Source organism: Molossus molossus, unplaced genomic scaffold (genome assembly GCF_014108415.1).
Source record: "Molossus molossus isolate mMolMol1 unplaced genomic scaffold, mMolMol1.p scaffold_m16_p_12, whole genome shotgun sequence".
NCBI lineage: Eukaryota > Metazoa > Chordata > Mammalia > Chiroptera > Molossidae > Molossus > Molossus molossus.
In genome coordinates, this window is record NW_023425347.1 from 82576654 (window position 1) to 82639357 (window position 62704).

Genomic DNA, 62704 nt, shown 5'->3' on the forward strand with positions numbered 1-62704 from the left:
ACACCGTACACACACAGACGTCCCCCACACACTGACGCACACACCACCCACACCTGTACTCGCGTTCAGCCCCGCTCACTCCCACTCTGACACACAGAACACTGGCTTGTTGAGGGCCCCCAGGGCCTCTGCCTTCCAACCACAACATCCAGGAGCCCTTTCTTCCCGCCCCAGCCCCATCCACAGGGTTGTGTCAGTGAGGCAGAGGCCCAGCCCCCTGACCCAGCAAGATTGCTTTACTGCCAGTTTGGGGGCGACAGAGTGTGTTCAGATAAGAGGGATGACCTCCTGGGCTGTGTCAGTGTACAGCGTGTCACTGAGGAGTGTGGTTGTGCCTGCCAGGGAGGTGTGTGGGTGTCAGAGATCCTAATGTGATATCCTTCCCAACATCCTCAGTGAGTCTGGTCCCTCCCCCAAATCTGGGCGTCTAGCCCCCGCCTCTCCTTGCAGGAGCCAGGCCCTGGGCGTCAGACCCCCTCACATCTCTCACCTTGAGGGAGCTGGTCGTCGCTGCAAGATCAGCTCTAATCCTGAAATAAACTGTTTTCCAGGGTGGGCGCTTGGTCTGTCCTCTGGAGGCGGCAGGGAGGACGAGCCAGGACTAAGGCGGACCTCACCGAGCGAGGGGAGGCCCGGGTGCTGGCTCTGCCTCTCTCTATGCCGCAGTTTTCTCACCTGTGAAATGGGGGAGGGTGACCAGATTACTTTAAGAGGTTGTTCCGAGGGCTAATTGTGACAATAAGTTAAAAGCAGCTGGCACAGTGTCAGCCACAGAGAGGCTCAAGAGAACGAGGCGGTCCCTCTAGACCTCTAGGTCACCGCCACCCCTGCCTGCCATGTTCATTGTGTCCTGCTTGGCACAGCCCAGCCCAGCAGGATCCAGGTGGCATGGAGCCCAGGGGAGAGAACCTGTGGCATCCCAAATAGTGGGAACCCACTGGCCCCCCACGGCCAGTGTGCCCCAGGCCTGCCAAGAGTTCCAGGCCCTCTCTGAGGGACTCCTAGTCCCCTTCCACCAGGCAGGAAGCCAGGGGCAGCTCTTCTCTGACACCCTCTGCACATCCACCGGCCTGGGGGTGAGGATACAGGGCACGGTGCTGTCATTTCTGGGTGTTGCGAGTGGTGGCCAGGGCTCCTTGCCCTTCAAGCCTGCAGCAGGGGAGTGTGAGGTTAGCTCTCAGGAGGAATTTACCAAGGGGAATGCCTAAGCTGACTCCTGTCAACATGGAGGAATTGTGTCTGACCTCAAGGAGCAGGTGACAAGACCAATAGATAAGCCAAGCAGGGTTGGCGGTGAGATAGAGGCCCAGCCCCCTCTCCCAGCATAATTGCTTTACTGCTGGTGAGCGGGCTGGGCCTCTATCTCACTGGACCGGAAAAATGGACGGTGGTTGTGTCCTGGGGATGTGCATGCATGTGATTATTTATATACCTGTGTATCTCATCAAGTGTACCTGTCTGTGGACCGGCGACTGTATGTGTGTGGATATGGGCCGTTCTGTACATGCATCCATGTAAGTGTGTGTGGGTTGCCACAGACAAGAGGCAGGGAAGGAAGAGGGCTTCCACACAGGAGAGGGGGTGCTGCAGGGAAGCGGGTCCAGATTCAGTTTCTCTGCGGGGCTCACACACACTGTCCAGGTCACACCGGCTCCGGCCGCTGCCTTCATGCAGTGAGCTCAGCAGCTCACTCCTGCTGGTACGCCTCTCTCCCTGGGCGGGCGCGAGGGACACTCGGAAGGCCTTGAGGTCCGGGAGCCATCCTGAATCATCTCCGTGACCCCAGAACCCAGAACAGCCTGCAGGTCTGAGTCTGAAGGGGCCCCCATTCATGCAGGTAACACCTCCTTAGGTCTGGCACTGTGAGAGACACTAAGTCTTTGTCATCTCATGTGACTCAGTCAGCTCTGCCAGGTTAGGACCATTATTTCCATTTTACAGAAGAGAAAACCAAGGCTTTGAGAGCATGAGTGACGTGTCCAAGGTCACACCAGTGATGTGTGATCACCGGCCTGAGCTCTTGCTGCATGATCACATGAGAAACTGTAAAACACTGTTTTATTGAACAACCATCGATCAGGGATCACACCCTGGAAGCTCCGTCTCTGCTTGCCCTTTCATCATTCATTCAGTCAACAGATATTTATTAGTACCTACCATGCACCTGGCATCATGCTTTGTGCCAGAGCATCCAAGTGTGAATGGATGGACAAGGTCCCTGCCTTTACAGAACTCATAGTCCAGTGGGGGAAATAGATGATGTGTGTAAACAGATAACATATTTTCAGAGAAATGAGTGCTACAAAGAAACTACATGCCATGGGATGGAGCATGAGGTGTGGGTGGGGCTGCTTTAGAAGTTCAATCAGGGGAGACAGCCTAGAGGGGGTGATGTTGAAACTGAACCTTCCTCATGAGCAGTCAGTCATGCGAAGTGCTGGGAGAAGAAGCGTTTGGAGTTTTCCGAGAACAGCAAGGAAACTTGTGTTACTCAAGCATAGTGTGTGTGTGTGGGGGGGGGGGGGGGTAGGGGAGATAGCTCGGAGAGGCTGGTGAGGGTAGTGGGAAGTCACTGGGGGCTTAAGGAGAGGTGCTCTGATTTACATGTTTAAAAGCTAGCTCAGTGGGTCCCTGGAGAATGGATTGGGGTGGTGAGGAAGGAGTGGGAGCGCAGAGATTAAATAAGGGAGAGTTCAGGCACCAGAGGATGGTGGCTTGGACTCTGGTATTGGCAGTGGGGATGTCAAGAGTGAATAGATTTGGGAGATTTTGGGAGATAGAAGCAACAGGATTTGTTGATGGCCTGGGTCCCAGTGCCTAGAACATAGTAAACAATATTTTTTTAATGACTGGAGGTCATTTTTTGGTGCCAGGCCCTTGGGCCTCCCCTCCAGGATAAGACATGTATATTAAGATCACCCAGGACCTTAAAGGTCTTTTCCACCCTCTGCCCTAAGGACCAGGGGTCAGAGAATGCACGTACTGACCTTCTGTGGATTCAGCTAGAGAGCAAGTAATCCTTCCTTCTCTTCCTCATCTACATCACCAAGAAAATGACACCCAGCCTGGGTTGCCCCAGGCTCCTAACCCATTTGGCACCTGCAACAGGAAGGATGGAAGCTAGACATGTAGGACTTCCCCAGGCAGAGAAGGACAGTCCACCTTTTTCAGGATCCTCCTCCAGCATCCAAGACATCAGAGCAGTGAGGGTTTGTCATATGAGCTCCGGGGCAGACCCTTGGAGAAGACCACCACACGGATTTGGGTGTCTTTGGGGACATGTTATGAGCTCCTCAGAAGTGCCTGAGGTGGGGGTGGGGAACTGAAAGGAGGTCTTCGTACCCAGAACTTTGGTGGCTGTGGGTGCCTGGCTGAGTGGCAGTGGAGGGCAGGGAGCTGAGGGAGGGTGCTCCTGGGTCTCATCAGTTAGAAGGAAACCTCAGGTTCTGTCCAAATAAATCGCTGGGAAGGGAAGAAGAACACTTTCTCATGTGTTTAAAGGGCAACAGAGCATAGCGGTGGCTGGCCCAGTGGGAGGCAGGGCTGAGGTCAGGCGGTAGGGCTGAGTTTGCCCCTCCTCTACCTTCCGTCCTCCCCTGAGCTGCCCCACTGAAGTCTGTGCTGCCTCCAGCCTGGGCCACTGGTGGCTGTTACTGCTAACAAAAATACGAATTAACTGGTAATAAAAAAATAATTTTAACTCTGGCTGGTGTGGCCCAGTTGGTGGGAGCGTCGTCCTGTACACTGAAGGGTCAAGGGTTCGATTCCTGATTGGGGCACATACCTAGGTTTCAGTTTCAATCTTCGGCTCCTATCGGGCCCATGTGGTAGGCAACTGATCAATGTTTCTCTCTCTCTCTCTCTCTCCCCCCCATTCCCATCTCTCTAAAACGCAATGAAAGAAATGTCCTCGGGTGAGGATTAAAAAAAAGTCAATAATTTAAAAAATCCTCAGATGAGATCATTTATACCCCGTCCAGATAAGAAAACAGGTTCAGAAAGCTAAGGGACTTTCTCAAGGTCACCTAGCAGGGCAGAGTGAGAGCAGGGTAGAGAGCTTGGCTTCTACTTGCCCTTGTGGGATTGGACCCCTCCAGACCATCAGCGGTTCCAGAGGGGCCCCAATGGGGCGAAAGGGCCGGGGTCATTGTCCTTTGCTTAGTCTGTGAGGGAAGCAGCAGGTGGAGGGATGTCCCTCCACTCTGCCCAAGCTCTGTGCTCAGGCTCTGACTGGTGCCCCTTCCCTTGCCCAGTCTCTGCCCAAGGCTCCCTAGAGGCCCCTCCTGGGGAAAAGACTTGCTCTTCTCACCCTGTCTGGACCGTTGGAAAAGTAATTTCTCTTCAACCAGCTGGATTTGAATATGGAAGCGATTTGTAATTACTCCAAGTCCTCCCTGGCGGCATTATCACCAGAGTGAGTCTTGGAAGGGCAAGGGCTCCTGGGAAAGGAGGTGGGGAAGCCCTGACGCAGGGACACACATCTAGGAGAGGCTTCTGCCTGACCCCTAGGAGGTCCTGCTCTCTCCACCCAGTTCCCACAGCTGTCCTGTCTTGCTGATCTCCTCACTCTGCCACCATGAGCCCCTGGTATGGGGTACTATCTCTGTCAGTCCCTCATGCTGTCTGACCACCTGTCTTTCCTAGGGCATACGTTTTTGTGGCTAAAAGAATGGGGTCAAGAAGGCAGAGGGCTAACAAGGAACAGAGAAACAGACAAAACACTGCTATTTCTCTGGAGCCAGCCCCTCCCATTACTCCCGCACCCAGCTGGAATCTGGGGTGGGGGGGGGGAGGCCTTAGGGATCCAGCTGCATCACATCTGCAAGAGACTAGCCTGAGTTTCTCTGGGTTCTGGGTCTCTAGTATGCTAATGTCATGAATATTCATCAAGAGGGAGGCAGCTCTCTGTAGGAATGGAAAGGGCTAGAGCTGTTAGGACAGGGTCCTGGAGGCTTCTGAGGGCTTGCCTTTACATCTTTGTGGGTACCCCATGTCCCAATCATTCTCCTTACCTTTGCCTACCTCCTTAAGGCCTCCAACACCCCATTACCCCTCACAATACCCAAGTAAGGAGGCTGGGATCTCCCACTGCCCTTGGTGTGGCTCTCAATACACTATGCAGATAGCAAGCTGCCAGGCTTGGCTTTCACAATAGGGGCTGAGCCTCCAAACCCAGAGACTGGGGGTGTGTTTGAGGGTGCCCAGAAGAACCCAGGAGCCCTCCCTGCCAGTGCTAGACCCACGGCACAGGCCTCCTTGGGCTCCCGCTGGGAAAGGAAAGGTGCCAGCCCTCCTCCCTGCCTCACACAGCCTCATAAATTCCCTTAAGGTGACGGGTGAGATTCCTTCATCACCCCTTATTACCTCCTTCCATTAAAGTCGATAATCTCTCACAATCACTCACAACAAATGTCACAGAGACTGCTGGATGGGGGAGAGACAGACGGAGAAAACAAGGGGCTTTTCTTTCTGTCTCTTCCTGGTCCTGTCCTGGGGAGAGGTGGAGTCTTGTCATCCTACACTGGTCTCCAGGGCGACACAACTCCTGGGGCTTCAGTGCAGAAGTGGGGTTGGGATTGAGTGGACTGAGGACTTTCTTCTTTCCCAGGTTTGGCTCTTTCCTGGCCAGACAATCTTCAAAAAGTAGGGTTCCTAAAACCATCTCACCCTCACTGCAAAGCCGCCCCTCTGCTGGCTTGTCCTCTGACCAGAGCCATTTGATTAACCTACTTGTCTTTGGCTAAGGTGGTGTGTCCCTGGTCTGCCCATCTTCCTGGTGGCAACATGCCCAGGCCACAAACCACCCAACCAGGACCCTGAACCATAGGCATCTCCCTGGGTACCGCCTTTACCATGCGGGCTCTGGCCCAACCCAACTGTCGCTGGGCACGGTGCCAGGATGGGGTGGGGGCGGGTCTGTACATTTCTGCTGCTTCTACACAAACAGATGCAACATGGGGGCGCCCCTGGCACAGGGAAAGACACTTGTGGGAATAGACAGGCACTCAGAAAAACATATAACACACTGCACACGTGTAGCATCCCCGTGTCTAGGGACATGCAATATTGCAGAGTTTACACCAGAGTATGCACCAAACATACCACACTGCAGTGTACATATGTGGCTCCTACATACAAGTAACTCAGTGTATGTGTGGCACTTGTAAGCTTGCACATAAATAGCATCCCCACATACAGGAACAAGCAACATGCATTCAGGACCTGAGCACATGTAAACACACCGTGCATGTGTGTAGCAGTTGCATGCACAGAGCCAGTGAACATTGCAGTGCACACATAAGGCACCTGTATGCATAAGCATATGCAAAGTTCAGCGCACACGAGCGGCACCTGCATGCACAGGGATATGCAATTTGCAATGCACATGGGGGAGGGGTGTGTGCAAATGCTTCAGTTCCCAGAGCCTCTGCGACCCTAGCTGAGCGAGATGCCTAGCATCTAGGGTATCTCTGGAGGGGCGTCGCGGACCGTCTCATTCTGCGGTCCGGGAGGCCGCGAGCAGCGCGGGGGCTTACCAGGGCCTTCTCCCGCGCCGACGCCTGGGGCCCAGGCCGGGGAGGGGAGGGCGCTCTTGGCTCCGCCGGCGCTGCGCCCCCTTTAACAGGAGGCGGCGCGCGTCGCCCCCGCCCCCCACCCCTTCTCCCGCGGCTCCTAGAGCCCGGCCGGGCGCGCGCCCCCTCCCGGGCCCGGCCCGCGCAGGCGCCGCGTCCCGCCTCGGCCGTCACTCGGCCTGGCGCGCGCTGCGGGCAGCGGCCGGAGCGGCCGGAGCGGCCGGAGGAACCCGGTTTGGTGGCGGCGGAGGCGGTGGCAGCGACAGCTGCGGCTCTTGGAGACTTAGGAGGATGCGGCGCCGGCTCCCAGAGTCCGGGGCTGCGGCCGCCGCCCGCGAATAGGAGGCGGTGCGAGACGCGGACGGTGATTCGGGCGGGGGAGTGGGGAAGCGGGGAAGCGGGGACCCGGGGGGGGGGGCGGCGGCAGCAGGAGCCCGCGCCTGGCCTGGCGCCCGCCCGCCCCACGCTGCTCCGCGGCGCCTTTTCTGCACCCGCCGCTCAGCGGATCGGGAGCCTCGGCCCTCCGCGCGGCTGCTACGAGCTGCCCCGCGCTCGGCCAGGCCCCCGCCTTAGGGATGGCAAACTTGCACCCCTTGGTCGCCTCCGCCAGCGCCGGCCCCCGCTCCTGCTGCTGACGGCGCCCAGGTGAGTGCTTGGCCCCAGACCCTGATGCGGCCCCTCACCGAGCCCTCCCCGCGCAGTCCAGAGTTTCCGCACCAGCCCGTACTTAGGGAGCTCCCCTACCCATCTCTGCTGAATTCTCCCCTGCCCGAACTGACTTCGTTGGGCACCTACCCACTCCCATCTCTTTGGGAACTTGTAAGCCTGGGGCCAAGGTCCCCTTTATCTCTGGCGAGTCCCTTTTCCGCCTCCTCCCCCTTACCCATCTTTGCTAAAGCGTTCCCACCCCCCGCCCAATCTTGACCCAGACCTTACCCCCATCGCTGTCTCCAGTCTCCCTATCTCAGCTTGGATCCGTGCAGTGCGCCCCCCACCTTCATTAGCACCCCTCTCTCCAGTCTACAGCTCTGTGTCGCTCCCTTTAATGCCCCTTCTTCATCTGGATGCTGGACCCTGCTCCTCTCCTCCACTTCATCTCTGCCCGTAGTCCTTCCTGCCCCCATCCATGTCTGCCCATAGTTACTGCCTTTCCTCGTGTCGGTACCCCGACCATGCTTCCCTTCTTATTTCTGTCCGATTGCCACCTCCCCCTGTATCTGTCCGGAGTCTCGCTATTCCTCGCCAATCTCTGCTGCAAATCCCCTCCCCCTCATTCTGGACTTGGGGCCGTGTCCCCCACGGCTGCTCTGAGCCCCCTCCTCTCCAGCCGGGATCTCGACTGGCCCTGCATCCCTGGCTCCCGTGTCCATCTTTGACCGGAGTCTATCTGTCCACTCTCCATCCCTCTCCTCCCACCCCAGGGCATAGAGCCAGGGACCAAATGAACCCTCCCGCAGCCCCGGGGGCTAGCATGATGGGCGGGGAGGGGTTGTAGGCTGTGAAGTTGGCGGCCACTCCCGCAGTCGGTTGGATCCAAGGGAAGTCCTCCGCGCCGCGGCGGGCGAAGGGTCTGGTGCCGGCGGCGGGGGGAGGGGGGGACTCCCGGGCCAGGAGACACTGCCCGCCTGCCCGCCTGCCCGCCTTGCCAGCTGCCGGCCGGGCCCCTGGGTGTCCTCTGGCGCCCCCTGCCCGCCGTCCTGGACCCGCCACCCCCTTTTCTGTCAGCGGGCAAACCCTGGGTTTCCGCAGCCTGAGCAGCTGCGGTGGCTGCGGGACTAGCGCTGGGAAATCCCTGTGGAGAAGAGGTTGGTTGGTGGGCGAGGCCGGTGCTCTCTTGTACTACCCCTGTCGGAACTGCTCTGGTGGTCAGGCCATTTACTTTGGGGGGCGGTGGGTGGGATAGAGGAAAAGGCTCATCCTAGCAGCAATTCAGCAGCCCTTTGAACCATCAGTCAGAGACCCCAGGACTGGCCCCTGGATTTGAAACGGTCTGGTTGGGCTCGTCTGGGCTTGGGTAGTTGTCCCCAGGGAGCCTCTATTTGTCTACTCCAGGGCTGTCCCCATTAGGTGGAGGTGGGGGCAGAGGTGGGCTCTGTCTGGCTTGGGCATGAAGTAGGCAGTGAGGGAGTCCACTTGGCCCTGGGATGAGCAGGCACCTGGGGAATGTCCCCCACAGTGGTAGGGTTCAGTGTGGACCCCCGTAAGGGTATGCCCTCGTGGTGGAAGCGTGAGAGGTCTTCCCTGGACCAAGCTTGACAGAGATTTCCCCCTCTTTGCCTTCTCTTCTCCTCCCCTCTTCTGCCCTTCTCCCCTACTACTCTTTAGAAAGAAACAGGTCCAGGTAGGCAGCAAAGGGAGGTCCTGGCTAGTGGCTGCCCTCTTTCCTCCCTTCCAACTCCCAGGTAATGGAGCCAAGCAAGTAGTTAGGAACTCAGCTTTTGCTCAGATGACCTGGGTTCAAAAGGCGTGTGACCTGGGCAAGCTACATAACCTTTCTGAGCCTCAGTTGTCCCTCTATAAAATGGGTCAGTGATAACTGCCTCATACAGTTGCTGGGAGAATGAAATGACATTGTTTTTACAGAGTGGCTGGCACCCAGTAATGCTCAACAATAATAGGTGTGCTGGGCTGTTTCTCCTCAAGACCACGGCCAGGCCCCTTTCTACTCCACTCCTAATCCCAGAGGAGAAATGCAGAACAGGTTCTAGAGACTTCACTACAACCCTCAGGATAATAAAGCCAGAAAATACCTCAGCCCCTCAAAGTGGGTCCAGGGAACCTGTGACTGTTAGTTTCCTCCTCCCTCACCCATCCTTGAGCATCCCGCTGGACCACTCTGGGATCAGCTCTGGTCAGGGTCCCTGAGGTCCTTGTTCAGGTATAGAGGCTGGCAGGTGAGATAAGTACAGAGAAAATGTCCCCCCCAAAGGTGTTGGGGGGGAGGCCCGTGGGAAATCAGTCACAGAGAAGCACATGGGGCATAGAAATGTCTCCACCTCCCCCAGGAGGTCAGATGCCATCAAGGAACTTTTCGAGGCAGTTAGTGCTCCAGATCAGAGTTAGGTGGCCACCTGACCTGAGGGCCCCAAGAGTTTGAAGAAACCCGGCTTTGGTGTGAGGGAAGGGAAGGGTAAGGGGGAGAGGGGGTGGAATCTGTGACATTCTGTTGGGCTGGAAGTCCTGTGGGCAGTGTGGCCAGGCCTGGGTCCCACCTGGGAGTGGCATCCTCCCTCTTGCCCTGGCAGCCCTGACATTGGGGAACAAAAGCTTTCCGTTCCTGTAGCAACGGCGGCTCCAGCTGCTGCAAAGTTCCGGGGAGACGAGGTGGAGGGCGGCTGAGTCACCGCCCCCTCCCCCGCCGCCCACACGGCACCGCCCCAGGGGGCTGGGGGCTGCCCCTCAACCCTCTCCCTGTGGGGTGCGGGAGGCTCCTGGGGCCCCCCTCCCAGGACAGAGAGACCCTTTGGATAAAGGTGGAGCGACTCTGCCAGTCTGGAGGGAGGAGCCGCCCTGGGAGGGGGGAGGTTTCGCCCCCTCCCTCCGGTTCTGCCCACCAGCTCCAGGGGCTGGTTGGAGGGTGTACCCCTCCTGGATGCCAGAGCTCCGGGAGTGCGGCCCTTGAGGACCCCGCCCCCTCAACCCCCGCAGGTGCGTGGGCTGGGGACTCAGAGGCCCCGACTGGGGGTCTCCGCCCGCGCCTGGGTCTGGGTTTGGCCCTGCCGCGAGCGCCGGGGAGGTGGAGGGTGAGTGACGGGCGGGCGAATTGGAGCTGCCAGGTGGATAAATCCGACGGATGTGCACACCGCCGCGCCCCCTCCCCCCACTCGCCACCCCTCCCCGGATGGCGGCCGGGCTCCGGGCAGCAAAGCCGGCTGGGCGGATAGGGGTCGATCCTGGGGATCCCCGGAGACCCAGCCCCTGATTTGAGGTGCCCCCGCCCCGCCGCTCTGCTACCCACCCACCCCAGTATTGTCTTGGCCCTTCCAGCTGTGCAAAGGCCTGTGATTCCCTCATTGGTGCAGAAGGGAAGCTGGAGGCCAGGCAGGCCTGTGGGAGCTGGGAGCAAGGGGGCCTGAGTGTGCTTGGGCAGAAGGTGGCATTCGCAAGTTTGTTGGGAGGCAGCAGACATTCGGTGAGGAGGGCAGGGGTCCTGGAGCAAGGGAGCCTGAGTGCTTGGGCAGAGGGTGGGATTCCCAGGTTTGCTGGGAGGCGGCAGACAGGCAGACATGAGGTGAAGGTGGCCTGAGGAGGAGGGCGTGTGTGCATGTGTGTGTGCGCGCTCGCGCGCGAGCGTGTCCCTGAGACTGAGAGTACTCCATCCAGCAACTCACCCATCTCAGCCCAGTGAGGTCCTGAGGGAGGAGGCCTTTTGATTATTCTCTCCATTAATCTCCCGACCTAGGAAGTGCTTCCTCAGAGCTGACCTCCATGCGTTTCCTGCTTGGCCCTTGTGCATGGAGGGGTTTGTGGGCTTACAGGTGGCAAAGCTACTCTTGTGGTTCAACCCAAAGAGGCTTCCCAGAGGCAGCAGTTGGCCTCAGCAGGAAAGAGGGGAGAGTTTGTGAGGGTCTGAGAAGGAGGAGGGCAGGACGGGAAGGGAACTTGTGAGCCCTCTCCTTGTGCTGGCCTGTGTGAGGCTGAATGAGAAGGTGTATGTAATCCTGAGGTCAGGGATCCATTCCACAGAGTGGGAAACTGAGGTTCAGGGAGGTTAATCACGGCTAATAATCACTTAGGCTGCCCTTGAGGCAAGGATTCTTCTAGGTCCCCTCCCAGGGGAGGCTTTCTCTGACCTACCTTGGTATTGGGCTCCTTGCCTTATTTTGTGGGTGGGGAGTGATATAAAGAGGGGCTTCTGCCCTGGCTGGTTTGGCTCAGCACTTAGGGCATCAAATTGCGGACAAAAGAGTCTCAGGTTCGATTCTGGTCAAGGGCGTGTACCTCAGCTGCAGTTCCGTCCTGGCCCTGGTCGGGGTCGTGCAGGAGGCAACCAATAGATGTGTCTCCCTCACACTGATGTTTCGCTCTCTCTCTCCCTGCAACTCTATATGAAGATAAAAGGAAAAATATTCTTGGGTGAGGACTGAAAAAAAAAAGAGGAGCTCCTAAAAAGTCTTATGTCACAGCAGGAACAGTGAGGGTCATATATACTCAGGGTAAAATTTCTAGAATTGGTGAGAAGGGGTGTCCAAAGGAGACTGAGTAGAGCAGGGGTTTGGGCAGGGTTAAGAGGTGGCTCAATTCTGGAGAGCCAGGCTGTGTCTCTGAAGGATGTGGACCTAGTGCTGCTTGGTGGGTTGGGGCTATGGAATAGGGAGCAGTGAAAGCCCAGAAGGTGGGGGAGTTGGGACTACGGAGTAAGGAGCAGCAGGGGCCCAGGAGGCTTCAGGAACACAAAGGAAGGAGCAGCAGGTCAGATCCTGCCTGACACTTAGCTGTCATATGCAGAGCCTCAGAGAACCAAATACCTGTGTGTAGAGAGTGCATTTGCATCTCTGCCTATGTGTACTCTCATACATGTGAATATGTGCAGCCCCGTGTGCATGTGAGTTCCCACATCAGAGGTCTACACTTATCTCTTCACATGCAGAACACCTGTGATCACCTGTCTAAAGATGGATCTATGCATACAAGCTTTTGTATGCAACCCTGTAGGGCACAGAAGTGTTTGAGCCCATGTGTATTGGTGTCTGTGTGGGGAGATCCCTACCTGCTCTAAGTGGGGGAGGCGAGGCCAATTATAATGAGCTCCCACCTCCCCTCCGCTGAGCCCTAGCCATGGCCTGAATTTTGCAGCCTGCTTAAAAATAATTGGGGGCAGCAGGGGGATTGGATGTCACTCATCATCAGCTGCTGGCTTTGCTGGTGCTGCCGCAGGCTGGGCAGGCTGAACCGTTTGGGACAGGCATGATGTGGGGCAGGGGAAAGCAAGGGTCCGATTCCCTTTCCAGCTCTGGGGGGACAGTGGAGACATAGCCTCTCTGGCTTCTGCTGAAAAACTCCAGGAGGGTCTTTGGAGGAGAGTGGGGTGCCTCCTTCCTAGTAAGTGGGGCTACCTAGTGCTTCTACTCCCCTGTGGCTGGGGAGGGACAAGTGCCTATTTGTGGCTAGGGCTTGGGCCTGGCTCAGAATTGTAATATGTGGGATCTGGGGGCAGTGAGGAGCTCCGTGGAGGCTACATGTGGAATTCTGGGGTTCTAATTCCTGCCCCCCAACCTCTGGCCACTATTTAGACTCCTGAATAGCTGAGGGTAAGTCTGTCCCTGGGAAGCAGCTTTGTTTTGGGTAAATCTAGCCACACCTGTGAATGTTCCTATGTTTGTGATTGTGTTCCCAGAGCTAATGGCTTTTCTGTAGGGCCTGAAGCCTGAGCAAGGAAGGGGACTGAGCAAGAGGCTATTGGTGGATGAGAGAGAAGCCCACGCTGGGGCCTCAGGTCCTGGACTCCAGTCCCAGCTTGGCCACTCTTGTGTGATCTTGAGCAGGTTGCCTCCCCTCTCAGAGCCTCATCCTTTTTCCTCTAATGTGGAACAAGTAGGCTCTAGGGGCCCATCCAGTGCTGTGAGCTATGCTGTGGACATGGAGGAGGAGGCAGTGTGGATTGATTCGGGGCCAGGGCTGGAAGTGGGGCTGAGCAGGATGTGGGCAGTGACTGTGTCCTGGCTGGTGCCCCACCTACCAGCTCTTGTCCACTCTGGCCTGACTGCCTGGTGTATCTGTGAGGGTTGGACTTGGGTCCTGTTGCCTTCCCACACCTAGAGGACATTCCCACCTGCTGGGAGCTCAGCTTAGGGCAGCACTTGGGGGGAAGGTGGAAGTCAGTGAACTCTGGTTTCCATTCTTAGAAACCTGAAGACTCATAAGATGCATGAGCCAGCCCTGGGGAGATAGCAAGGGACAGAGGTCTTGACTGGATGTGCAGCCTTTCAGGCCAGGGCTGTGGAGGTAAGAGTAGGGAGATGGCACGGTGGCTTCATGGGGGTAGGAGGCCCTAAGCCAGTCCTCGGAGGAGAATCCCATTATGGGAGGGGAAGAAGGGTTCGCGGGGAATTACTGTGCCCATTTTGCAGATGCCAGTCCTGCTTGTTTCCACCCGGAAATCCACAGCAGCAATACTCTTTTTTCTTCTTCTTTTCTTTATTGATTTTAGAGAGAGAGGAGGGAGAGGGAGGGAGAGAGACAGAAACACCGATGAGAGAGAACATTGATTGGCCACCTCCTGCATGCCCCCCAACTGGGGATCAAGCCCACAACCTGGGCATGTGCCCTGACCGGGAATCAAACTGGCGGCCACCTCGTGCTTGGGTTGACACTCCATCACTGAGCCACACCAGCCGGGCAGCAATAATCTTGATGTTCGTACTTGTGATGCCCTCCCATGGGCAGGGCGCGGGTTGTGCGCAATCTCTGGCACACTGATGGTAACGCCTCCCCTTTTTCTCCCACTCAGTAAAGCAAGTGAGTGAGAATGACATTGTTCCGGGAATAACCTTGAATCGCTCTGCTTTATAAAAAAGCAAATCGTTGTCAAACATCACTACTTTGACAATTACCGCTGGATTACGCATGACACACCCCACAGCTGATCACGACACACTGCGACTGAGAGCAACAGTTCTGGAGAATACAAGTTGGGTTCTGGGGATGGGGCTGGATCCGACTGTCAAACTGAGATGCTTGTGGTCGTTGGGACTGACCGAGATCATAGGATAATAGTAAAAACAACAACGAATGTTTCTTAAGGGCTTACAAGATTCCAGGTACTCTCCCAAGTCTCTTCATTCTACAGGTAAGGAAACCGGGGCTCAGAGAAGTCCAGTCCCTTGTCTAAGATCATATAGGTGGCTTTAATCTCCAGGCCCATGCACTACCTGGAACTAGCCCCAGGAGATTCAGAGCCCATGCTGGCCATGTCTGGGGCCACTGACACTGTCTCTCTCCACAGGGCAAGGGACATAGGATGACCCCAGCCTGTCCCCTCTTACTATCTGTGATTCTGTCCCTGCGCCTGGCCGCCGCCTTCGACCCTGACCCCAGTGCCTGCTCCGCCCTGGCCTCCGGCGTGCTCTACGGGGCCTTCTCACTGCAGGACCTCTTTCCTACCATCGCCTCGGGCTGCTCCTGGACACTGGAGAACCCTGACCCCACCAAGTACTCCCTCTACCTGCGCTTCAACCGCCAGGAGGAGGTGTGCACCCACTTTGCGCCCCGCCTGCTGCCCCTGGACCACTACCTGGTCAACTTTACCTGCCTGCGGCCGAGCCTGGAGGAGGCGGTAGCCCGGGTGGAGTCGGAGGTGGGGCGGCTGGAGGAGGAGGAGGCAGCGGGGTTGGAGCTCTGCAGTGGCTCAGGCCCCTTTACCTTCCTGCACTTCGACAAGAACTTCGTGCAGCTGTGCCTGTCAGCGGAGCCCTCAGAGGCCCGGCGCCTGCTGGCACCCACGGCCCTGGCCTTCCGCTTTGTCGAGGTCTTGCTCATCAACAACAACAACTCCAGCCAGTTCACCTGCGGTGTGCTCTGCCGCTGGAGTGAGGAGTGTGGCCGTGCTGCCGGCAGGGCCTGTGGCTTTGCCCAGCCGGGCTGCAGCTGCCCTGGTGAGGCAGGGGTCAGCCCTGCCACCACCACACCTCCAGGTCCCCCTGCTGCCCACACTCTGTCCAATGCTCTGGTGCCCGGGGGCCCACCCCCATCTGCTGAGGCTGATTTGCACTCGGGGAGCAGCAATGACCTGTTCACAACTGAGATGAGATATGGTGAGTCTGAGCAGGGCCTGGGTGGGGTGCCTGTGTCCAGGGAACCAGTGGTGCCTGCTGGTGCCCATCTTGGCAGATCCTGGGGCCATTTATATAGCTGTTCACCCATGTTCCCTCTGTGTCCAGCCTTGTCTAGATGATGGGGTCACCAAAATAAATTAGGGTCACGCCTCCCTCGTGAAGAGTTTGCAGCCTGGGTGGATGAATGGGGCACAGGTCAGACAGTGCATCATGGTAAACCCGGGGAGGGGACCACCTAATCGGGCAGTCAGGGAAGGCTTCCTGAAGGAAGTAAAACAGGAGCAGAGATCTGAAGGACAAGTGGAGGCGAGCCAAGCCAAAGGAGTGGTGAGGGTATTCCAGGCCGAGTGAGCAGCGTGTACAAAGGTCCAAAGCTGGGAGTGACTGTGGAAGGCCCTGGCACTGCAAGTTGACAAGTTTGCCTGGAGGCTGGAGTAGGCAGGGAGCAGGGCTGTGTTCCTGCCCACATGGGTCACTGGTTTTTGGCAGTGGCCCCAGGGTCAGGGCAGAGGGAGGTGTAGAAGAATGTGCCTGGGTGAGAGGCCCAAGCTTCGAGGCTGCCTAGGAGGGCTGGCTGGCTCAGCTCCCAGCATCCACTGTCTCCCCGCTCTGGGCCCATGTCTTCTGGGACTGAGGCCGCCAGCTGCTAGAGCTTCCTGCTGACTGGGCAAAAGCTCCCTGAGCCCTTGAGCCCTGCCTGCTCCTGCTTCCACCCCAGCTCGCTTCCAGGTCCACAGCTCCTCAGCTGGATCCTGCGTGCCTGCTAACAGTGCTCGGCCAGGGGCTGGCTCGGGGGCCTGGCAGGGAGTGGGGTGGGAGGGAAGCAGATCTGGGGTCTGCTTCTCAGGTCTGGTATTAACAGGAACTTCCCTCTCCTCTCTGGGCCTCAGTTTCCCCATTTGGGATAACAGGTGTTGGCCGACTATCATGAGGGTGTCAGGCAGGGATATAAGTCAGAAGGGGCGTCTGGATCTGACCGAGAGAGTCTTACAGGGAGGCGGTGGGTCTTGTGTGAGGGCCACTGGGAGTATTGGAGGAGTGTGATCTGTCCCTATCCCGGCTTTGGAGGCCAGAGTCCCGGAGTTGGCCTCCTTTGACTGTTACCTTGAGTGGATCCCCCTTTGTTGTTATCAGTTTATTGTCCATGAAATGGGGAGATATTCCTGAATTAATGAGACGGGGTGTTTATCCTGACAGTAGCCTCCCCCAGTGCTTTGGAGGAGGGGCTTCTCGGCCTCCCTCATGAGACATCTGGAATGGTGCTCAACCGTGGCAAGAGCCCCACGCCTTGCTCTGGCCTCTCTCCTAGGCCAGCTTGGCCTCTTAACAGTGGTCAATGAAGCTGTCCCAGTGACAGGTAGGCCGTGGGCAGGTTATAGGCCCTGGAGGCTGGCCTGGGATTTAGTGCCTGCAGGAAGAAATTGAATTTTGCCTCTTTGTCGAACATCTGTGGAGAGTGCCAGGCATATATCAGGAGGTTTATGGCTCTTCCTACCTGGCCGCCGCTGCCTGTCACTCTGTGGGGCCTCCATCATGCTCGGCAGAGGGTGAATTCTTTTGTCTGGCTTTCCCTGTGGTCCACCAGCCCAGTGGTCTGTAGTGGACGAGCAAGGCTCTGCTCTCCCGGGCAGGCACCAGCTGGGCAGGCTGCCATGTAAAGCCAGAGCCAGGAGCAGCCAGCTGGGCTCAGTTGAAGCCGGAAGCAGGAGTTGGTTGGTAGCTAGGGTGTCTTTGGAGATCAGAGAGGACTGGTTATAGGAAGGGCACCGTCATCCCTACCATCATCACAGCTGCTGCAGCAGCCTCTGTGCCTGAGGATGGGTGGAGATTGGACACTGATTGTCCTTGGACATGAGGCCTGGTGTCATGTCTGAGCAGGGAGCACTGGGCTCCCAGCTGTTCCCAAGCTTGACCTCTGTTCATGCCCCTTGTCCTGCTTGGCATGTTTCCAGGTTGCTCCGTGGGCTTGCTGGCAGGAGGGCCCTGTGGGGAGTTGCATGGGCTGATGGGGCATCACGTCAGGAGTGGGCTCACGCAGCACATTGGGGCTGACAGCTGGGCTGGCATAGACTCTTTCTCTCCCCTGGTAAGCAAGAGACTCTTCCTCTCTGCCGCCTCCTCCCTTTTGCCTAAACTCTCTGAGGCAAGACTCAGTTTGTTCCATGTGGCAGGGAGAATCTGAGGGCCAGTGGCATCATCGGGGCCCAGGGCACTCTGTGCCTGGTGGCAGCACAGCCTTTGCCAAGCCCTTGGCCTCATCTCCATGCTTCTCTTCACCTCCTCCCCACTGGGCCAGCTGGACACATGTACCAACTGTAGGAGAACCGGCTGGCACATAACGCTGCCAGATTGAGAACAAGATTGGTGGGGATGGTGGCGAACAGGAAGACCAGAACCCGTCTCCTGGCCCCTTTGCCAGGTACCGGGGCAGGGAGCTGTGCCTAGCTCCTCTGGGACACCCCGAGTAGGGTCAGTGGCGAGGCCAGGCGGGGTGGGGCTGGTTGGTGCTGGAAGAACGTGAGGCCGGGCACTGGTGGGCAGTGGCGGAGCGGGGTGCCTGGGCTCGCCTCAGAGCTGAGTGCGTTTGACAAGAGGGTACAGGCGCCTGTTAATTTCACGCAAACTGCCTTTGATAGATCTCTTGTTATTTTTGGTGAGTTGAGCCATAAATTTGTGCCATCTTGCTGCTGCAATCTGTTAAGTGGGGGGAAAGAAAGAAAGGGAAGGCAGGCAGGAAGGAACTCAGTGGAGGACTGGTACGGAGGCTGGTTGAGGCTGGGCAGGAAGGTGGGTTTTAGAGGTGGTGCCAGCTGCAGAGCCTAGCTCCTGCAGTTCCTGCCCACTGACCTGCAGTTCCTGCCCACTGACCCTCCAGTTCTGAGGAGGCATCAGCCGATGGGGATGGCTGTGCAAAGTGACACCTGAGAGTGTCTTTCCCTCTTGCAATCTCCCTCCCTCCTCTGCCACACTCCCTGCCTCCCCCATGGGCCCCGTGCCACCCCGTCATCTGGGCTCCATTCCTGAGCCTGGGGTCCCCTGAGAGTCGGGCCTGGGAGGCAAGAGCAGGTGCAGATCCCCATCCTGCCACTGCTGTGGGGCCTGGACAAGGTGCCGCCCAGTGGAACCTCATGACCCCCAGTTTTCTGTGTTAGTTCCCTGGTTCAGCCCCCAGTGACTCCCCATGGTGGTCCAGACTCCTCGGTCTGGCATTCCAGCCCCACCCGGACCCTGCTGCCCCCTGCTTTTCAGGCTTCCCTCGAGTTCTCCCCCACCTCTTCAACCAGGGCCCCTGAACTCCCGGCTTTCGGCCCCCCCCTGCCTTTCGAGGACGGTTTCCCTCCCCTGGAATGCCCTTGCCTTCGTTTTCCCAGACCGTCTGAACCCTTCTAAGCACAGCTCAAGCCCCGTTTCCTCTAGGAAGCTGCCCCTGACCTGCCCAGTTCAGCCCTAGATTGGCTTTTCTCCTCTCAACTCTCAGGCCCGGCCTCTGGCTAGCCTGGCCTGGTGGCAGGAAGTGGGCCCTACCTGCCCATTTAGGGCCCAGATCTCGGGGAGGCAGGGCCCCTCTCTGGGTGGGGTGGAGGAAGACCTAGCACATGCGTTTCCTGGCAGACTCTTCCAGCCCAGATCTGTTGGGATGGAGAGTGGGGCACAGACTCCCCCAGACATCTCAGCAGGGACTGAGTCCCAGCCCATCCATCACTCATGTCTTGTCAGAGTGCAGTTTGTGCCAGATCTTGGACCGCCTCAGAGTGTATAAGATCCGAGGTGCAGCAGACACCCCTTCTGCCCTCTGGAGGGGGAGAGTGACCACTACTGTACAGTGGTGGTCAAGGCCATGGTCGCTCAGTGCCAGCTTCAGTTCCTGCCCCCACCACTGATTAACTGTGTGACCATGGGCAAGTTTCTTCACCCCCATTTCCTTACCCGAAAAATGGGGATGGGAGAGCTATTCCACAGAATACTATTGAGGATTAAGCAAGAGAATGTGGGTAAGTGCTTAGCACAGGGCCTGGCACATGGTTAACCCTTAATAAATAGCTGCCTGTTGTCATAATTCAGTGTAATAGGTATGATGTACGTGTGCTGATGTCAAGGAGGGGGAAGGGTAAGGGATTAAACCACAGAGGGGTGAGAAGGCAGTTTGAAGAAGGTGATTTTGAGTTGAGTTTTGAGGAATGAATAGGAATCCACTAGCCTGTGAAATATTTCCTTAAATTGACTCTTTTATTCTTTATTTTGCTTGTTTATTTATAAAATATGTTTTTTATGGATTTTTTTTAGAGAGAGAGGAAGGGAGAGAGAGATAGAAAAATTGATGTGAGAGAAACATCAATTGGCTGCCTCCTGCACGCCCCCTACTGGGGATCGAGCCCACCACCTGGGCATGAGCCCTGACTGGGAATCGAACCGGGACCTCTCAGTCCATGGGACTGAGCCAAACTGGCTGGGCTACGTTGACTCACTTTTAAAATTCATTTTATTAAAAAGAATTTTTATATCATAAATGGCAAAAGTATATCACTTATTTGGAATAGAAGAAAACCATAGAAACAACCACAGTGAAAACAAAGCAGCATTATCGAATTCTAGCGAAATGCTCATCCCTCCTGTCAATTCGTTAGAAAGAGAAATCAGCACGGGCTGGGAAGGTTTATGAAAGTCTTGGAAGCCCAGAGGCTTCATCTTTCATGCATTTGGAAGAATTAAAAGTAAGGTTACCACACAATTCATCATCTAAACTGGGACTTTCTTGAGGTTATAAAGGGGGTACTGTTAATTACATCAGGGCAACAGGTGCAACCTTGACTATAAGAGGCAGATTGGCAAAAGTCACCCTAATTAAAAGAGACATGGAAAGGGGATACATTCCTCTGTTCATGATCCAGTGCTATTTCCTGGTGCTGTTGTGCCCCCCCCCCCCCTCAAGTCAACTCCTGTTGCATGCTCTGGGAAACCCCGTAGGAGCTTGGGCTTTTGAGGTGGAGGAAACAGCCTGTGCAAGGGTGTGGAGGTGTGAATGTGCGGGGTATGGGGCGATGCAGACTGCTGTAGTACCCTCCCAGGTGTAGACTGGACGGTAGTACCCTCCCAGGGGTGGGAGATGGGGCCAAGGCTCTTACTGTCATCCACAAACACTGGGACCTCACCCTGCTGGCTGAGGGCTTTAAGTAGGCAGCCAGAAATTGGGTGTCATGGGGGAGACAGTGTGAGTCAGACATGGTTTCTGCTCTCAAGGAGCTCCTGGCTGCTTGGGGTTGGTGGCAGGGACCCAGCTAGCCCTGTTGGGAGCTTAGGCAGTTAGGCCAGCAGCTTGGGGAGGAAGTCATTGGAGAGGGACTGGCATTCTGTCTGGGGTTCTGGTCTCATAGGGACACCCAGTTGCACTGAACTGTAGAGGTAGAACCTGGAAGTGTTAAAAGCCACCTCCCTCTGTCCCTGCACCCCTGGGATTCTGATGCACTATGGGGTACTAGAAGCACTGCTGGGGCTGGGGAGCCACGTGTCAAGGGGATCAGCTGGTGCCTACTCAGGGCTCTGGGGTCAGCCTCAGGGAGGATGCAGAGAGCCTGGGGACTGCTTTGTGAATCCACCGCGCTCTCTGTGGAAGTGATGATTATCGTGGTTATTTTTAACAAGATCCCGACAAAGAAGCTGAGGGGGCTGGACTGATTGGAGTTGGGGGGGCAGGGTCTGCAGTCCTGCTCAAATGGCAGAGAGCCTGTACCCACCCTGCCTGCCAGTGCCAGGAGTGAGGCAGGAGTGGTCCCAGTGCGGTGGGTGGGGAGCTCTCAGAGATATCTGGCCCATGTTTGGAATGCCTGTCTTGCGTCTGCTGCTCAGAGCTGCTCAAGAGGGGCAGGGAAGATTGAGACCCTCCTTCGGGCCTACGTGAGGGGTTAGTCCAGGACACTCACAGCTGCAGCAGGAGGCAGCCTGGGGTCTAAGCCACAGAAGAAGGGACCAGCATACCCAAGCCCCTGTGTGGTCAGCCTATGAGGGCTTCCTGGAGGAGGTGGCATTTGCCATGTATGTTGGCAGAGCGATGTGGAAGAAGGAAGGAAACACCATTAGCAGATGCACATAGAAGAAGGAAAGCATTTGTATATTCAAGGGAAACCAAGAAGGGGTGGCCACTCCTTTGCATTGAGAGGTTATTGTGCTCCAGGTGGTACATATCTCATTTCCTTTCATTCTTACAGCGAACCTGTGGTGGGAAGTGTCATCTTTATTTTCAGTTGAAGATTTTTTTTTTAATCCTCACCCTAGGATACTTTTTTTCCCATTTATCTTCAGATAGAGTGGGAGGGAGAGAGAGAAAGAGAGAGAGAGAGAAACATTGATGAGAGAGATATGTCGACTGGTTGCCTCCTCCATGACCCTGACCAGGGCTGGGGACCGAACCGCAACCGCAACCGCGGTACATGCCCTTGACTGGAATCGAACCTGCGACTCATTGGCCCGCAGACCGGTGCTCTAACAGCTGAGCCAAACTGGCCAGGGCCTGTTGAAAATGTTTAAGCTCAGAGAGGTGAGGTGACTTTCCCAAAGGCACATAGCAAGACTGTGGCAGAGTTGGGAATCGGAGCTACATTTGTCTGGCTCCCGAATCTGTGTTCTTCCCGCTCTCCACATGGCCCCCCGTGTGCTTGGCTGCCTGATGGGGAGGGAGGGCAGGACTGGACAGGCTCAGAGGCTGACACTGGCTAAAGCAGTGGGGAGCCACTGAGGGCTCCTCAGCAGGGGTCGTGTCTGGAGCCAGCCCCCTAGACAGTCACTTCCGAGGCTACAGAGGAGAATCAGGCTCACCTCAGGGCGGGGGTGCGTGTGCACAGGAGCGATTAGAAAGGGGTATGAAAATGGGATAATAGAGGCGCGTCAGGGGCTTTGGTGGGACGAGGCAGTGCCTTAGGGGTTGCATGGGAATTAGGAAAGGTGTCTCTGAGGAGGTCCAAGTTGAGCTGCATTTTGTCAGAGGCAGGGCAGTTCAGGGGAAAGGGCACAGCCCCCAGGGTCAGACAGCCTGGGTTGGAGCCCCTCAGCCTCTCTCCAGTGAGATTTGGAGCCTCGTTCCTTACTAGTAAATGGGAGAACCCGTCCTAATAAGGAGGAAACGAGGTGACGTAGGGTGCATGGTGACAGGCACGTAGCACTTGTGTAGTAAGTGTTACTTATTCAGAACAAAACAGGACGTTCAGGGGTTGGTCCAGGAAGCCTGTCCTGGGCAGCAGGTTTGTCTGTGCCGACGTCAGGCCGCCAGGTGGGAAAACCCGTAGATCGCAGGCCTGCGGGCAGCAGAGTCCCTGGTCTAGTAAGGCCTCAAGCTCACTGGGGGGACACTCGGGAGTCCTGGGGACACTCACACCCCTTCCTGGACCCCTTCTCGTCCTCTTGGCTCAGCTGCCTCTCAGACACCCCTGTTCTGGAGCTGGCTGGGGCCTGCACATGGTAGATGCTGAGTAATCTGAATAATTGTTTGTTTCAGCAGATGACACCTCTGGCCTTATCTGTCTCTTTCCCCCTTCAAGGAGAACTAGCTTTCACTTGTGGGGAAATAAATAGCTGGCCACTCCTCTGAGGGGTGTGGGGGTGGGGGTGGAGGGGACAGCAGTCAGTGCGGCCCCAGCTGTGTGGCCTTGGACTTATTCCTTCCCCTCTCTGGCCCAGCCCAGGAGGCTGGGAGAGGGACTCAAGCTGGACCTGGGACACGTTCTGATTTTCCATCGGGGTGGTTTCTAGCAACCCCCACCATCACGCCTGGTGTCCTGTGGGCTGGCCTGCACTCGGCTGCAGACCACAGGAAGCAGGGAGTCCACGCCAAGCAGGTCAGGCTGGCCTGTCACGTGTTCCTGCTCGATGGTCTTCCTGGATGCCAGGCTGGTGGGGGCTTTGTCACAGACACGACGATGGCCAAGACACCAAAACAGGAGCTGGATAAGGGGACTCTTGGCTAGATTTCCTCAGGAAGGCTTCTCCAGAATGTTAATTGTTAAATGGGTATCAGGTTCATTAATAAATGGGCGGAGGGCTGCTGGATAGAGCTGATATTCAAGATTGATTATAAATGACTGTTTCCAATGACCCTGCCATGAGGTTGGGGGTGGGGGGGCTGGGAGCAGTGTGTTCATTGGTGTTTATTGATATTTCCCTGGACCGGATTCTGTGGTCAGGGAGATGCCTCACACGGCCTGCCTTCAGAGGGCTCCTGGGGGGCAGGAAGTTCCGACGGAAGATGGAGTCATCTGTGATGAGAGGGCACATAGAAGGAGGGGCAGCCAGTTCTGCCTGGGAAGTGGGGATACGGAAGACTTCACAGACTAGAGGTCATTTGAGGTGGGTTTTAAAGGTCAAGCAGGAGTTTTCCAGGCAAAGAACGTGGGGAACAAGCAGGTAGAGGTTTGAGAGGAGATGATCCTATTTTGGACATGCTGAGTGTGAGGGCTCCCAGCGGGAGGCAGGAGGGAAGGAAGGGGTGGTCTGGGATAATGACTTGGGAGCAGCCATTCAGAGGGGCGAATTAAGCCGGGAGGAAGGGTGCGGGGTGTGCAGTGAGAACAGGACAAAGTGTGGGTGCTTGAAACAGCCGGAAGACAGAGCAGTAGTGGGGCTGGGACTGAGGAGCCAGAGAGGCAGCAGGAAAGCAAGAGTCAGGGAAGGGAGTGTTTCGAGGCAGGGAGTCAACAGGGACAAATGCTGCCGAGGGGTCAAATGAGATGAGGCCTGCAAAGTGTCCACGGCATTTAGCAGCAAGGAGGGCGTGGATGACTTTGTCAAGAATGGTTTCAGTCGAAAGATGTGGTCAGAAGGCAGACTGCAGTGGATCACGGGCGAGGTGACATCTGAGCCAGGATGTGAGTGGCGGGTGAGAAACTGGAGTGCCAGCCCTGGACCACTCATGGATTGCAGAGAGGCTGGAGGGCAGTCGCCCGAGGAGGAAGGCAGGTCACAGGAGGGCTCCCCCCAGAGTGGAGGCGGCCTGGGTCGGTTCCTGGGCTGCAATGAGGAGAAAATGCTGATGGAATGTGATGGAGAGAGGTAAGGGATGGAGCCCTCCGGAGAAGACTGGGGGTCGGGGGCTTTGTGAGGAGAGCTGTAGGAAAGTTGGGAGTTGGGGGGGGGGGGGGGCTCTTGTTTCACAGCCTCTGCTTTCTCTGTAATGGAGCTTGTCGCCCAGGGAGTAGGTGGAGATGGGCTTGGAGAGAGGGGTCCCGGTCTAGTGCGGCCGGCGGCTGAGGTGGGGAATGGGGAAGGCAGGGAGCCGAGAAAGCTGCTGAGAAGCCTGGGCGCCCAGCGGATGTGCAGCCCTGAATCTGTCATGGTGCCAGTTGGCACAGCTGTAGATTTCTTCAGCAGCCCGGGGGTGGGTGTGGAGAAGGCGGCTTGTCACAAGGCTCTGGGGGGGGACTGGCTGAGCGGGTGTGGTGGAAGGGCTGGGGAGCAGACTGGGGAGCTGGCAGCGTGGCCCAGCACCTTCCCAGGGGTCCTGATGGAGGAGGGGCCCAAAGTGAGGCCAGGAGGCAGCGCAGGTGCTGTCAGAGGGAGGCGGCCCGGGGGCTGAAGAGTAACATGTGAGGGTGCAGAAGGGGTGGAAGTTGGGAGGGGAGGGGAGATGGTAAAAATAAACCAGACAAAGTTCCTGCCTCCTGAGCATTCGCCATGTGCCAAGCAGTGTGCTAAGGGCTTTGTGGCCTGCTGTCAGGGTTCGAATATTGTGTCAGAGAGGTAAAAATGGGGTCAGAGAGGCAAAGACACTTGCCCAATGTCACTGCTGGTCAGTGTCCATGCCCCAGTTGGGACCCAGGGTTGGTTGACCCCGGAGATGTCCTGGGGTCCAGATTTCAGAGACGGTGGGGAAGTACCAGGGTTGGTGTAGAGCAGATCTTAGGACTGGTGGCTGAGGTGGAGGGAAGGGCCCCCGAGTTGATGAGACCAGAAGCTGGGCTGAGTGGCAGTTGGAGGCCCCTGGACAGCAGGTTTCCCCAAGGTGATCACTCTGCATGCCCGGTCAGGAAGAGCTCTCTCTCTGATGCAGAGCCTGGACTGAGCAGCAGGGGCCAGGAAGAGTACAGCCCTCTTGGTTTCCTTTAAACACAGAGTGCCTGGCCCTGGCCGGTTTGGCTCAGCGGTTAGAGTGTCGGCCTGCGGTCCGGAGAGACCCGGGTTCGGTTTCCGCCAAGGGCATGTACCTGGGTTGCAGTTTGTCCCCGGCCCTGGTTGGGTCATGTGGGTGGTGGCCACTCGATGTGTCCCTTTCACGTCAATCTTTCCCTCTCTCTCTCTCTTCCCCCCTTCCCACTCTATCTGAACAAAAAATGGAAAAATGTCCTCGAGTGAGGATTAAGAAAAAATAAACACAGAGTGCCTGTTTTGTGTTGATGTGGATTTTAGAAATAGAAGAGGACCTGGGGTTGGAGAGAGGAGTACATTCTGGTCTGGGGACAGCATGGGCTGAGCCAGTCCCACTTGCCCAGCTGGGCCTCTCCCCTCTGCACTACCCACATGGGGGAGGGCCCGGATCAGTCCCTGTGTGAGCAGCCGGGCAAGCCCTGGGGAACGGGACCTCTCCCAGCCCCTCCTCCAGCACTGGTGGTGCTCCCAGGGCCTAGAGCAGACACATGCATCAGGGCAGCCAAAGCCCTGGGGCTGGGGCCGAAGCAGCATTGGCCTCCTGGAGAACCTGCTGCTCTCCTGGCCAACGAGGCAGCAGGGAGGAGGGCCCACGGGAGGTAGTATCTGCCCCAAGCCCTTGGGTCTCTGAGGAACAGCCTTCTGACCTGCACTTCCAGGTCACAGTCCTGTGCTGCTTGGGGAGATGAATCGGGACCCAAGACCCAGCCCCTGGCTTGGCATGAACTGTGTCCCAGCTTGGGTGTTTGTCGGCCCTAGGAGTCAGCCCTGTGAGGGGGAAACGCTTGGGCTTCGGGCTCACCGGGCTGTGTGGTCTTGGACGTCACTTCCCCTCTGTAGTCCTCAGTTTTCTCATCATTACGCAGAGATGGGGGCCTCTGCTTCCCAGGGAGGGTTACAGGAGACAGGTGTGGACAGCGTTGGCGCAGAAGTCTCCCAGAGCTCATTTATGTGCATGGCCACCCCTCTCCAGTCTCCCCCCGTCTGCCTGAGGCGAGAGGAGGAAAAGAGAGTTGTGAGGCTGTGGGCGAGCCCTGTGTGGCCTGCTGAGCCTCAGTGTTCTATCTGTAGAATGGTGGTGTGGGGCAGGGGGCAGGACTTGCTCTCTCAGCATCTGCAGTTGGTTCCAGACCCTCAGGCTGAGGGCGAGCAAGGCTACCCTCTCTGTGCCATCCCGGCAGGACAGAGCTGGCCTTGGCTCACCCCTGCCACCACCTCCGTGTTCCAGGTGAGGAGCCGGAAGAGGAACCAAAGGTGAAAACCCAGTGGCCAAGGTCTGCAGATGAGCCCGGGGTATACCTGGCGCAGACAGGTAACTCGGGCCCGCCTCCCTTCCTCTGTGGCGGGGGCCCGACTGTGTGGCGTCTGGTGGCATGTGTGCTTGGCATGTACCCGTCTATGTCTTATGTCCTGGAGCTCAGTCACATCTTTCTGCCACGTGAGGCCTGTGGGCAGGACTGGGTTGCCTCCTGAATGACATGTCACTTGGGGTCAGGGTAGGAGGATTCCTATGAGACCAAGTGCTTGGAAGGTGCCCCCTGCCGCCGACGCTGTCCCTCTCTTGTAGGTGACCCAGCGGCTGAGGAGTGGTCCCCGTGGAGCGTGTGTTCCCTGACGTGTGGGCAGGGTCTGCAGGTGCGGACCCGCTCCTGTGTGTCCTCCCCCTATGGGACCCTGTGCAGCGGGCCCCTGCGGGAGACCCGGCCTTGCAACAATTCAGCCACTTGCCCAGGTATGCCCATCCTCCCCGCCCCATCTGCCGGCAGGGTACGGTCCCGTCTGGGACTTGGGCAGGTTAATCTTCCTTTCATTCAGCAAATCTGACTATTCCCCACACTGTGCCCAGCCCCTCCCAGGACACTGGGGACACACACGAATCAAGGCCCACACTAGTGGGCTGGGTTCTGGGCACATCACTCCCCAGGTGCCTAGGGCCTGATAATCAGGCTTATCTTTTCACCCTCGCCCTCCACATTCCCTGTGCTCTGGCCACACCAGCACCCCTCGCACTTTCCCCCCTCCCTGCATCTCCTGTTCTCATCCCATGCCCCCTCCCCTGCTGGGCTATCAAAATTCAGCCTGTCCTTCAAGATCAAAGACAATTGCCACTTAAAAAAAAAAATGAAACCTTTCCTGACCATCCTGTCCCTCTTCTGATTCCCCACCCCACTCCCCAGGGAGCCTCCTGTAGCCCCTGAAGCCCCCCTCAGCCCAGCATGGAGCTGAGGCTGAGCATGTGCTGCCCGGGGAGTGGGCAGCCTCTGCCAGTCCGCTCCTCAGCCCGAGGGAGGGCAGTGGTGCCTGGGCCTGGCCAGCTCCTGGCTGCGGAATTCAAGTAGGGCTACCTGGGGAGGGCACTTGATAGCGGGGGTGTGGCAGGAGCTTGCAGAGGGCTGGGCAAAGCTGTGCCTGGCCTGTGAGCTCTGTGACAGTGTCCGTGTAGAGGTTCATGTCAATGTGTGTCCATGTGCTTGGGGTCAGAGGGGTGCTTCTCTTGCTCCGGGCCTGCTGTGTTGGCTTCCTGCTCTGGGTCCGTGGTTGGGGGTGGGGGGTGGGGAGGGACAAAGTAGGGTAGGGTGGGGGTAGATCTGGAGTCCTTTCCTGGGCTTTCCTGTGCTCCCAAGAGAGGAGGACCCCTGTCTCCCCTTCTGGGTTGATTCTAGGTTCCCTGGTTGGGTGACCTGTGTGAGCTGGGACTGTAAACTGGTTGTCATCCACATCCCGCCCAAAGGGTGTGGCCCGGGAGAGAGCCAATGAGGAGTGGTCGCAGAACTGCCGGAGCTCCTGATTGGTGGGTGGATGGGCAGTGGGCGGGGCCAAGGTACAGCCCAGCCACCGGCCACGTGCTTCCTTGCAGTGCACGGCGTGTGGGAGGAGTGGGGGTCCTGGAGCCTGTGCTCCCGCAGCTGCGGGCGGGGGTCCCGGAGCCGGATGCGGACCTGCGTGCCCCCCCAGCACGGCGGCAAGGCCTGCGAGGGTCCTGAGCTGCAGACTAAGCTCTGCAGTATGGCTGCCTGCCCGGGTCAGTAGCGCCCGTGGGCTTCCAGGCGGGCGTCGCCCAGCCGGGTGGGGGTCGGGAGACTCAGAGGAGGCAGTCATGTCCAGTGCTCTGTCCCTGGGGGCCCCATGAACTTTGACCAAGCATGGGGAGACTGTCAGTGTGGGAGGTGACCTGGCCCAACCCAGATGGAATTGGCACGGGTGTCCCCATCCAAGGGGGAGCTGCTTGCTAGTGCCCCTTCCCCTAAGCCCAGGGGAACCCTTGCTGTTATAGCTCTTGGGTGCTCATGGCCACCTGGGTTGTCAGGGGACACAAAGCTGTGCTTAAGTGTAGACAAAGATCAATCAGAAGGTGACCCGTTTCCCTGGCCAAAAGAGAATGTGTGCCTTGTGTTCCTGGAGCTGGTGACACGCGGGCAGGACCAGGTTCAGGCACCACCTGCTCACTCCAGCCCCTCCCTTTCATCCACTCTCTCTAGTGGGTTTGGCCTGACACAAGCCTCAATGCTTAACAGGCTCTGCCATCTCCCTGCGGTGCTCTGCCCACACCAGTTCCCACACCCCTTGCTCAACGGCCACCCCTGCTTGTGTCTCCCCATGCAGTGGAAGGCCAGTGGCTAGAATGGGGTCCTTGGGGTCCATGCTCCACGTCCTGTGCCAACGGGACCCAGCAGCGCAGCCGGAAGTGCAGTGTGGCCGGTCCAGCTTGGGCCACGTGTACGGGTGCCCTCACTGACACCCGCGAGTGCAGCAACCTTGAGTGCCCGGGTGAGTGCTTGCAAGGGCGGCAGGTGGCCGTCCTGGCCCTGGGAGCACCTGGGGCCACTCATGCCCGCCCTTTCCTGTAGCCACAGATGGCAAGTGGGGACCATGGAACTCGTGGAGCCTGTGCTCCAAGACGTGTGACACAGGCTGGCAGCGTCGCTTCCGCATGTGCCAGGCCACGGGCGCGCAGGGCTATCCCTGCGAGGGCACCGGAGAGGAGGTGAAGCCCTGCAGTGAGAAGAGGTGTCCAGGTATTGCTTGCAGGCCCCTGGGTGTTGGGAGACAAGCGCGTGGGCCTGGCTGAGCCCCGTCACTGTACCCATAGCTTTCCATGAGATGTGCAGGGATGAGTACGTGATGCTGATGACGTGGAAGAAGGCGGCTGCTGGCGAGATCATCTACAACAAGTGTCCCCCCAACGCCTCAGGTGAGGGGCGGCTAGCTCTGCCCTCAGGCCCCCACCCTTTCATTCTTGCTGCCCCCGTCTGGGTTTCCATCCTCTTTTATCCTCCACCCTGAGGTGCAGAATGAAGTGCGTGAGAGCTCAGCTCCCACACCCAACCCTCTCTCCTTCCCCTGCAGGGTCTGCCAGCCGCCGCTGTCTCCTCAGTGCCCAGGGCGTGGCATACTGGGGGCTGCCCAGCTTTGCCCGCTGCATCTCGCACGAGTACCGCTACCTGTATCTGTCAGTGAGTGTTCCCTGCTGGGCCAGGCGGCACAAGGTCTACGCCAGACGCTGGTCGGGGGTGGAGGGAGCCTGATGCTCACTCATGCTCATGTGCCTTGGCGTATATATGCTGTGCTCACTTCTGCCTGGCTGTGCCTCTCCCTGTCTGGCAAACTCCTACTCATACCTCAAGGCCTAACTCTCAAGTATATTCCCTTCTCCCTGGTGCCTGCGTCTGTTCCGACAGCCCCCTGAGCTCTCCGGTCACTAAGTGTAATGAGCGCTCTTCAAAATGTCTGTGTCCTGCTAGACTGGGAGCTCCTTGAAGGCCTAGGGACAAAACTGAATTTATTTTTGTGTCCTCAGTGCCCAACTTAGGGCCTTTCTTGGGGTAAGAATGGTGTCAGTGAACGTGGCCTGTGTGTACTTGTCTGACTGTAATTGGTATTAGTTGTGTTTGCATTTGGAACGTGTATTTGAGAAAGAGAGAGAGACAAAATATAAATATGAGTGAGTTAGACTCCAGAGTGTACATGACCTTGTTGGGATGGGGGTGCACCCTATCCCTGTACCATGCTTATCTTTTATAACACCTGAGCACCCTTCCTTCTCTAGCTAGTCCATTCCAGTCTTTTAAAAGTATCTCTAGAGATTCTCTCTGTGGGTCTCTTTCCTGAGCTCTGTCTCCCCGAGTCCCTTCGAGCATCATCGCTGCCTTTTCCCTCTTTCCTCCTGATGCAAGCAGCGGGCAGACGGGAGTGGGGTGGGCCAGGGGCTGGTCCCAGCTCCTGCCACTCCCGTGACAGCAGCCCACCTGTCCCCTGCAGCTTCGGGAGCACCTGGCCAAGGGGCAGCGCATGCTGGCGGGCGAGGGCATGTCACAAGTGGTGCGCAGCCTGCAGGAGCTGTTGGCCCGGCGCACCTACTACAGCGGAGACCTGCTCTTCTCTGTGGACATTCTGAGGAACGTCACTGACACCTTCAAGAGGGCCACCTACGTGCCCTCTGCGGATGATGTGCAGGTACCTTCCTGCTCTGCTGGGGGGAAGGACCACTGAATGAGGCTGGGTCCCTATGGCAGAGTCTTCTGGGAGCAGCAGGTGTGGCTGTGATGGGGAAGCTCTGGCCCCTGGGGCTGGGCTTCCAGACAGTCACTTCTCTCTCCCCAGCGCTTCTTCCAGGTGGTGAGCTTCATGGTGGATGCAGAAAACAAGGAAAAATGGGATGATGCTCAGCAGGTGAGGGGCTTGGCTTCTAGGCTTCTTCCCCCATGACTCACCTCCATCACGGACCCTTACACACCTTCTGTCCTCAGGTGTCCCCTGGCTCTGTGCACCTGCTCCGGGTGGTGGAGGACTTCATTCACCTGGTGGGCGATGCTCTCAAGGCCTTTCAGAGCTCTTTGATTGTCACAGACAACTTGGGTACAGGAGGCTGGGAGGGAGGGGGTGCTGGATGTGGAACCCAGGCCTCCATGGGGGGATGGTTTTGAGGCTGTTCCTATTTCCTTCTCTCTCTTTCTTGGGGCCCTGTCTTCCTTATTGAACTCACTGTATCTTTCTCTCCGTGTTTCTTCTCCTCCATCTCTGTTGTGTTTCTCTGTGTACGTGTCCCCGCACCTCTGGGTTGGTACCAACCTCGGTGTCTGCATCTGCCTTCCTGGTGTCTGTCTCCCCTAAATCTCCCTCTCCCTCGTGTCTGCCCCCGTGTCTGTTGGTCTCTGCTGCCCCCACCCCCTGCAGTGATCAGCATTCAGCGAGAGCCAGTCTCAGCAGTGTCCAGCGACATCACGTTTCCCATGCGAGGCCGCCGGGGCATGAAGGACTGGGTGCGTCACTCCGAGGACCGCCTCTTCCTGCCCAAGGAGGTGCTCAGCCTCTCTGCCCCAGGGAAGCCAGCTGCCTCTGGGACATCCAGCAGCCCTGGCCGGGGGAGGGGCCCAGGAACAGTGCCCCCTGGTCCAGGCTACTCCCATCAGCGCCTCCTCCCGGCAGACCCCGAGGATTCCTCCTCCTACTTTGTGATTGGTGCTGTGCTTTACCGCACCCTGGGCCTCATCCTGCCGCCCCCCAGGTGAGTACCTCGGAGGGGTGGATGGGGCTTCCCAGGGCCCAGGGAGTTCCAGGTGAGAGAAGGAAGACTGAGCCTGTGCTGGCCACAGAGAGATTCCTCTGCACCCTCCTGCGGCCTTGGGGACCCCTCGCCTGGCTCTGGATACAGGTGCTTTTCAAAGATGTCCACGAAGCTCCTAGAGGCTGCGCTGGGGTCCAGGGGGTGTTAGACTGAGCTCTAGACCTCACCCGAAGTTCTGGGCCCGCTGAGCTCTAGCCTCTCCCTGGACTTGACCTCTGGTAGCCCCCTCTCCCCATTCAAAACACCTTCTGGGTTCCTGACTGGGTCTGGGCACCCACTGGCAGGAGCTGACCTCAGAACCTGTCCCCAGGCCCCCGCTGGCCGTCACATCCCGGGTGATGACAGTGACAGTGCGGCCCCCTACACAGCCACCAGCTGAGCCCCTTATCACGGTGGAGCTCTCCTACATCATTAATGTGAGTGGGGTCCAGGCAGGGACCCTGGGAACACCCCAGCGCAGGTGGCCAAAGACCTGTCTGATGGGGTGGTGGGGTGACAGTGGCAGGTGGACCCTCTGACTTGCGGGGCCTGTGTGGCAGCATGGGCGGGGGTCAGGGTGGTGAGCTCCGCAGCCCACACGCACTCATGCTCTCCCCAGGGCACCACAGGTCCGCACTGCGCCAGTTGGGACTACTCCAGAGCGTGAGTTGGAAAGGGGCTCTGTGGGGGGAGGGGTGCAGCTCTAGAACCTCTGGAGGGGATCTTTCGCCTGGAAGGCCTGAGGGCTCCTGGGTGCCATCCGTGGCCTAAGGGATAAAGGGCACATCCTGGGGCACTCAGCTGCCTGCTTCTTGGCTGTGGCCTTGCCTCGGATTCACCTGCCTTTGCGCAGTGGCCAGTGCTGGGAGTGGGGCCGGGAAGCTGGGCTGGGGCTCACTCCATCTCCCCCCACCCAAGAGATGCCAGCTCAGGGGACTGGGACACTGAGAGCTGCCAGACCCTGGAGACCCAGGCAGCCCACACCCGCTGCCAGTGCCAGCACCTGTCCACCTTTGCCGTGCTGGCCCAGCCGCCCAAGGACCTGGTGAGTGGGAGGGTGCCTGGGCTGGGCTGGGGGGAGCTGGGCTGCAGTGGCCATCTGTGGCGGTGGCCATTGTGGCAGTGTCGAGAGCGACCTGGGTGATCCCACGTGTGTGTCTGAGCAGCAGCACTTCTGGGATTGCACGTGCAAGTCTGTGCCCTTGGGATGGTGCTACAGTGATGACATGTGCCTGGGGGTGCGTGGCTGTGGGCATTCGTGTGTGTACACACATGGGTGTCTGGTTGTATGTGCCAGAGTGGGGGTGACCGAGCATAAATATGCCTCTGCGTATGTGACTGAGTCCACTCTGTGCACCTGTGAGGACAGTGGTGAGTCCCCTTCTGTGTGTGGAGATGCAGGTGCCAGTCTCTACCAGACAGGAAGTGGGGAGGCCAAGGGCACCCCTGTAACTGCCCTCTCCCAGTGTCCCATCTGAGCCTCTGCTCATCTTCCCTAGACCCTGGAGCTGGCGGGCTCCCCCTCAGTCCCCCTTGTGATTGGCTGTGCTGTGTCCTGCATGGCACTGCTCACCCTGCTTGCCATCTACGCTGCCTTCTGGAGGTAGGTGGGACGCTGGGAAGACAGGGTGGGAGGTGACCCGTCATCCCAGGTTGGGCTGGGGCAGCCAGCTCTCTGTCTCTGCCCTCTGTGCCCTCAGGTTTATAAAATCTGAACGCTCCATCATCTTGCTCAATTTCTGCCTGTCCATCCTGGCGTCTAACATCCTGATTCTCGTGGGCCAGTCAAGGGTGCTGAGCAAGGCAGGTGCAGGCTCACGGGGAGTGAGGGGGGGGTGAAGGGGGTGAGGGTGGAGAGTGTTTGTAGGTGATGACGCGTGTGTTTGTGTGTATGTACCTAAGTGATGGGTGTTTTTATACACTCCAGCTGTGTGTTGGGTGAGGGTGTGGGAAATTGTGTGTGAGCATACGTGCAGGCGTTGCAGAGGAGGGGTGGGTGTACTCAAGTGATAAATGTCTGTGTACATCTGTGAACGGCTATGTGAGCCGAACGCCTGTGTGCACACGTACGGGTGGGTTGCATTTGTGGAGCCTGGGCCTTCTCATGTCGGTGGACGTGTGGGAGCCTCAGCGAGGCCTCTCGTGCCATCTGCCTGTGGATGACCTGTCCTGGCTGTCCCTTATGCCCCCTCACCTTCCCTGCACAGTGCCAGCACTGTGAGTGCCAGGTGGGGGGCCCACCCGGCCGTGACGTGGCAGGTGCTCCTGGCTGTTCCCCTCCCTGCCAACCCCGTCTGTGTGTGGGCAGCCTGCCCGACTGCTTCTCAGATGCTGAATGCTGTGTGCATGTCACCGGGCCTGTGTCGTGCTGTGTGTGGGTGCAGGAGGACGGGGTGCCTAGCAGGGCTCTGTGGGGGGGTGGAGCTCAGGTGGGCAGCCATGGCAGCCCAGCAGCCAGTGTGGGCAGCCTGGCGCCTCCCACCCTGGCGGCTGCTCAGGGCCACTCCCCCCTTTTTCCTCTCCTTGCAGGGTGTATGCACCATGACGGCCGCCTTCCTGCACTTCTTCTTCCTCTCCTCCTTTTGCTGGGTGCTCACTGAGGCTTGGCAGTCCTACCTGGCTGTCATTGGACGGATGCGCACCCGCCTTGTTCGCAAGCGCTTTCTCTGCCTGGGCTGGGGTGAGCAGGGCCGGTGCTGGACTCTGCCAGTGGGCATTGGGGGCAGGGGCAGCAAGACAGACTCAGCTTTGGCTCTCACCCCTCTTTGTGGGCATGAAGGTCACCTGGGCTGGGGTCTGGGAGGATGAGAGGACCCTGAGCCTGAGGACTAGCTGTCTCATTCTGGCTCCGCTCCCCCAGGTCTGCCTGCCTTGGTGGTGGCCGTGTCTGTTGGCTTTACCCGCACCAAAGGATACGGTACATCCAGCTAGTACGTGGGCCTCCCATGGTGGGCAGTGGGGGTTACTGAACCTGTTAGGGCCCCAGACTGGGCCTCAGGCCTTTTCAGGCTGCACCTCTGGCCCACGCCTACTGTGGGGCTTAGGGCAAATCCTTCTCCATCTCAGAGCCTCAGTTTCCCTGACTGTAAAAGGATGTGCTGGGATTGGATAATCGCAAGAACCATTCAGCTCAGGGATCAGCCTTGTTTGATCCTCATGAGACTGGACCTAATGGTCTTCACTTCTGTTAGAGGGGAAACTGAGGCTCAGCAAGAGCCAGTGGCTCCCTCTAACCCTGTCTGGAGCTTGGCCTCATTGCTGATACGGGCCTGGCAGCTCGGGGTCTCTGAGGAATGGTGTTTGAGGGTGGAGAGGAGCCTGCTTGGGTGTCTGATGCTCCCTCTCCCCGCCAGCTGCTGGCTCTCCCTGGAGGGTGGCCTGCTGTATGCCTTTGTGGGCCCTGCAGCCGTCATTGTCCTGGTATGTGCCCCTTCGGTGTCCTGGGAGGTGTGTGGCCCAGGGGGTCTGCTTCTCCCTGCTCTCCAGCTCCCACCTGGGGCTTTCCCTGCCAGGAGGGCACCTGGTGATCCTGTCTCCCTCACCCTACTCCACTGGGCCCCCAGGTGAATATGCTCATCGGAATCATCGTCTTCAACAAGCTTATGGCTCGAGATGGCATCTCAGACAAGTCCAAGAAGCAGAGGGCCGGGTAAGGGGATGTCTCTGTGACTTGGCCTTGTGGGAAATGGTATAGGGCGGGAGGGCTATGGCCGCTCTTGGAGTCAGGGCTTGACGATGCGACTGCCCGGGGCTCCCTAACCTTGATGCATCAAGGGTGCAGGCAAGGTGGGCACTCGGAGTGCTCAGCTGTGGCCCCTCACCCACCCTAACCCACCTCTCTCTCTCTCGCCTGCCCTCCCCCTCCCACCCTGCTCTGGGGCTCATGCTGCCCCTCTCCTCCCGCTTCCCATGTGTTTCCCCCTTCTCCCGTGTCTGTGCCGCCCCCGAGGTTGGAGCGGTGCCCCTGGGCCAGCCTGCTCCTCCCCTGCTCAGCGTGTGGAGTGGTCCCCAGCCCCCTGCTCAGCTCAGCCTCGGCCAGGAACGCCATGTTAGTTGTGCCCCCTGGGGGGGCGTGGAGGTGGGCGGGGAAAAGAATGGGGGGCAGGACCCTTGGTGGGGGGAGGAGGGATATCAGCCCAGCGCCCTGGAAAGCTGACCTGGCCAAGGGTTCGGGCATTGAGATGGCAGAGGGCATCGGGAGTGAATGTCTGCGCTTCCCGGAAAGTGTTGGGTTGCTGTGCCACCCCTCTGCTCCCCCGCCCTCCCTGCCAGCCTGTGTTGTACCTAGGCACAGCTGAGGGCCCTCCTTCCCCCTCAGCCCACGAAGCTCATAGAATCTCAGGTCCTTAGAATTTCTGAGCCCATAGCGCCTTAGAATTAGAGTGATAGAATCTTAGAATAAGACAATCAGAAGCTAAGAACATTAGAATGTGAATCAGAGTCTTATCATCTGTCATAGAATCTGAAAGTTAGAATTTCAGGGACATTGAATCTCAACCAATTGGGAGACAGAGAATCTTGGAGGTAGAGAATATGTCATTGAGACACCCCTGTCCCTGGCAGCTGAGATTCTTAAAAGTTCAACCATGCACAAATCCACAAGGGCCTCAGGCCCAACCTCCCACCCAGGGCCAGAAACCCATCCCAGCATTTCAGACCAACGGGGTCCAGCTTTACCTCGCACACTTCCGGCGCGAGGGAGCTCATTGCTTCTGGAGGAGGTTTGGCACCATCTCTGGGAAGCTCCATGGGGCGGGAAGCTTGGTCACTTGGGCTGCCAGCTGCCTCTCTAACCCAGTCTGTCAGAACCAGCAGTTAAAAGCTTGGGCTTTGGAGGAGGCAGCCAAACTGGGTTTGCATCCCAGCTTGGTCTTTCTCTGTCCAGCTGGGCACACTCCAGTTTCTTCATCTGTAAATTGGGATAATAATCCCCATCCTATTTATTGGAGTTGTTTTGATCACAATGTGAACTAATGTATGTAAAGTGTTCAGTGCAGGGCCTGGCAGAGAATAGGTGGTTAATCAGTGGCAGCCCCATGACTGTGATTAGGTCCTCGCCGAGTCTTGGCTTGGCCCCTGGAGGCTGTAGAGACCACTGGCCCCCCACACCCCCAGGCTTAGCAGCTCCCAACCGCTCTTTATAGAGCAGGCCTCTGGCCTCTGCCCATCTCTGCCGTGTGCAGAGCTGTGCCCACCGCTACCTGACTCTCCCACCTGGAGTGTTCACGAGGCAGAGTGGGCTGGGTATGGCACCCGGCCCAGTAGAGTAAGACTGCCCTCCTGTACCCATGTGGGCTGTAGCTAGTGGTGGCGGGTTGGCACTGGTGGCTGGGTGCAGGGCCCGTCTGCCTTTTTTCCTCTGCCCTCCTCTGTCAAGGAGGTGAGGGATTTGTGGGTTTGGCCCTGATCCCGGCTATTAACCCCCCAGTCCCAACTATGATTCTTTTGCCCAGAGCTTTGAGCAGCCACTGGGGGCCTGGTGCCCCCTCCTTGGGGAACTGAAGGGGATGAGCCTCTGCTGCCTTGGCCTGGGCCCCCACCTTCTCCCCAAAGATCTGTGCTCTGTGACATCCTCTGTGGGCTCTGCCTGTTTAATCTTTCCATCTGTGTCTCTGCCTGTCTCATGCCCTCTCTCTCTCTCTCTCTCTCATCTCTTTTTGCCCCTCTCCTCGTCCCCCAGAATCTCTGGACATGGGGCCCAGGCCTGTGATTCTGTGCAAGTTGGAGCTGAAAGTTACAGCATCTGCATGTCTCCTTCTCTTCTCTCCCACTGCTCTGTTCCACCTTCTCCATCTCTGTCACCTGATGCTGCCTCTGGCTGTGGTTCAGTCCCTGGTGTCCGTGTGTCCGTCCCTCCCACCTCTCTGGGTTCCTGCTCTGGCCCCGTAGTTCTCACTTTTTGTCTCTGTTCTCTGTTTCTCTGACTCCAGCTCCTCAGCCCATTTCTGCTTTGGGACATTAATGAGGTCTTGGAGTTTGGGGCCCTGCCAGTCTTGGGCAGCGTGCGGGCCCCAGGCTCAGTGCAGGCCAGGGCTCAGCTCACCCCACTTCCTGGAGCGTCACCCTGACGGACCCTCTGCTGTGTCTCCAGGGCCTCCCTCTGGAGCTCCTGCGTGGTGCTGCCCCTGCTGGCGCTCACCTGGATGTCCGCTGTCCTGGCCATGACAGACCGCCGCTCCGTCCTCTTCCAGGCCCTCTTCGCTGTCTTCAACTCTGCACAAGGCTTCGTCATCACGGCTGTGCACTGCTTCCTGCGCCGAGAGGTGGGCTGGGCCTCTCCTGTCCTTTTCACCCACCTCGCCAGGCCAATACTGTCCCTCCTCCCCACTGGGCAGGTAGGGAGGGTCTGAGGCCCCCGGCAAGGCCTCCAGCTGGGCAGCCCTTGGTGTGGAAGCTGAGAGCCTGGGGCAACCTTGTCCCTGGCCTCCTGGAGTTCCTGCTCCCCTCAACCCTCCCCTAGGCTGGATGTGCTTCTGTTCCTCCAAACCCACCTGGGTGCCTAGGGTGGGAGGCACAGCCAGCTGCGGCCAGGGGCCCTGTGGTGGCCTCAGGCCAGCAGGCACCCGCTGCCCCCAGGTCCAGGACGTGGTGAAGTGTCAGATGGGCGTGTGCCGGGCCGATGAGAGCGAAGACTCCCCTGACTCGTGTAAGAATGGGCAGCTGCAGATCCTGGTGAGTGCGGAGGCCTGGGCAGGACATGGGTGGGTTCTAAGCGTACCCCCACCTTCACTTCCCAGGCCCCTCACCTTCCTCATCCATGGCAGGGAGGGGACAGAGATCAGGATTGATTTGGACTCAGCCACTGGCTACTGGGTGGCACTGGGCAAGTCTTTCCCTTGTTCAGTTTTTTCACCTGTCAAGTGGGGCTGGAGTAGACATGCCTGGGGCCCCCGTGGGCTCTGTTGGGTGGTGTGCTATGGGTAGCACCTCCGGGTGGGTAGGGAGGGGACTAAGCCCCTCCCACCCTGATACATTAATCCTCTCTCTGCCCACCTGCTCTTCCCTCTCTGCCTATAGTCAGACTTTGAAAAGGATGTGGATCTGGCTTGTCAGACAGGTGAGTCTGCTGGCACAGAGCTGAGCATGGTCCCCAGGGAAGGGCAAGAAGGAAGGGCCCCAGCCCACTGTGGGAGGCCCTGACAGGGGTCTGACTGTGGAGTTTACTTTAGAGTCAGACAGCCCTTAGTGGGTCTAAGGCTGTGAACACACTTACTATGTAACTTTGGGTAGACAGCTCTCTCTCTGAGCCTTAAATGAATTAGGAGACGTCAGGTGCCTAGCAGGGTGCTTGGCACATAGTAGCTGTCACAGTATTGTGTCATTGCCGTGATTCTTACCAGAATCGCTTTCCAGGTCTGTCTCCTGGGGAGCAGCTGCCCAGGGACGGGGAGGATCAAGGCCCTTTGGACAGCCTCAGGGCTGTGGGATCAGAGGTCAGGACCTACAGCAGGAGCTGACCTGTAGAGTAGGGCCTGGGCTTTATTTTTTGCCCTGCCTTGCTGTGGGTCTCTGGGCCAGCTGTCTTATTAACTCCTCTGGTGTGGGGGAGAGTACCAGTCACTCAGCCACCTCTCCAAGCCACCTCCTCTATCTGAGCTTAGGGGCTTGGCACCTGAACAGCCTGGGCAGGGGCATCTGGGGTTCCTCCTCCCCGGAACTCATCTCCCTTCTACTCCTGACCCCAGTTCTGTTCAAGGAGGTCAACACGTGCAACCCGTCCACCATCACGGGCACACTGTCCCGCCTGTCCCTGGATGAGGATGAGGAGCCCAAGTCCTGCCTTGTGGGTCCGGAGGGTGGCCTCAGTTTCTCAACACTGCCTGGGAATATCCTGATGCCCATGGCAGCCTCGCCAGGACTAGGGGAGCCGCCGCCTCCCCAGGAGGCCAACCCCGTGTACATGTGTGGGGAGGGCAGCCTGCGGCAGCTGGACCTCACATGGCTACGGTCAGGCGAGCCAGGCTCCGAGGGGGACTACATGGTGCTGCCCCGAAGGACTCTGAGCCTGCAGCCTGGCGGTGCGGGTGGAGGTGGTGAGGATCCCCCGAGGACCCGGCCTGAGGGCACCCCCCGACGGGCTGCCAAGGCTTTGGCGCACTCCGAAGGCTACCCCAGCTTCTTGTCTGTGGACCACTCGGGCCTGGGGCTGGGTCCTGCCTATGGGTCTCTACAGAACCCCTATGGGATGACCTTCCAACCGCCACCACCGACGCCCAGCGCCCGCCAAGTGCCCGAGCCCGGGGAGCGCAGCCGGACCATGCCCCGCACTGTGCCGGGCTCCACTATGAAGCTGGGCTCCCTGGAGGTGAGCGGCTGTAGGGCATGGGGTGTGTGGGGGAGGCCTGCCCCCATGTGCCTGAGTCTGTGTCTAAATCCTAGGCAGCAGCCGGGAAGGGACAACCCGCACCCTCCCCTGAGCAGCGTATTTGTACCAAGTCACTGGGAATGTATACACCGTGCGGCTCTGCCCTGGCAGTGCCCACGGCAAATACGAGGGAATCCGGCTCCTCTGAACTCCTCAAGGGGGCTTGGACTTCACAGTTGCTTTCGTGTCTGCCTTGGGGTAAATGGTTAGGCTGGGTCTTCCTTTAAGGGGCCTGTGGCTCAGGTCAGGTGCTGAGAGCCTGGGCCTCTGGTCACGCGGATCTGGCATCAAGTCTGGCCACCGCTGATCAGCAGCGAGATCTTGAGCAAAAGCTTTCTCTGCGCCTCAGTTCATCTCTCTTAGCCTTCATATCTCTGAGCCTCAGTTTCCTCATTGGTAGAGTGGAGATAACAGAGCAGCTTCTCTGTGGAGCGGTTGCAGAGGACTAATTGAGTGATATGAAACACTTATCTCTGCGTGGGGCGGATAAAAAGTGCTAGATAATTGGGAAATGCTGCTATCATCGTCCCCGAAATCAGCCTCAGCACTGCCCATAGGCCTGTGGTAATGACCCTCCCCTTTCTGAGAAAATGGAAGCCCCTCTCCTCTGCCTGCTGGGTGGTCCTGTGGATGCCCCACTTTCCTGCACAGACTCACTGGGAGCAGGCAGATGGTGGTGATGCAGGACCCTGGAACACTCCAGAACTCTGGTTGGAGGGATAAGGGGATGTGGATAAGGAAGGGGGCAGGAGTCACAGCTCAGTCACTGTTGGCTGCTCACGTTCGGCCTCGGACTCCTGCTCCCCATCCTCCGCACAAAGGAAAGTAAGTTAGCGTCTAGGAGGTTCACGGGTTTAGATTTTCCCCCAAAATGTTTCTTGAACAGTTGGTGCCCGCTCCTGTTGCAGATGGCAAAAACAGGAAGGCGTAACAAAGACAAAGCCTGACACCGGCGTTGGGGCGGGGGTGTGCTCAGCATCATGGTTTTGGTCTGTGGACACCTGCCCATGCTTGGACCACAGAGGCGGGGCCAGCACTGGGCTCCTTGTGTGGGAGGTGGCAATACATGTGGCAGCATCTTTAGGGGTCAGGGATGACGTCTTGAATTCTGGTGTGGGTAACGGCAATGGGGCTAAGGAGTAGATTTGCAGGGGGGGGGAGGATTCCAAATTTATTTCACTGGGCATAGCTGTGGGCACTGGGAAGGGAGAGGTGTGCCGCCTCCAGAGCAGCGGTGTGGCTGGGAACAGGGAGGACACGCATGCGAGGTGAAGGGCGGAGGTCCAGGGCAGAGCCTAGCATGGGGAAGCCGGCCGGCTGGTGGAGAAAGAGCAGGCAGGGGTGGGAGGAGGACCAGGGCGGTGGTGTCATGAAGGCCCTTGGGAGATCTAGATGGTGTTTTCAAAGTCATCCTTGAGGGCCTGTGGCAAGTCCCTGCTCCTCCCCAGACCTCAGTTTCCCAGTGTTGGCCTTGGTTTCATGAGTGCCCCACGCCAACATTCTCAGATTCCAAGGCCTCCTTCTTGAGAGGCACTGGACACCGAGTAGTTGTTAGGGCTTTGGAGGTGACCTTTGGCAAGTGAGGGCCAGAGAGGCGAGTGAGGGGGTAGGGAGGTCAGGGAGGCAGGGCCTGGTTTTTCAGGAAAAGGGGCAAGGCAGAGTCAAAAAAAGGGACTAGAAACCAGAGTCCTTGTGTTTGCACGACAAGTGGAGGGTTCTAGGGAGAGGGAAGCCATGGTCGGCTATGGGAAAGGGGAGGATGGGGCAACGGGGTAGAATCCGGGCACAGAGGAAGGACCATCTGCTCTGTGACCCTGTGCCCCTGCCACGTTGTGAGACTGTCCTGGGACATTGGGCCCGTGTGCAGCATTGCGTCCGTGTGTGTGCCAGTGTGTGCGCCTCTGTGAGCGCCTTGACAGCACTGTGCGCCGCGGGGTGGCAGTGAGTGTGGGCCCAGGGGTCTGAACTAGCCCAGTGGCAGGGTGGTGCCTCAGCTCCTCATCATCCAGGCCTCAGCCCCTCTTCCCACAACCCCAGGGCCTTCCCTTGAAGGATTCCGAACTCCTAGGCCTGGGCAGTGGGCAGACCCTGGGGTGCCGGGTTTCCAGTCTCTAAAGTGCCTGATGTGGTAAAAACTTTCTTCTCCTTCACCGCCTCCTTGCTCCTTCCCAGCGAAAGAAGTTACGGTATTCAGACCTGGACTTTGAGGTAAGTGCTGTGTGTGTCTGTGTGTGTTGAGAGGGTGGAGGTTGTCCCTGGAGGGTCCCCACTCCTAAAATGATCCCAAACCCCATGGCAGAGCCTGATCCTATGAGCCTGTGGTTTTTGTGGGATCCTCCCAACATCCTCTCCCTGCCCAGTCCCACAGCTCTGGGGTGAAGGGAGCCAGGCCTTGTCTAGAGAGGCCAGCAGCAGGCAGGGGTGTGGGAGCCCAGGTTGCCAAGTGCCCTGAGTGTGGGGCTGGCTCAGGGTGCTGCCGCAGTGGGGAGCACCCCTCCTGACGCCCTGTGGCTCCCAGAAGGTGATGCACACCCGGAAACGGCACTCGGAACTCTACCGCGAGCTTAACCAGAAATTCCACACTTTCGACCGCTACCGCAGCCAGTCCACAGCCAAGGTGAGGGTGCTTCCTGTGGCTGCCCTGCCCGGAGCTCGGGCCCAGCCTGGTGCAGCGGCCCCAGGGGTCACACCCTGACCCGTGGCCCCCGTTACAGAGGGAGAAGCGGTGGAGTGTGTCCTCGGGTGGGGCGACCGAGCGGACCCTGTCCAGCGTAAGTCCCCTGGCTTGGGTAGGGGTGAGGGAGCTCCAAGGGACTCAGTCCCTCCCTGTCCACTTCCCCTGCCTGGGCAAACTCAGCCTGCCTCACCGAGGGCCTACCCATGCCATGAGCAATGGTTCTGGGGTTGCGCGGGGATGGGGAGCATTGATAGGGGCTCCACTGGGGTTTCAAAGAGGGTGGGCAGACTCAGGAAACATGGTCCCAGGGGGCCACTCCGAGCACAGGGGTCAAGACCCCAACTCCAGCCAGGCAGATCTGAACTTGAACCCAACTTCAGCACCTGATTGCTTGGTAACTTTGGGCATCGCTGGCTTTCTCTGGGCCTCCTCTCCTGTGCAGTGGGTGAGGAGGTGTCCCTTCTCCACGGGTCCTTCCCGCTCCCTCCACAGGAGAAGCCTAGTCCAGGGGAGCGTCCTAGCTTGTCCCAACAGCGGCGGCATCAGAGTTGGAGCACCTTCAAGTCTATGACGCTGGGCTCACTGCCCCCCAAGCCCCGAGAACGGCTGGCTCTGCACCGGGCAACGGCCTGGGAGCCCACGGAACCACCAGATGGTGACTTCCAGACAGAGGTGTGAGTGCCACGCCGGACTGACCTCTGCGTATAAATATATATATCTCTCTATTTTCACACTCCACTTTGGAACCACCCAGGAGCCGGCGCCCCTCCCCTCTCCCGAGGGCTGGGCAGGGAGGTGCGGTGGACTCAGCTGGTCTGGGGGAGCCAGACACGGTGTGGCCTGGGGGGCCAGGGCCCTTCCCTGTTTCTTAGAGGCCCCTCAGCCACTGGAGCCCCATTTTTGCCCCAGCCTGTCTGTCCCTGTCCTGGGCTGGGGAGGGGGGAGGGGAACTTTGTTGGGAATAAACCTCACTCTGTGGATTTTGCTGCTGAGCTGTTTGTCTCCCCCAGGCGAAGGCCCAGCCCTGGGACCCCAGCTATGTTCGTCTTGGTTCACCTCGTTTGGTCTTGTCAAATTGTGTGACGGGGTCTGGCCGGCCCTGACTGGGAGGGGTGCCTGGGCTCTGGACCCTGTCTTTGCCCTTGAATCCCTGGGTGACCTTGGACATACTCTGTTGGGACCTGGGGTAAACAGATTAGGACTGTGGGGTGGGCCCCTTGCAGCAGGCCTTCCGCACTGGTTGTGATGATCATGGCTGCCTATCACTGCGCCCGAAGACCAGGCTGCCCTAAGCTGGAGCCTAGACGGAGCTTAGTGACCTCAGTTTCCCCATCTGTGACATGGTGCTGGTACTGATACCTCATCGGCTTATGAGGGTAAAACCGATTACTGTGTGTAAAGCATAGTGAGCGCCTGGCACAGAGTAAGCTCTGTAAGTATCAGCTGCTATTCCTTGGCACTTGGTCTCACTGTGCTCTGTGTTAGGAGCTTCACACACATGCCCCTGACCCCTCACCACCACCTTGCTGGGAGGCTTTAAGCTGCCTGTTTTGTGGAAAACGAGGCCAGAAACTGGGAGTGACTTGCTCGAGGCCACAGTCAGAGGCAGAGCTGGGACTTCACCTTTATCAATACCCGCTGGTAGGACAGGAAGCTTGAGCTTAGCTTCTGGGTACCTGCTCTTTCTGGCCGCAGGGGAGTGGCAGGGAGCTGGGTTATGGTGGGGCCTCAGGTTCTAGGGCTCAGGGAGGGTGTGGAGTGGAGGCCACAGGCTGGCTCAGAGGACAGGGGTGGGAGGCTCATAGCTGGGGGGGTATTCTTTTTTTTTTTTTTTTTCCTTATTGATTTTAGAGAGCGGGAGAGAGAGATAGAAACATCGAAGAGAGCACATCAATTGGCCGCCACCTGCATGCCCTCCCACTGGGGATTTGGCCCACAACCTGGGCATGTGCCCTGACTGGGAATCGAACTGGTGACCCCTTGGTGCATGGGTCAACGCTCAACCGCTGAGCCACACTGGCCGGGCGAGCTGAGGGGTATTCCTTCCTCCTGAGTGAGTGGAGCCTTGCTCAGTTCCAGGCCCCCAGGAAGAGGGAGTAGTGTCAGTGTGCACACAGTATCTTTCTGTAAGTGCGCTGGCTCTTCTGTGGTGGGGAGCGGTGGAAGCAGGAGCTACAGATGCAGCTGGTCATTTAGCAACATGGGCCCCTCTGGGCCCCTCCCCGGGGACTCTGAGCCACAGACACAGGCCCTTGGAAAGCTGAAGTCACTGGGGGTGGAAAACACGTCAGAGGGACGGGTTAGGCGCCATAGGGGCCTCCCCTTGGGCAGCCGCAGCGCTTACATGTGCAAAACACTCTCAGGCAGCACCACATCTGAGTCTTCAAGGTAGGTACTGTCACTCCCCCATTTGACAGATGAGGAAACCAAGGCCCAGAGAGGGGTGTGACTTTCCAAAATTCCCACAGCTTGTAAGGGACTATACTGGGACTGTGGCCAAGAGTGGCAGAATCCCAGCGCCAGCCAGCTAAGGCAGAAGGAAACTTTGTTCGCTCAGAGGTTGCAAGCTGCAGCAAGGACAGTGGTGGGTGGATGATGGGACCCAGGGTCACTGTGCTGCCAGATGTCCCTCTGGCTGCTCTGTGTAAGCTCCATTCTCCCAGGCAAACTCGCTCAACCCCTCAGTCCACCGGGCGTCCATCTCCCAGCGCCCGTCACTCAACTTTGCCCCCAAAGGGAAAGAAACTTTCTCTTTAATTCCAATCAGAAAACCCCCAAGGAAGGGCTCTGATGGGCTTCAGGCAGGGGTGGGGCACTGTGATTGGCAGTCCCCTTGGGAACCTCAGGGGAGGAAAGATCATAGATTCCCAGAAGTGGGTGATAGAGTCACACAAACAAAGCCCCTGCCCCTGACCTGACAGCAGAACCTACCCCACACCCTGGGCTGGGCCTTTCTCCGAGCCAGCACCTAGAGCCTTCAGGGCGCCTGTGTTCTTGTCTCCTTCCTTCCCAACCCTGGACTCCGCTGGCCACCAGCAGGATCTCTCTGAAGCCAAGCTGTGACATTCATTCCTCTCTCCTCTTGTACTTTCTTGCTTTGCATCTGGTTTGAGGAGGAAGTTTAGCATTTGTTGTGTTGATTCTGCCCAAAGAGCAACCGAAGCTGCAGCAGGGGCTCCTCGGGCTTTGAGACCCATCACTTTATGGCCAGGGGCCGAGCTTTCCGCATTGAGGGCTGCACCGCTCTGCCCCTCAGACCCCTCCCCCAGGCACTGACTTATGTCACCGTGTCAGGTCCCTGGACCCTGTCTGAGTCGGGTTTCCTTATCTGTAGGCCTAACAGCCTTTCCATTTGGGCTCATATGGAACAACCTGTCATTTCTTTCCTGGAGTTGGATTTCTCATCTCATTGTTCTTATTCTTTCTGCCTCCAGTATCCAGTCGTTTGTCCTCCTAGCTCCGGTGTGATCTTTTCCAAAATGCAGACCTGGCCAGGCTGTTGCCCTGCTCAGAAGCCGTTTGAGGATTCTAGGATTAAGCCTGGCTGGGTGGAGTGCATTGTCCCCTTATGCCAAGGTTGCAGGTTTGATTCCTGGTCAGGGCACATACAAGAATCAACCAGTGAGTGCATAAATAAATGGAACAACAAAAATCTCTCAATCTCTCTCTCTCTCTCCCTTCCTTCCTCTCTCTCTCTCAAAAACAAACACACACCTTTGTTGATCCCAGAATTAGCTTAGAATGCAAGGCCTTTGGTGATGTGGCCCTCACCCATCTCTCACCTCCACACCTATGCACACGGCATGTCTGCCTGAAACTCCCTCCCTCTTACACTGCAAAGTCCTCTTCATCCTTCCAAATCCAACACAAGTGGCCTCGGAAGCTGTCCCCGAACTCCCTGCCCCAGCAGTCAGCTCCTGCTGGGCTCCCCCAGCCTGACACACACTTTCACTATCTCACTGCTCACACAGAATTACTACCGTCTGTGTCGACCTGGTTTGGGCTTGTGTGATTAGCGAAGATTCCACAGGAAGCAGGCATCAGCTGATCTTTGCTGAGTGAACAGATGGAATGTGCAGATCTCCCCAAATAGTAGTTTCTTCATCTGCAAAATGGGGATAATGATAGCCCTTACATAGCCATTCTTGCTGGGTATCCGGAGCATGACGTGAGCTTATTCATGGGGAGCATTTTGTGGGTGATATTTACCCCTCCCCTGGTTATTCCTCTCGGTGCTTGGGTGCTATCCTAGGACCCCAGGTGGGAGGCAGTCCTCGGTACTGTCCAGGGTCCTGAAAGTGACCAACTGTCCTCCCAAGAGATACGGAGACAGCCCAAGAGGTTCCCCGAAGCTCAGCTGCAGCCTGTCCTTGCCTTCCAGACTGCGGCAGGGTCATGGGTGAGCCAACAGCCTGAACTTCATAAGACCAGACCCCAGGGAATGTTAAATAAAAAAATAATAATGCAAACTACATCTGTAACTTTACATCTTCCAATAGTCATTTTAAAAAAAGTTTTGAAAAGGTGGAATTCATTTTAATATGTTTAATGCAGTATATAAAAAACATCATTTCAACCCATTATCAATAAAATTACCAGTGAGATACTCATTCTTTTTTCATACCACATCTTGGAAATCTAGTGTGTGTTTACACGTGCAGCACATTTGGATTCAATCTGGTCACGTTTTCAGTGCTCAGTGACCACATGTAGCTAGTGGCTACTTACTGGACAGCACAGCTCAGGAAAGGAAAAGGCAGTGACCTTGGGCTGTGTCCTCTGCAGAAAGGAGGTACGAGTCCTCTCTTGCATCACTGGGTCATGGTGAAGGCTCAAGGAGGTGAGGTAGGGAAGGTTCCCAGCCCAGTGCCAGCACGAAGTAGGCCTTAAGCCAATGTTCCTGGAATCTAGGGATTCAGGGGATACAAGTGTGCAGGGAGGGAAAGCAAAAGAAGGTCTTGAGACCTGTGGACTGGGCTACCTTGGCAGAGCTGGGGGAGGCTGCAACCCCCCTCCCCAACAAGCACCCCTAGAGCCTGTCTTCCCTCTTCCCACATGTGGCCCCAGGCCCTGGGTGAAGGGGGGAAGGTGGGACTAGCACTTGAACAGATACAGTAAAACTCACTTGGGTTTAATTTACTTCCATTAGGCACCAAATTAAAAGGCACTTAGGTGGCCTAGGTGGGGGAAAGCCTGGTTGTGGGGTGCTGCCATCTCCTGCTTTTCTGGACTCTTCCCCTGGAGGCTTTCTCTTGCCCACCTCGGGTCCACAGTTGGGGCTTTTTAGAGCCATTCCTCAGCACCCCCATTATTTCCTGTGCTCCTCCAAGGCTACCAATCCCAGGAAGACCCCTACCCTCTCAGGTCCTAAGGCATGCTGTGTCCAGGGCAGGGGAGACTCCAATAAGGGACAGACTAGTGGGATATCAAGAAGGGTGTTAAGCAAGGGACAGACATGATCAGATTTATATATTAACAGGATTGCTCTGGGTGAATGGGAAATGGATTGGGGGGGGGGGGCGGCGACTGAAGAGTAAAGGTGGATGTGGAGAGACCAGTGAGGAAACCATTCATATGAAGGAAAATTAACAGGGGTGGGGGCGAGGAAAGGAGGTACCCATGCAGAGGGATAGAACCCATATGTATGTAGTAAGTGGAATTGTCGCCCTTGTGTGAATGTTATGGGAAGGAGCCAAGAATGCCCTGTGGACTTGTGTCTTACACACCTGGATGGGCGACCTTGGCATTGGATTTGGGGTACAGGAAGAGGACCAGATTTGGAGGAGACAGTCATGACTTTGGCCTTGGGCATGTTAACCTTGAAATACCCTAGAGATGGCCAAGGAAGAATTTCAAGTGGGAAGTCGGTGGTTAGACAGGACTGGAACTCAGAAGGGCTGGGCCGGAATCACTGGCACGGCGGGGAGCCGTACGGGAGCCGGCATAGAGTGTGGGAGGACAGGAAGATGGTGTGGACAGTTCCTGAGTGGGGCTATGAGAAGAGGGAGATAAAGCTTAGGGCCCACTGTAGGCTCTGAAGGTGAATTAGCTGGAGAGGATGATGGAATGCTTCCAGGAATGGAGAGGCCCTTAACCCCTCCCCAAGATCCTACATAATGACAGGCCAAAAATAACCAGCCCTACCATCCTGAGAGGCAGGGTCCTGAGTCCTGGTAATAGAAATCATCACACAAATTGATTCTGCTCATTTTTTGGGCTACAGGCCAGCCACTGTTCCTGAAAGGGGTGGAGAGAGGGGGTAGGGGTGGGCACTTCACAAAACCTCAGACCTGGGAGGAGGGAACTCTGGGCTCCATGGGGAACACCCTGGGCACAAGGTGGAGATGTAGGCACGGCGCCCTGCGCTCTCTGCAGCCCTTGCCTCTGCCCCCCTGACCAGGCAGGAGCAGAGGTAAGCCCTCCCCCCAAGCCTCAGCTCCCACAGGCCTGCTCGAGGCTGGTATGTCCCCATCCCTTGTGGTGGCTCAGCCCCAGCCATCAATCTAGGAGTCCCTGGAGTCCACCAAGAAAGTCAATATTTAATTTGGGCACCATGTTAATGCCATCGATTCCCGACTCCCCCCTTCCACTTCCTCGGGCTCATTTGTCACTTCCCACCCACGGGGATGGATGGGGCAAGGCCTATACTGGGTAGAGGCAGAGCTCAGCCAGGGCTGGCGTGGGGAAGCTGGTGCTGCCCTCAGCTACCCAGCCTTCTGTCTCCCTAGGAATCATGGATCTGCTCTGTTTGAGTTCCCGGAGCCTCGTCTCTGGGGAGGGAGGTGACAGGGATGGCGGCGACAGCATGTGCAAAGTGGAGAGGGAAGGCCCACTTTCCTCCCGGGCAGCCCGATCCAGTTCTGTGCAGGGCTGGGAAACAGAGCAGGTGTGTTCGGGGTTGACTGAGAGGGAAGCATAGATGGAGTGAACCACCACCATGGGAGAGAGGGGAGAGGCCATGGGCTGTGCCAGCTCAGGCTTCTGGAGCCCTCCTGGGTGCCCGTTCTGAGCCTGCGCGATGCTGTGGAACCCACACGGGGACCTTGAGGTGACGGTCCACCTCCAGGTCTCAGACTGTACCTTGGGGTGCATTGCACTTAGAGGCTTAGAGCCCAGCTGGGCAGTGAAAGAGGCTGGAGGGAAGGCAGGCCCACGTCTAGGCTGGGCTGCGTCCAGCTCCACTGTGTGCCCTTGTCAGTTCTAAGGCTGCAGATGTGGGCAGGTGAGCTGGCATCCTCGGCGTTTTCCCCAGCCTAGTCCATCCACCCTCAGGAAGGGAATGGCATCTGCTTTGGGGACCAGACTTGTGCTCAAATAGCAACTGCATCTCCAACATGCTGAGTGACCTTGTGCAAGTTAAGTAACCTCCCGGAGCCTTAGTTTCTCCTCTGAAAGGTCTCTTAGGACCTTGGTCATTTTGTACAGTTTTCAGAGGATCAGAGATGGGCATGGGCAAGCCTTCGTGGCCCAAAGAGATGTTCCCCAGAGTCCTCAGACCGAGCAGCTGCCAAATCTGGGGCGGCCTTGAGAAGGTGCCACGTAAGCAATACTGTGGGGCTGTCCGCGATCAGTCCTGGCCACCATGGCACCCTTGGTGCTCCTCATTATCCCCAGCTCATGAGCCAGGACCATGTCACCGAGGGGACAGTTGGGCCAGGCTTGCCATCTAGCACTGGGTGACCGACCCAACGGGCAGACAGTTCAGCTTGGGGCACCAGCAAGGTGGCAGCAACACGTACACACACACATTTGCTTTGATCACCTTATGCAGAATTTTGCAATTAAAAACCCAATATGTTGTTTTCATTTCAGCATATGTGTATGTATTGTGCTTCATGAATTAATATCATTTCTATTACGAATTATGTATGGGGAACGCCAGACTCTGTTCAGTGGGTAGGGTATCTAAATGTCTTACTCTGGCCTAGATGGCTCCCATTCTGCGCTGCCCAAGGACTTCTCAGCGGCCCAGCTGACCCTCTCGGAGCCACCCAGTCGAGCCTTGAACCAGAAGAGCCTGACTTAGTAATTCATTTATTCAGTAAACATTGTCTGATGCCAAGTCATGTCAGTCTCTGAGCGGGACACTGACACGGTAAAGATTAGAGAGATGTGGTCTCTAGGAAGGATACCGAGGAGGAAGGAAGCAGGGAGAAGGGATGGATTTTGTTTTCTCTGCCCCAAACCTCCCATTGCTCTTAGAATAAAATTAAGGCTCCACGCTGTGGCCCCAGAGGTAGGCCTGATCTGGTCCGCTCCCACCGCGCTGACTGAGTCTCTTACCACTCTCCTCATGGATGGAGCTCTAGTCACGTGGCCTCCTTTCTGCTCCTCCAACACATTTCATGGTTGCTCCCACTCCAGGGCCTTTGCATGTGCTGTACCCTCCACTTAAAAGTCTCTTCCTCGGGTTATCTACTTTGCTGGGTCCTTATCTTTTTGATTGAAGCTCTAATGCCAGCTTCAGACGGGCCTTCCTTGCATGCCCCTTGTCCCTCCAAGTCATTTTTTATCCTGTCACCCTAATCCTTCCTTAGTACTGCTTCTCCCAAACTAAAATTATAGCACCTATTTCATCTTTTTAAAAAATATTTTTTCTTTATTTATTTTAGAGAGAGAGGAAGGGAAAGGGACAGAGAGATAGAAACATGGGTGAGAGAACATTGATTGGCCACCTCCTGCATGCCCCCAACTGGGGATCAGGCCCACAACCTGGGCATATGCCCTGACCAGGAATTAAACCAGCGACCTTTTGGTACATGGGTCGATGCTCAACCACTGAGCCACACTGGCCGGGCATACCTGTTTCCTCTTGAGTGTCTGTCTCCCATCACTAGACTGTGAGCCCGAGAGCAGAAGAGAATAAGATTCACTGATATATATACTATTGCCTGGCACATGATAGGAACTGAAAAGATATTGTTGAATGAATGATTAATGGATGTGGTGCTTAAGGTTCCCACAGGACATCAAGAGGGTGGGTATCCTGGAAGCAGAGCTAAAGCTCTGGCCTTCAGTGCCCTGCCACAGGCCAACTGTGTCTGTGTCTAGTCCTGGGGAGTGGGTAGGGGGAATGGTGTTGCATGTGTAGGTCTGAGAAGTGGAGAGCCCCATAGGATTCCAGCCTCAGGGCATGCATATTGCAAGAGGCTCATTCCTTGCATATTAACTTGCTGCTGGACTGGCAGCTCCCGCTGCTGCTGAATTTTTCACTGCCAGGGCAAATGGTTGATCGGGGATGGGGGTTGGGAGACGGAGCATCCAAATTCAGAAGGCTATGTACACTTTGTGAGAGTATCATTTGCAGCCAGTTAGGGAGGGACTTGCTCCCAGGTGGCCATGCATGGGTGCTACCTGAGCAGCTGTGTGTCTGAGTGTGCTCTGTCCTGAGCTGGCCTGCAGTGCACATAGGTGACTTATGTTTTACATTCCATCACCTCTAAAACCAACTGAGAGAAAGAAGGGCCCTTAGAGACCACTGAGTTTCACTCCTCTCTTAAGGCAGAGAGAAAAACAGGCTCACAGAGGGGAGAGGTTGCTCGAGGTCACACCATGAGCCCATGGAGGGTCAGGGCTAATGCTTAGTGGACAGTGAGCATTTATGGAGAACCAAATGTGTACCTGGCACTGTGTGCTGGGCACTGGGGACTCATCACACTAGAGAAGCCCACAGTCCAGGAAACAGGGCTGGAAGAAGAGGGAGATAGAAATGGACATGAGGGAGGTCTCGTCTGCCTTTAGGGGGGCATTAAAGAAGGGAACACTTGTGCTGAGCTTTGAAAATGAATTGAAAGCTCAGCAGGTAGAGAAAGGGGAAAGGGCACTCCAGGCGGAGGGTGCCACGTAAGCAAAGGCACGAGGCATGAAACAATCTGGCAAGTTTGGGGGAACTGCAAATCGTGTGGTTTGGCCGCAGAGGAGAATGCAGGGAGGATGGATGGGTTGCAGATATGAGGCTGTGAGGGAGGCAGGTTCTGATCAGAGTGGGCCTAGTGGGCCACCATAGAGGTCTGGATTTTATTCTGAGGACTACCCGGGAATCACTGAAGCCAACTTGAGCTGCAGAAAGATTTCTGTAGTTACCAAGGAAAAGTGAATTCAACAAATACATTCTGAACACTTACCATGTACCAGGAACCATGCTGGGTCCCGAGGACTCAGTTCTGAATGAGGTACACACATCTCAGCCCTGCAGTGTGAACATAACAGACAGGTGTAGCAGGTAGGAAGCTTGGCACACAAACTCAAGAAATAACCCATTTCTCTATTTTTGTTGTATCAGCTCCAATCTCACTCACTCTAAACACGTTCCTAAGAGTTAGCAGAAAATTCTCTCTCTACCATCGCTGGGGCCCCCTGCAGAGGCTTGTGTTAGGACCTGCTGTCCCACCTGGGCCTAAGCATGGAGGAGATACCTTGTTTGTGTCTCTTTGGTCACAAGGAGATGTCCATTGTCCTAGTCCACATGGTCCTTTGAGGTTCGGCAACTCAGCTGTTCCTCTGCCACTTGGGGGCACTGAGGCTCGTACCCCAGTACCTGGTGTCCCCATGTACATGGCCACCTATCTCCCAAAGCTCTGGTCATCTGTCAGGGGAGGTGCTGCTGAACAGAGGTCCCCACTGCTCACAGAACCCCCACTTTTGTTCTCTGTTCACCTAGCTGCTTTCTCTCCTTCCTCTGCCCACAGAGGCTGCCCTCTTCTCCCCATCCCTTGGGAACGCCTAGCATAGTCACTTCCAGGAGGTTAGCTTTCTCAGAAGTCAGGAGGAGCCAGCGGACTTCAAGCAGCCTTTGTGTTCAGCCGCGCTCAGTTCCCCGAGGCTAGGAAAATCAAAGAGCTTGGCTACCAGCTTGGAACTGGGAGGAAAGTAAAATAATTAACATCGCAATAAATTATTCTGCTACCAGAGTGGATAGACAAGAGAGACCCAGGCAGTAATACTCTGAGAGGGGCCAGAGGCACTGGGGTTTGTGGGAGTTCAGACAGGGAGTACCTAACTGGGGGTCAGGAAAGGTCTCCCAAGGAGGTCGAGTTTTTGCCAAACTGAGCCCTGAAGACAGCAAGGAAGCGTGTTTGGGAAGCAGGAACAGCAGGTGTGAAGGTCTCAGTGAGGTGAGAGCCTGCAGGGGTGGGTGAGGAACAGTTGCCCTGTGGGAATAGGGAGGACTGAAGGAGGTGGGGCTGGGTGGTGGAGCCTCCTAAGCCCCAAGCCAAGGGTTGGAGTTCATTTTGACCATGAGAAGCCATTGAAAGATTTTAATCAAGAAGTGACATGACCAGATTTCTGGTTTAGAAACATTAGTTGGATAGAATTAAAAGAATGGATGGAGAGAGGGTCAAATTGGAGGAAAGGGGAGCCGTTGGCAGGAGCTGCAGAGATCCAGGCAAAGGATGGTGGCTGCCTGGCCCGGTGACAGTGGGGGTGATGGAGAGATGGGGCACTATCCATAGCTGAGTATGAGGAGGAAGAGACAGGACTTGGGGATGGGAGGGGGAAAGAGAAGGACAGATCTTCAAATGACTGTGGATGAATCCCTGAGATGGAGCAGACTGAGCAGGATGGTGGTGTGCTGGTGCCAGCAGGACATCCAGGGAAAAGGAAGGATTCGGGGTGCAATAGATCCCTCCCACCCCACCACCTCCACATGCCGAGATTCCCAAACTTCCCACTAGATGGAGGGCTGGTGCTGAGAGACCGGTTCCTCCTCCCATCCTCCGCCCCTCACCCCTAGAGGGATGTTCCTCAGCCTGGGCCTCCTCAAACCCTGCGTCCCTGAGTTCGCCAGGCAAGCCCATGTATCCGGGCCATCAGCTGCCCCCTCACCCCAGGGCTGTGGCCTCAGCCCAGAGACCTCTGCCCCGAGACCTCTGCCCCAGGTGACTCCGTGCGCCACTCTGTGGCCGTGTGTACAGGGGTGTCTTCTGCTCGAGGACCCGTCAGCCACTGCGGCCTGGAACACTGCCCCGCTTCCACTGATACATCCTCAGCCTGCAGGCCTCCCCGTCAACGGGGTCATTGTCGCCCCTCCGCCCGCAACGCTCTCCTTCTTGCCGACCTCACGCTGGGGGAGGAGGCCCCCTTTCCTCCCGCTTCCGCCCCAGGCCCCAGAGGCCGGCCCAGCTCCAGTCCCAGGCTGTCAGATGTTGGTATTAGGCCTCTCTGGAACTTAGGAACAAGCAACAAGGTTGGCCAGGACTGGGCGGAGCCAGTTAGGAGGCGGGGCCTAGGGTGGACTCAGGAAAGACCCCCCCCCCCCGTCTTGGGTATGGCCCAAGGCAGGCCAGGGGCGTGGCCAGAGTGGGCTGGAGGCGTGGTCAGCGGCGGGGCGGGGTCCGCATCTCCAGAACCTGGAAGCTTCCTCCGGTTTCCACCCCGTGGCCACTTAGATCTCCTGGGAGCCCCGCCCGCTTTGGATCCCAGTTCAATAGTCGGACAGACCGACTGTCTGGCCCCACTTAACAAAGGTCATTTCTCGGGAGGCCGCGCCCAGCTCCCTAGAACCGCCAGGTCTTGAGGGGAGGCCGGGAAAAGGGTTAGGGAAGCAGTCTCTGGGCCTGCGCTTCAACCCTGCGATCCCCACTCCCACCCCAAGTGCTTGCATTCTTTCTAGATGCTCAGCTGGAGGCCTGAGGCCTGCGCTCCCCAGCGGGAGGAGCTGGTCAGGCGCCTGCGCCCCCACGAGGCCCCCCTTCCCCTTCTTGCTCAGGCCTGGAGCCCGTTATAAAAATAGACCAAGGCGCAGGACCCTGCCCACCCGGAGGGGGTCTGGGAGGCCTGAGTCACCCTGCAGGGAGGGCATTCCGCCCTTCTCTGGAGCCGGGGCCGCCTTGACGGCCAGGCAACATTGTTGGCCAAACTGAGCTCTTGGCTGTGCCAGGTCGCCAGGGAGCGGACCAGGCGATGGGGGCCCAGGCCGGCGAGCTGAGCAGTAGCAGCCACAGCCGGGAAGGATTAGGAGTTCCTGGCCCTGATTTATTTAGTTGTTTTTGTGTGTCTGGCGGCTGAGTACAGCAAACCCACCCCCTTCTTTGGCGGGACTGTCATGTCTACACCTGCCTTTCTCTCCCGCCCAGGCCCACGGGGCTGTTCTCTGGGTGGGGACCTGGGCTTGGAGGAGCAAGATGTCCCGATCTGGATCTTAGAGATTCCGGAGGTAACATCTTCATCCTACAGGTGAGCAAATCGAGTCCCAGAGAGGAAGGGGCATATCACACAGCAGATTCAAATCCCAGCTCTGCCTCTTAGCAAGCCACCTCTAAGGGCCTGTTGTCTCACCATGAAGTGCTCAAGTTGAAGATGACACCCATGCACCTGTAAAATGGGAATAATGATAGATATTTAGGATTGTCCTGATGGTTCAAATTCTTTAAAAAAACAGCATAGCCCTGGCCGGTTTGGCTCAGTGGTTAGAGCATCGGCTTGTGGTCCATAGAGACCCGGGTTCGGTTTCCGCTAAGGGCATGTACCTCAGTTGCAGTTTGTCCCCCACCCTGGTTGGGTCCTGCGGGTGGCAACCACTTGATGTGTCCCTTTCACATGGATGTCTCTCTCTCTCTTTTCCTCCCACTCTATCTGAACAAAAAATGGAAAAATGTCCTCGGGTGAGGAAAATAAATAAAATAAAATAAAATAAAATAAAATAAAATAAAATAAAATAAAAAAACCAGCATGGGCATATTGGGAGTTACAGTGTGCCTGGGTTCAACCCCAGCTCAGCAAGTTAGTTACCATCGAACTTGGGCAGTGAAAGGGGCTCCAGAGTCCCTAGCTTCAGCTTTCCCTTGTGGCCAAAGGGCACAGGCCCTCCTCAAGGCAAATCATTCATCAAGGCAGACCCTGCCCTCGGACCCAGATCCCCGGTCCCAAGCTCTTTCCTCCTATTTTCAACCACCTGTCGTCACACCAGTGTCAGGCCTTTTCTGAATGGTCAAGGCTGGCAATACTCCAGCTGGTTTTATTTCTTCACCTGTTATTTGCTACTTAGGTTACTTTGTGGAAAATAAAACCCTGTCTTATATTGACCAGAAATGTCACTGACCTCTTAAAACTACATGAAATCAGCTATGTAAATAATAAAGGGGGGCGGGGAGGGATTCAGAGATGATTGTGGGTGTGAGGTGCAGGGCAAAGAGTCCCTGGTGAATTACTATCCCCCCACGCCCCAAAAATAATAATGTTAATAATGAACACTTTTGAGTATCTAATATGGGCTTGGCTTAGCTTCATATTATCTCATTTAATCCTCCCCCAAATTCCATGTGGTTAGGTGTTATTATCATCCCATTTTACAGATATGGAAACTAAGGGCTCAGAGGAGTGAAGGAATTTGCCTGACAGAACAAAGCCAGGAAGTAGCAGAGCCAGAAACAAACTCTCTCAGATCTTTGATTTTATTTTCTGCCTTGATGAAAAAGTTGGGTTTTCATCCTGAACTTTCTCTCCTTCAGCCTCCCTTTCTGGCTGGGTTGTCAGGCCTCCCCAGTCCAGCCCGGGGCACTGTTGGGAGGAGCTGGGTCTAGGCAGCTGCAAGAGCTTCTCTCCACCCAGAGATTCCAGGATTCTAAGAAATTACAAGTCCAACTGTCTCAGTCTCTTGCATGCAAGGAAAGAATCTGGGAGTACCTGAGTGCTCCCCTCCACGCCACACCTCACCCAGGACACTCCTTGGCTTGCCCTCTATGGAGGGGAGTTTGTCCTTGAAAGGAGCTGAGCCCACTCTTTTATTCATCCAGCAAATACAGGGTGGCCCCCCAAAATGTATACAGGGTGTTTGTGGAGTCTGTTACATTTTGAAAATGAAATGTGTTTTAATAAACACTGGCTTTATAATTACACTTTTTTGTGTATACATTTTTGGGGACACCCTATATTTATAAAGTGCCTAGTCTCTGTCATGGGTTCTGGGGATAAAATGGTAGCAAAAGAAGTTCTTTCTGTGGCGTAGTCTAGCAGGGCACAGAGACGCTTAAAGGAAGCAGTCAGTGGCTGATAACAGATCACACCCCACCCTCTTCCAAGCTTCTGTTCAGATTTACCCCTTCAGAGAGACTATTCCCAACTGCCTTCCCACCCCCTAGTGGGAAGGAAGGTTAAGACAGTCTTAAAGCTAAACATTGCGGGGGGAGGGACTGGGGAGGGAGGGAGGCCTGCCAACAGATTGCGGGTGTTGTGGTGGGGAGGTTACACTTTCTCATCATATGTATGGATTAGCTGGCATCTACTGAGTTCTGGGAACCGTGCTCAGCACTTTATATGTATCATCTCAGATAACCCTCACGGCATCCTTGTGAGCTCTGGACCATTCTGTTTTACCAACAAGGAAAATGAAACTCACTCCAAGAGGTGAAGTGATTTGCCAAGAGTCACACAGCTAATAAGTGGTTAAGGTGGGGTTTGAACCCAGTTATTCTGGGCTGGAGCCCCCACCCTTAGCCACTATGCTGAGTTCTTGTTTGATTTTTAGGTGAGGAAACTAAGACCCAGAGAGATTTAGGGATTGGCTGAAGGTCCCACAGCACAGCAAGACTGACTTGAGTTGCTTGGTAGCCAAAGGAATGCTTTGGGTATACAAACTATCCCATCAGGGCCTTGGGAAGCCAACTCTTGCTTCAAAAGTGATTGTTGAGGGTAGGGCAGGGCCTTGAGGAAGGCTGGGGGCAAGGTCAGCCTGGGTGTCCTCAGTGCAGCCGAAGCTCTACCTTCACCCCTACTCTGCAGGCCCTGTGGGGTGCCTTGGCAGATATGGGCTACATCCCATTCTATGCTTGTTCTGAGCTGTCATCTCTGTGCAGGCCTGGGGAGGTGGCCTGTAGACAGGAGAGGGAGAAGCTTTAGTCCTTCATCCTCTGGGAGCTTTCAGTCTGTCTGGGGAAAGGGGGAGTTGCCTGTGTGTGGGATCTTTATGCAGGTGCGCATTTATGAACCTTTACTAGGGGCCAGCACCATGAGAGGGGCCATCCCTTTGTCATTATCTTCTTTAATCCTGTCAGAACTCCCTAAGTGATAGATATTGCTGTTCTTTCTGCTCTTCAGAGGAAGAGGTTAAGCAGTCCCTCCAAATTATCAAGCAGCAAAAGCTGGAGGCAGGATTTGAACCCAGGTACAGGGGCTCTAACGTCATGCTCTCCTGCAGCGGTTCTCGTGTGGTCCACGGGCCAGCAGCGTCAGCATTGCTCGGGAACTTGTCCACAAAGAAACTACTGAATCAGAAACTCTGTGTTTGAGTCCTCTGAGCTCGAGAACGTATGCTTTAATGCTTTGCAGCACTGGGGGGCTACGGGTGACCTGTTTGAGATTATAGGCCCTTGGGCCAGGCAGAGCTGAGTTCAAATCTGTGCGCCGCCACTTCCCAGCCCCATGACCTTGCAACTTAAACCTTGAGTCTTTACCTTTCTAGCCTGTGAAGTGGGGTAATCACAGAACCTGCTTCCTAGAACTGTTGCTCAGAGAGCAGATCCTGTTCTGCAGATGAAAAAATGAAGGTTCAAAGAGGGGCAAGGACCTGCCAGACCTCTTCTGTGTGGGTTCTTTCCCAGGGAGGACTCTGCCCCGTGGGTTGGTCACAAAACGACCAGTTCAGATCCAGCGCCATCCTTGCCAGCTGTGTGGCCTTGAGTTGATTACTCACCTGCTCTCTGCCTGCCTCCTCATGCCTGGGTCTCCTGGGTTACTGTGAGACTGAAACGAGTTTCTCTATGTACGGTGCCGGCCAGCACTCTAGAAGGGCTCAGTACATGTTAGCTGCTGTTATTAAAGGCAGAGCCAGGATCAAACTCTGGTGTCCTCTGATGGCCCCCACCCTGGTCAGAGTAGGATTAAGAGTTTCAAGGAGGTCAGAGAGTGTGGGAGTTCTGAGAAGCGGGGTTTCTCCAACTTGGCACTATTGACCTTTTGGGTCAGATAATTCTGTAGTGGGACTGTCCAGTGCAGTGCCAGATGTTTAGCAGCATCCCTGGCCTCTACCCTCTAGTTGCCAGTAGCCGGCCCTCTAAGTTCTGACAACTAAAAATGTCTCCGGACATTGCCAAAAGCCCCCTAGGGAGCAAAATTGCCCTGGTTGAGCACTACTGAGGTGCTTTTAGGTGTTTCAACACACCAGGGGGATTAACATGGGACCCTACAGTTTACCTCATGGTGTGGTGGGCAGGCCGGGCCCAGGGTCAAACAGTGGGTGGAGGTAAGACCAGAATCCAGGGCTCTTGTGCCTGTCACCTCTCCACGGGCCCCTCAGAAGAGATGGGCAGAGCCAGGGGACATCCGTGGGGCCCAGGATGCCTGGAGTGTTCTCCCTTCCTCCTCAGTGCCCGCCTCCCTGGCCACCGCGCAGCCACATCAGTGCCCATCAGGGTCCGGGCTAACCTCTCCAGAGCACCATGGTGATCAAACCAAGCAGGTGCCTGGTGCCATGAGCTACTGAGGTAGGACGCCCTGGTTAGGCATCAAAAGATGTTGCTGAAGCCAAAGTTGCCAGGGCCAAGGGTGTGGAGCTCACCATGTCCCTGCAGGGAGGGTGGGCATTGGCGGAGTGGTGCACTGGCTTGCCCACTGAGACCGTAAAACTGCCATCAGAGGTGAATGATGGGTCTCCCTGCCACAGGGATACAGACAGCCATGAACATGGTGGCAGGGCTGATCTAGGGCCAGCAGAGGGAGGGAGGGAGAACAAGAGACAGAGTCAGAGATACAGAGCCAGAAACAGGGACAAGGGCAGACAGAGACACAGAGAGACAGAGACAGGGTAGAGAGAAGAGAGAGACAGGAGATAGGGACATAAAGACACAGGAAGTGTGGGCAAAAGACAAAGGCCAGATGCCCTCGCCAGTGTGGCTTAGTTGGTTAGGCATTGTCCCAGGCTCTACAAAGTTGCTCATTTGATTCCCGGTCAGGGCACATTGCCAGGGTTGTGGGCTCAGTCCCCAGTAGGGGGCCTGCAGGAGGCAGCTGATTGGTGTTTCACTCTTACATTGATGTTTCTCTGTCTCTCCCTCTCCCTTGCTCTCTCTCTCTCTCTCTCTCTCTCTCTCTTTTCCTTTATTGATTTTAGAGAGAGAGGAAGGGAGAGGGAGAGTGAGAGAGAGATAAAACATTGATGAGAGAGAACATCGACTGGCCGCCTCCTGTATGCGCCCCACTGGGGTTTGGGCCCACGGCCTGGGCATGTGCCCCAACCAGGGATCGAACTGGCAACCTCTTGGTGTGTGGGTGAATGCTCAACCACTGAGCCACACTGGCCATGCTCCCTTCTTCTCTCTCTAAAAACAGACAAAGGCCAGAGACACAGAGAAACAGAGATGCAGAGTTAGACACAGATCCAAAACCAGAGGGAAACAGAAGTTAGAAACAAAGGCGAGAGAGTGCTGGAGAGGGGCCAGAGTCACAGAGAGAGAGGAAAGAGAGCTGGAGAACCAGAGCTCTGACACACAGAGAGAAGAGGACAGGGGTGGTAGAGGGACATCATTGTCAGAAGGAGGCAGGCCAGAGACACCCAGAGAAACTAAAGGAGGTGGAGAGACACCTTGGTCCTCTGGTCTCTCTTCTCTGTGACCCAGATGCTGTGTGCATGTATCTCTGCACACATGTTCACTCACGTTAGTGCTGCATGTCACACCTCCTGTGAGTGCACATCTGTGTCTGAGCTCAGACAGTGGACAGTGCTCGTGTACATTTGCCCACTAATTCCCCAGTGGGTGCCTGTGGGGAGTCAGGCTCAGCTGTAGGGCAATGAGCACCAGCGGACAGGGCCCCTCAGGGAGCCTCTTGCTTATTAGTAGAGGACAATACACAAACAAACACATACCTGAGCTAGGCAGAGATTTAGAACAGAGTCAACTTGGGGCTCCTCTCAATCTGGTGGTCAGGGAAGGCCGCTCTGGGGAGGTGACTTATGAGGTGAGACCTGTCAAAAGAGCCAACCTAGCAAAGATCAGGGATAAATCCTTCCAGGAGGAGGGAAGACTTGGTGCAGAAGCCCTGTGGAGAAAACCAGTTTGGCAGGCAAATTCGGGACTGAGAAGGAAGCCAGTGGGGCTGCACTTCTGGGTGAGGTGCTCGACAGGGAGGCGGAGGCCAGATCATGAAGGACTTGGTAAGGGTTAGGGAGAGATTTGGGCTTGTATTGTGAGTGAAATGAGACCCGGAAGACTGAAGCAGAAGACTGAGACCAACAGCTACGGGTTTGGAAAGGACTTGCCGGCTGCTGGGTGGAGGTTGGCGTTTCCTGCAACAATACAAGCAAAAGAGGGTGGTGGCTTGCCCAGCAGGTGTGGTCAGTGGATTGAGTGTCATCCGTGCACCAAGAGGTCACCAGTTTGATTCCGGTCCTGGGCTTGATCCCCAGTGGGGGGTGTGCAGGAGGCAGCCAATCTGTTTCTCTCTCATCGATGTTTCTATCTCCCTCTCCCTTCCTCTCTCTCTAAAAATCAGTAAAAGCATATTTTTTAAAAGGAGAGAGTGGTGGCTTGGGCAAGGGTGGATACAGGCTGTGTTTTGGGGTAGAATCGACAGGATGGTGGGAGCCGTGGAGGAAGAAGGGAAGGAGCCAGTGATGACTGGATTTTTAGACTAACATCCAAATGAATTATGGTGGCATTTACTAGAATGAGATAGACAGGGAGAAACAGATCTGTGGAGAATAACCAAGAA

General features: G+C 56.6%; 1 protein-coding gene across 3 annotated transcripts; it reads left to right on the top strand.

The window, feature by feature from the left end:
• Nucleotides 1-14505: 14505 nt before the first annotated feature.
• Nucleotides 14506-44040, top strand: ADGRB2 (adhesion G protein-coupled receptor B2). 3 transcript variants are annotated; one of them, XM_036255762.1, is made up of 30 exons: nucleotides 14506-15325; nucleotides 26703-26786; nucleotides 27042-27206; nucleotides 28332-28496; nucleotides 29078-29242; nucleotides 29323-29490; nucleotides 29565-29666; nucleotides 29822-29928; nucleotides 30734-30928; nucleotides 31076-31144; nucleotides 31222-31330; nucleotides 31649-31979; nucleotides 32350-32455; nucleotides 32638-32681; nucleotides 32937-33063; nucleotides 33518-33621; nucleotides 33719-33821; nucleotides 34548-34698; nucleotides 34879-34948; nucleotides 35372-35438; nucleotides 35582-35667; nucleotides 35968-36066; nucleotides 38110-38281; nucleotides 38595-38690; nucleotides 39036-39075; nucleotides 39704-40323; nucleotides 42556-42591; nucleotides 42902-43000; nucleotides 43098-43154; nucleotides 43553-44040. In XM_036255762.1, exons 1-30 carry the CDS (start codon nucleotides 14533-14535, stop codon nucleotides 43736-43738), a joined length of 4716 nt encoding a protein of 1571 aa, XP_036111655.1. In that variant the 5' UTR covers nucleotides 14506-14532; the 3' UTR covers nucleotides 43739-44040. The 3 variants fall into 3 exon arrangements, with proteins under 3 accessions (XP_036111655.1, XP_036111656.1, XP_036111657.1); XM_036255763.1 differs by having other exon boundaries at nucleotides 42905-43000; nucleotides 43553-43983; XM_036255764.1 differs by lacking the exon at nucleotides 35968-36066 and having other exon boundaries at nucleotides 42905-43000; nucleotides 43553-43983.
• Nucleotides 44041-62704: the final 18664 nt, after the last annotated feature.

Coding starts and splice junctions, on each gene's coding strand:
- ADGRB2 (XM_036255762.1), top strand. CDS start 14,533: ATGACCCCAGCCTGTCCCCTCTTACTATCTGTGATTCTGTCCCTGCGC. Junction 31,145..31,221: donor AATGGGATGATGCTCAGCAG/GTGAGGGGCTTG, acceptor TTCTGTCCTCAG/GTGTCCCCTGGCTCTGTGCA. Junction 38,282..38,594: donor ACTGCTTCCTGCGCCGAGAG/GTGGGCTGGGCC, acceptor CGCTGCCCCCAG/GTCCAGGACGTGGTGAAGTG.